The following is a 71,392-nucleotide window of genomic DNA, read 5'->3' as shown; positions in this document are numbered from 1 at the left end:
TAAAAGTCAGCACCTATGCTTCCCAGTGCCTTCCCTCTGCATCCTAGGTCTCTGACACCTTTCCTCAATATCCTGGATCTCCCTGGCACCATACCTCAGTCTTCCCAGCACGGTCCCATGGTGTCCTCAGTCTCCCCAGCACGATTCTACAGCATCATCCATCTTATTGGCACAATCCCATGACCCTTGGTTTCCCGGCACCTTTTTTGGGCATCCTCAGTGTCCCCAGCACCTTCCCTGGGTGTCCTCAATCTTACCGGCATGATTCTTCAGCATCCTCAGCCTCTCCAGTGCCTTTCCTCATTCACCCAGGCATGATCGCTCACCATCTGGTGCCAAGGGAACCAAGGAAAAGGGGGGTTGAGTGGGGGGGGTTGAGCATCTCCGGGGCCAGGAGGAAGCCAGTGCCTGTGCCTATATTAGCTGCTATAACTAGAAAAATTATCATTACTGGGGATAAATATTCTCTGGCCTATGTAACAGTGTCATAGACTCCTAAATGTTAAAGCCAGAAGGGACCCTCATGATCATGTAGTCTGACCCTAGCACATCGCAGGCCACAGAACATCCCCTACCCACTCCAGTCCTTTGTTTCAATGTACAAGCCCCAAGACTGCAGCATGTATGAGGGCTGAGTGCCCAAGAGTCTCAGGAGCTGATGGGTCAGTGTCTCACTTTGCTTCTTTTTTAGTCCTTCAAGAGACCACAACCAAGATAGGAAGAGTCACCTGAAGCCAAAGACATCTTGTTATTTATTACTGGCCTTATAGACCAGTTGTAGTGTGTATCACACTTGTCAATATTATATTTTGTCAAGTATCAGAGGGTAGCCATGTTAGTCTGGATCTGTAAAAGCAGCAAAGAATCCTGTGGCACCTTATAGACTAACAGACGTTTTGGAGCATGAGCTTTCGTGGGTGAATACCCACTTGACATGCATCTGAGGAAGTGGGTATTCACTCACGAAAGCTCATGCTCCAAAACGGCTGTTAGTCTATAAGGTGCCACAGGATTCTTTGCTGCTATTATATTTTGTGTTATTCCATTAGTTAAGAGTTATTTACTACTCCTTACTGTGGGTATTACCATTAGGATAAGACCCATGAAGTATTATGATAATTAGTCTTATAGACCAGTTGTAGTGTGTATCACACTTGTTTTATCTATAAATTGTATTATTAATAGCTTTAAATGTCAATTATATTATTATTATTAAACAAGTATTTATTACTGTTATTCATCATTGTATTATATTTATAATTATCTTTGTATTATACTTATTCTCATTTATTATTGCTTAGTATTAGTGACTGTGTATTATAATTTCTATTCTTATCATTAGGGTTGGAACTAGGGCAACGACTTCTATTATTTCTAATTCTCTTTTGGTCTTTCCCAAGCATTGGAGAATGTGGATCCTGCTCAGCCCAAAGGGGAAAAGGAAGAGCCTCCATGGATGGGCCCTCACCAAAGATGTTTATTTGTGTGTCTGAGCTGAGAGGACAGTCTCTGGCTATGTCTACACTACAGCATAAAATTGAAATTACTAAAACTGGTTTTATAAAACCGATATTATAAAATCGGGCGTCCACACTAGGGCACATTATTTTGGTGGTGTGCGTCCATGGTCCTAGGCTACCATCGATTTCCGGAGCGGTGTACTCTGGGTAGCTACATTAAAGGAATGAGACCAATAACTTTGATTTCCGTCCACACTAACCCTAAATCGATATAGTAATATCGATTTTAGTGTTACTCCTCTCGTTGGGGAGGAGTACAGAAATCGATTTTAAGAGCCCTTAAAATCGATTTAAAGTGCCTTGTAGTGTGGACGGGTACAGAGTTAAATCTATTTAACGCTGTTTAAATTGATTTAACTGTGTAGTGTGGACCAAGCCTTAGTGTCTGTCTGCATCTGGTTTGAGAGGAGAAAGTGTGCAGGGCTGGGAGGAGAGTGAATGTCCAGCAATGAAACAGTGAACCTTTGGCATGGCATTGCTGCTCACATCTCACACCATACCTACCACTCTCACACCCTGCCTACCAATTATACAAGGGGCAGGGAAAGTCCCTCACAACACAAAACTGGTCTTGACCGATCAGAAGTGATAGTAAAGAAAACATGCAGTTTTCTATCTGGATAATTTCTCACATAATCCACAGCAATATTTTTTCCCAGCCTGTTCATTGTTTTATTTTCATCAGTAACATGGTTGATTAAAATGTATCTTAATAAATTCCTTTTCACTGGGCTATTGGTGGGAAGAGAGGCATATCACTATGATGGTACACATATAATTTTGGAGCATTTATCTTTAGATTTGTTTTCCCTGTCATTTTAATACCAAATGTTAGCCAGCAGGTGTCTCTAATACACCACCAAATGCAACTGAAAATACCTTCAGTCAAATTGGAAAAGCTTGCTCATGAGTAGCCATAAAAATACTTTAAAAAAACCTGAAAGGGAAATAGTAGCTGTTAAGGCCATAAGAGGATCCTGGAGGGTAGGGGATCCTAGATATGAACAGGAAAATCTCCACCCAGCTAAGGGAACTATTTCTGTCCTCCTAATTGGATTAAAACTTTAGACCAGGGATCAGCAACCTTTCAGAAGTGGTGTGCCGAGTCTTCATTTATTCACTCTAATTTAAGGTTTTGTGTGCCAGCAATACATTTCACCATTTTTAGACAGTCTCTTTCTTTAAGTCTATAACATATAACTAAATTATTGTTGTGTGTAAAGTAAATAAGGTTTTTTAAATGTTTAAGAAGCTTCATTTAAAATTAAATTAAAATCCAGAGCCCCCCAGACCCATGGCCAGGACCTGGCCAGTGTGAGTGCCACTGAAAGTCAGCTCACATGCCGCCTTCGGCACATGTGCCATAGGTTGACTACCCCTGCTTTAGACTGTCCAGGGCATTCCTGGTTATAAGAATGTAGTTAAGATGGAGATGCTGGTCATGGCTCAATAGTTAAGGCTGAGTTGAATTTTATATAGTAGGATCCCGTGTGTTTGCTATGTATGAAAAGTATGTTGCAGTCACCCCAACACTACAGCACATGGTCTTCACATGCCGAATGAATTTTCAGAGAATATTCATCCTTTAAGAAATGCAGCATCTGTGTTAGACTTCCTCCCCCCTCCACCCCAGTCTGGAAAGATTTTAGCAAAAGAATAACACTAATGCCTTATTTAAACTTCCCACATAGTCAAGCCCTCTCCCCCAGTTATCTTGTGCATATGAAGGAATGTGTTCCCCGGACACACCCTAAAAGTGTTAACATAGGCCAGAGGGGCCAATTAACCTATTAGGCTGCAAACCAGGGAACGTCTGGGATGAGGGGAAAGCCCGAAGCAAGAGAAGCTCACCTCTTCAGGGAGCTGGTAGCAAAAAGGGGGCTGCAAGAGGGAGGACTGCACTCATTTTTCCTGGGACAAGGGAGAGAAGGAATTTGGGCCCAAGAGGAAGGGTTTGTCTTGCAGACCCAGACAATAGACATTTAGCTAGAAGGGTGGAGAATGCGTGCCTGAGATAGACAGTAGTCCGGGGTATAGTGGCAGATAGTACAGACCTTAGCTGCCAAAACTAGGACTCCTGGGCTGGGACCTAGCGTAGGGGCTGAGCCTAGGTTTCCCTACCAACCACTGAATGAGTGGCACAATATGGGCAATGAACTTGAAGACTGTCCAGGACCTTTCATTCCAGTCACTGAAGGAGTGGCTCAGCCAGAACAGGGGACTTAAGGACTGCCTGGAATGGCACACATTCCTGGGGGAAATAGGCACCACTGCACAATGCAGAATTTGCACAGAATTCCAAGTTTCCTCTGCAGAATTGGGGCTGCAAAGCTGCTGGCCACCACTAGGGGCTGCTGGACTCTGCAGAGCCCAGCTCACAGTGAGCAGAGCACCCAGCACGGCGGGGACAGACGCTGCATGCTCTGACTGCCTGGCTTGATAAGGGGGGAAGGATAGCTCAGTAGTTTGAGCATTGACCTGCTAAACCCTGAGTTCAGTCCTTGAGGGAGCCATTTAGGGATCTGAGGCAAAAAAAATAGTTGGGGATTGGTCCTGCTTTGAGCAGAGGGTTGGACTAGATGACCTTCTGAGGTCCCTTCCAGCTCTGATAGTCTATGATTCTATAATCCTCATTCTCTGTGGGACAGGACAGGGCTACACCACACCATGTCGCTGGGAGAAAGTGAAGGTGTCTGGGCTCTGGGGGTGCCCTGCAGCTGGGCTACGAGGGGAGGGGAGTGCAGGTGTCTGGGCTGGGGGGTGCCCTGCAGCTGGGCTCTGGGGAGAGGGGATTGTGAGTTTTTGGGCTCTGGGAGCCCCACTCAGCCTTGTTTAGCACCTCCCAACTGGAACTGGGTTGTCACAGGGTTTTCTTTAACTCTCTACTCCTGGAAGAATCTATTTTGCTGTTGTCTGTATAGTTGATATACTTCTTGACAGGTATTTTGAAATAAATTACCAAAATAATTGAAACTGGAGTGATTATATTGTGTTATTTTGACAAATAAAATATGTACAATTTTGCAGAATTTTAAAATGTGCTCAGAATTTTTAATTATTGGAGCAGATTTGCCCAAGGAGTAGGCATGGAAGACTTAGATAATACCCTGGAAGGGCAGGATTACTGTGACATGGCTAGAGGGCAAAGCCACAAAGATGAGGAGCAAGAGGGGGAATGCAGGGTGAAACAACAGGTCAAGGAAATGTGAGAAGAGGGTTTCAGGTTAGCAGAGCTAATCCCCAGATGTGGCGAGATTGAAGGAGGCACCCCAGTGCTAAGTAGAAGTACCTATTTATAAGGACATTCAGGGCTAGAACCTGGGGAGTCCTGGACTGCTGTCACCCCCACATCACCACAGGGAAGACCCTATGAGGCTAGACCCAGCAGGCTGTACTACACAGCAGGACCCAAGTGGCAGCTTATCTCCGCTCACTGATTGCCTCGCACCAGTACTTAAGCTAGGAAGCCATGACAGAGAGTTATCTGAGCAACAGTACAGACTGCCTGCCTGTCTTGCTTCAGACCCTGCTTGTGAGAGGTCCCTGACACCTGACTCTTGGTTTACCCTCCAGCCTACCTTGGACTCTGACCTCCTGGTAACCAGACCCTGCCTGCCTTCTGGTTTGCCTTCTGACCTGTCTCGGACTTGAATCTTCTGGTAACTTGAACCTGCCTGACTCTTGACATTCAGCCCCCAACAAGTACCACAACTACCTGGATGTGATCAAGAAGAATAATAATGCAGATTTGTTATCCCCACATAGAAACTATGACTGCCTGATAGACCTACAACCCAGGGCAAAGGTTCCCTATGGATGGATATATTCCATGTCTGAACCAGAACTGGGGGCACTATGTGGGTATATCCAGGAAAATCTCACCAAGGGCTTATTTTGGTGACCTACCTCTCCAGCAGAGGCATCAGGCCTCTTTGTGAAGAAGAAACACGGATCACTATGCCTCTCCATAGACTATTGTGCATTAAACCAAGTGATCATATGTAACTGGTATCCCTTGCTCCTCATTCCAGAATTGCTGGAACGCCTGAGGATGCACAGGATCTTCACAAAACTAGATCTTTGGGGGCATACAATTTAGTGTGCATAAGGCCTAGGGACAAACGGAAGACTGTTTTTCGTACCCGATATGTACACTAATATTTGGTGATGCTGTTTGGGTTTCACTAATGCCCCTGCAACATTTCATAAATTCCTTGTTATGGGATATCCTGGATCAATACATGATTATCTACCTTGACAATATATTGATATTTCAGGAGCAGCACTACTACCATGTCCAGTCCATCCTGGGGACATTATGGAAGCATAGGTTGTATGCCAAACTAGAAAAGTGCACTTTCGAACAGGCTGCCATGGAATTTTTGAGATACATCATCTGGAGGGAATCCAGATGGATCCACAGAAGGTGGAAGCCATTCATAACTAGACAGCATCCCAGACCCTCTGGGAACTTAACTGGTTCCCAAGTTTCTCCAATTTTTATAGAAGATTCATCACTGACTTCTCTCAATTAATAATCTCCCACCCCTGACTTCCCTTCTGCACAAAGCCATGTGATTCACTTGGTCACCTGAAGCCCAGCTCACTTTTGACCAGCTAAAGGCTATCTTACCTACAGCCCCAGTCTTGGTGACCAGCTAAAGGCTATCTTACCTACAGCCCCAGTCTTGGTGTACCCTGACCCAACTTGTCCATTTACAGTGGAAGCAGATGTGTCCAATGTGGCCCTAGGAGTGGTAGTCTCACAGCAACTCAGACCCCAGTTGTGCATTCTATTCTGAGAAGTTTAGCCCCGCTGAGATAAACTGAGATACGGCACAAGGAGCTATTCACCATACAAACTGCATTTGAAGAATGGTGTCACCACTGAGAGGGCTCAGCACCCAAAACAGGTCTTCACCAATCATAAGAACCTCAAGTACCTCCACAAGGCCCAAGCATTGAACCAGAGGCAGCTAAGGTGGGCCTTGTTCTTTGCTTGATTTGAGTTCACCATTACCTACCACCCAGGAAGGCAAAATGGAAAAGCTGGTGCTCTGTCACAAAAGGGGGAATACTACCAGGAAAACAAAAAACTGGCTTTTGAGCCCCCTACCTCCTCAAGACTGGTAACTTTGCCAATGCCACAATCCAGTGAGACTCTCCCTTATCTGATCCATCTTGAAGGTTGTCATAACCTATTCCCAGATTTGGACCTTAGCGTCCAAAATATGAGGGTTAGCATGAAAACCTCCAAGCTTAGTTACCAGCTTGGACCTGGTAAAGCTGCCACCACCCAAAAAATTAGAGTGTTTTGGGGCACTCTGGTCCCCCCAAAACCCTTCCCTGGGGACCCCAAATCCCTTGAGTCTCACAACAAAGGGAAATAAACCATTTCCGTTCCCCCCTCCAGGTGTTTCCTCCCTGGGTTCCTGGAGAGATACACAGCAGCAAGCTCCGTGAATCTAAACAGAGGGATTCCACCCTCTCTGTTTCCAGTCCTGGAAACAGAAGTACTTCCCTCTTCACCCAGAGGGTATGCAAAGTCAGGCTAGTAAATCTAACACACACAGATTTCCCCCTGACTTCTTCCTCCCACCAATTCCCTGGTGAGCACAGACTCAATTCCCTGGAATTCCCCACTAAAGAAAAACTCCAACAGGTCTTAAAAAGAAAGCTTTATGTAAAAAGGACAAAAATATATAAAAATGGTCTCTCTGTATTAAGGTGACAAATACAGGGTCAATTGCTTAAAAGAAATATGAATAAACAGCCTTATTCAAAAAGAATACAATTTGAAACATTCCAGCAACTACACCATGTAAATACAAAAGAAAAAAAACAATAACCCCTATTGTTTTATGATCTCTGTACTCACAACTTGGAAACAGAAGATTAGAAAGCAGGAAATAGAAAAATCCTTCCCATAGCCGAGAGGGACAGATACAAGACAAAGAACTCAGACACAAACTTCCCTCCACCCAGATTTGAAAAAGTCTTGTTTCCTGATTGGTCCTCTGGTCAGGTGTTTCAGGTTACTTCTTTCCAGGTGTAAGAGACATTAACCCTTAGCTATCTGTTTATGACAAAGGTAAACTTGTTTGCCCAAGGGATTCAGTCCCTTGCCATTGGGATGTGTGGATGGGGTAACGTACTTCAGTGAGCACATGTATGTGCCCTCAGGGGTCCCCAATTACTGCTGAGATTACTGCCCAACTCCTACTGCACAATGTGGGCCAGCTCCATAATTTCCAACTGAGGCCCACAATTCTCCTCTCACTTCTTATGGGAAGTGTTCAAGCTACTGGATATCCAGATATCCAGCTGCATTGCATACCACCCCCAAACAGATGAACAAATAGAATGGGTGCGTGACCCATGATGCGTAGGGCAGCCCACATTGAAAATATCAAGGCCAGGGCAGGCTGCAAAAGGAAAGCAGATGCTTCCAAAACTGGAGGTTAACACTGAAGTTAAATTCACCAATCAGTCATAAACTGTGCTCCTCATCTCCCACACTGGTTATCAAGAACCTGAAAAAAGAAATCCCACAGCCCACTTTATTTCATTCCAGTTCTCTGGCTCCCAACTAGCACATAGGTCCAGTAAAGTGAGAAATTATTTAAAAACTCTGCTCACTATACAAAATGTTCTTCTGACCCCAAAGGGATAGTCACATTACCAGATCAGTATTAGTTTGGATCTTACCCAAAATACCATGCTGCCAGGCAATCCTTTAGTGTCTAAAACTAAACGTTTATAAGAAAAGAAAAGAAAAGAAAAGAAAAGAAAAGAAAAGAAAAGAAAAGAAAAGAAAAAGAGGAGAGTGGTTAAATGGTCAAAGCAATCTGATACACACATAAGATGTCAGAATCCATATATCAGGTTCTTAGGTGCATTTGTGAGTTTGCTGGCTTGTAGAGTCTCCCTGTAACACGTCAAAAGCTTGGATGAGTCTGTGAGTCCTTTGCTGAATGTTTCATAGATTCATAGATTCATAGACTCTAGGACTGGAAGAGACCTCGAGAGGTCATCGAATCCAGTCCCCTGCCCTCATGGCAGGACCAAATACTGTCTAGATCATCCCTGATATATATTTATCTAACCTACTCTTAAATATCTCCAGAGTTGGAGATTCCACAACCTCCCTAGGCAATTTATTCCAGTGTTTAACCACCCTGACAGTTAGGAACTTTTTCCTAATGTCCAACTTAAACCTCCCTTGCTGCAGTTTAAGCCCATTACTGCTTGTTCTATCCTTAGAGGAGAAGGTGAACAAGTTTTCTCCCTCCCTTCTGCTGATGACACCCTTTTAGATACCTGAAAACTGCTATCATGTCCCCTTTCAGTCTTCTCTTTTCTAAACTAAACAAACCCAATTCTTTCAGCCTTCCTTCGTAGATCATGTTCTCAAGACCTTTAATCATTCTTGTTGCTCTTCTCTGGACCCCTTCCAATTTCTCCACATCTTTCTTGAAATGTGGTGCCCAGAACTGGACACAATACTCCCGATGAGGCCTAACCAGCACAGAGTAGAGCGGAAGAATGACTTCTCGTGTCTTGCTCACAACACACCTGTTAATGCATCCCAGAATCATGTTTGCTTTTTTTGCAACAGCATCACACTGTTGACTCACATTTAGCTTGTGGTCCACTATAACCATACTCCTTCCTAGACAGTCGTCTCTTCCCATTCTGTATGTGTGAAACTGATTGTTCCTTCCTAAGTGGAGCACTTTGCATTTGTCTTTATTAAACTTCATCCTGTTTACCTCAGATCATTTCTCCAATTGGTCCAGATCATTTTGAATTATGACCCTGTCCTCCAAAGCAGTTGCAATCCCTTCCAGTTTGGTATCATCTGCAAACTTAATAAGCGCTCTTTCTATGCCAACATCTGTCATTGATGAAGATATTGAACAGAGCCGGTCCCAAAACAGACCCTGCAGAACCCCACTTGTTATACCTTTCCAGCAGGATTGAGAAACATTAATAACTACTCTCTGAGTACGGTTATCCAGCTAGTTATGCACCCACCTTATAGTAGCCCTATCTAAATTGTATTTGCCTAGTTTATCGATAAGAATATCATACGAGACTGTATCAAATGCCTTACTAAAGTCTAGGTATACCACATCCACCACTTCTCCCTTATCCACAAGACTCGTTATCCTATCAAAGAAAGCTATCAGATTGGTTTGACACGATTTGTTCTTTATAAATTCATGCTGGCTATTCCCTATCATCTTACCACCTTCCAAGTGTTTGCAGATGATTTCTTTAATTACTTGCTCCATTATCTTCCCTGGCACAGAAATTAAACTAAGTGGTCTGCAGTTTCCTGGGTTGTTTTTATTTCCCTTTTTATAGATGGGCACTATATTTGCCCCTTTCCAGTCTTCTGGAATCTCTCCCGTCTCCCATGATTTTCCAAAGATAATAGTTAGAGGCTCAGATTCCTCTTCTATTAGCTCCTTGAGTATTCTAGGATGCATTTCATCAGGCCCTGGTGACTTGCAGGCATCTAACTTTTCTAAGTGATTTTTAACCTGTTCTTTTTTTATTTTATCTTCTAAATCTACCCCCTTCCCATTAGAATTCACTATGTTAGGCATTCCTTCAGACTTCTCAATGAAGACCAAAACAAAGAAGTCATTAAGCATCTCTGCCATTTCCAAGTTTCCTGTTACTGTTTCTCCCTCCTCACTGAGCAGTGAGCTTACCTTGTCCTTGGTCTTCCTCTTGCTTCTAATGTATTGATAAAAAGTCTTCTTGTTTCCCCTTATTCCCATAGCTAGTTTGAGCTCATTTTGTGCTTTGCCTTTCTAATCTTGCCCCTGCATTCCTGTGTTGCTTGCCTATATTCAGCCTTTGTAATCTGTCCTAGTTTCCATTTTTTATATGACTCCTTTTTATTTTTTAGATCATGCAAGATCTCATGGTTAAGCCAAGGTGGTCTTTTGCCACATTTTCTATCTTTCCTACCCAGCGGAATAGCTTGTTTTTGGGTCCTTAATAGTGTCCCTTTGAAAAACTGCCAACTCTCCTCAGTTGTTTTTCCCCTCAGTTTCAACTCCCATGGGACCTTACCTGTCAGCTCTCTCAGCTTACCAAAATCTGCCTTCCTGAAATCCATTGTTTCTATTTGCTGTACTCCCTTCTACCCTTCCTTAGAATTGCAAACTCTATGATTTCATGATCACTTTCACCCAAGCTGCCTTCTACTTTCAAATTCTCAGTGAGTTCCTCCCTATTTGTTAAAATCAGGTCTAGAACATCTTCCCCCCTAGTACCTTTTTCAACCTTCTGAAATAAAAAGTTGTCTGCAATGTAGTCCAAGAACTTATTGGCAGTGTTATTTTCCCAACATATATCTGGATAGTTGAAGTCCCCCTTCACCACCAAATCTTGGGCTTTGGATGATTTTGTTAGTTGTTTAAAAAAAGCCTCATTCACCTCATCCACCTGGTTAGGTGGCCTGTAGTAGATTCCTAGTATGACATTACCCTTGTTTTTTACCCCTTTTAGCCTAACCCAGACTCTCAATACTTCCGTCTCCTATGTCCATCTCCACCCCAGTCCAAGTGTGTACATTTTTAATATATAAGGCAACACCTCCTCCCTTTTTGCCGTGTCTGTCCTTCCTGAGCAAGCTGTACCCATCCACACCAACATTCCAATCGTGTATTATCCCACCAAGTTTCAGTGAAGCCAACAATGTCATAGTTGTATTTATTTATTAGCACTTCCAGTTCTTCCTGCTTATTACCCATACTTCTCGCATTTGTATATAGGCATCTAAGATACTGGTTTGATCTTGCCTCCCAGTTTTGCCCTGACCCTCCTTTCTCTCTGCTATTATAGCCCATGCTCCCTCTTGTTTCTGACCCATCTCCCAGTTCTCCATGTTCCCCACTTACCTGTGGGCTTTGCTCACCTGTCCCCGTCAAACCTAGTTTAAAGCCCTCCTCGCTAGGTTAGCCAGTCTGTGTGCAAATAGGGTCTTTCCCCTCCTCGAAAGGTGAACGCTATCTCTGCCTAGCAGTCCTTCCTAGAGCAGCATCCCGTGGTCGAGGAAGCCAAAGCCCTCCTGGCGACACCATCTTCAGTTTGTAGAGAAGTTGCTTCAGAGGTAAGAAGCAGGATTGAAGACAAAATGGAGAAAATGCAACTGCCTTTTTATATTCTCTGCCATGTGGCTTGTACATCCTCTGTCCAAAACACAAGCTCACAGCACATGAGAGTCCCCTGTCCACCACCATGTCCTGCTGACTCATAGGGGAAGCCCCTGGCTTCTTTCAGTGGGTTAATTGTATAGCTGATTGCCCTTGATGGGTCATCAAACTGGCTAGACCAGGGGTTCTCAAACTTCATTGCTCCACAACCCCCTTCTGACAATAAAAATTGCTACATGACGCCAGGAGCGGGGACCAACGCCTAAGCCTGCCTGAGCCCTGCCCCTACATGTGGGGGGGGGGGGAAGAGGGGCAAAGCCAAAGCCCAACCCCACAGCTCAGCAAGGGAGGCCAAAGTCAAAGCTCAAGGGCTTCGGCCTCAGACAGAGGGCCTGTAACATGAGCCCCACGACTCAGGGCTGAAGCTCTTGGGCTTTGGCTTCAGCTCTGGGCACTGAGGCTCAGGTTTTGGCTATGGATCTGGGCCCCAGAAAGTCTAAGCTAGCCCTGGCAACCTCATTAAAATGGGGTAGCAAGCTACTTTGGGGTCCTGACCCACATGACCCACAGCTTGAGAACTGCTGGGCTAGATAATGCTGATGCCAATCTATCTGGGGATGTGTCATAACTATAAAGGGAAGGGTAACAACCCTCCTGTATACAATACTATAAAATCTCTCCTGGCCAGAGGCACCAAAATCCTCTTACCTGGGTTAAGAAGCTCAGGTAACCTGGCTGACACCTGACCCAAAGGACCAATAAGGGGACAAGATACTTTCAAATCTTGGGGGAAGGGAAGAAAGGCTTTTGTTTGTGCTCTTTGATTTTGGTGGTGTTCACTCTTGGGCCTAAGAAGGACTGGACATCAATCCATGTTCTCCAAATCTTTCTGAACAAGTTTCTCATATTTCAAACTTGTAAGTAACAGCCAGGCAAGGCATATTAGTTTATCTTTGTTTTCTCAACTTGTGAATTTTCCCTTTGCTAGAGGGAGGTTTATCCCTGTTTTGTTGTAACTTTGAAACTAAGGCTAGAGAGGGTTCCTCTGTGCTCTTTGAATCTGATTACCCTGTAAAGTTATTTTCCATCCTGATTTTACAGATATGATTTTTACATTTTCTTTTAATAAAATCCTTCTTTTAAGAACATGACTGAGGTTTCCATTGTCCAAAGACCCAGGGGTTTGGGTCTTTGATCACTTTGTAATCAATTGGTTAGGATACTATTCTCAAGCCTCCCCAGGAAATGGGGTGTAAAGGCTTGGGGGAATATTTTGGTGGAAGAGGAACTCCAAGTGGTACTTTTCCTGTTTCTTGTTAAATCACTTGGTCATAGCAGCATACCAGGTTTTAACCTAAGCTGGTAGAAGTAAGCTTAGGGGGCTTTCATGCGGGTCCCCACATCTGTACCCTAGAGTTCAGAGTGGGGAAGGAACCCTGACAGCGTGTCACACAGAAACTCAGCACAGATACAGATATATCACACATGTTTTTAACATATGATACAAAGATGATACAAACATATACACAGGATCATCATACTTGGCAAATCTTAACTTTTCCATTGATACCTGACATGACATATCTTGTAGGGTTCATTTCAATTTTGTAATATTAGTGTCAATAATCTTATAAATGGTCACGTCTATGTCGTACAGCATCACAGGGTGAACCAAGTACGGGAACAGTACTTGAGGTACTTTGTAAACTGTCATCAAAACAACTGGTCCATGCTCCTGCCATGTGCAGAGTTTTCCTACAATAATATTGACCATATAGGTAGGAGCCCCTTTTTCACTAATTACGGGTTCTATCCCCATTTCCACCTGGTGTTACCAGTGGTTTTCCCGAATCCTGCCACCACCGACTAGATCCAACAGATGTATCTGATTCAAGAACTCACAAATCATTTAGAATAGCATAAGAAGACTTACAAGAGGTATGTGAACTGTCAGCAAAAAGCTCCAATATTTATGTAAAAGCAGCAAAGAATCCTGTGGCACCTTATAGACTAACAGACGTATTGGAGCATGAGCTTTCGTGGGTGAATACCCACTTCGTTGGATGCATGCATCCGACGAAGTGGGTATTCACCCACGAAAGCTCATGATCCAATACGTCTGTTAGCCTATAAGGTGCCACAGGACTCTTTGCTGCTTTTACACATCCAGACTAACACAGCTACCCCTCTGATACTTGACACCAATATTTATGGTAGGCCAGAAGGTATGGCTCACTGCCAAACACCTTCAGACCCAAACAACCCTCCCGCAAATTGGACCACCAATGCCTGGGACCCTTCCTGCTAGGCCAGCAGACTAACCTGGTTACATTCACACACATTCCCTGTTTCACACTCAGTTTTCCATGTGTCCATTCTGAAGCCTTACACTGAGAACCTCTTCCATGACTGAATCACATCCCTGCTTCCACCAGCTGAAATCCAGGGTCACAAGGTATATGAAGCACATGCCATTCTTGATTCCTGATAGACATGTGGCTTTCTGTACTAGCTGGTGGACTGGGAAGGTTATAATCCTAATTGGGAAGCGGCCTCCCCTGTTCATGCCCCTAACCTGTTGGAAGAATTTCACAAGGCTCAACCAGACAAGTCTAGACCAACACCACCCCAAAGAGGGGCCTGAAAGAAGGGATGACGTAAGAACCTGCAGGGCTAAAACTTGGACTATGGGGGTTCTGGGCTGCTGATGTCTCCAAATCACCCCAGAAGCTTAGGCTGGGCTCACCCAGGAGGATCCTGTGAGGCTGGACCCAGCAGGAAGTACCACCCAGCAGGACACGAGTGGCAGGTCCTTGCAGCCCACTAATTGGCTGATACTTAAACCAGGAAGCCATGACAGGGAGATGTCTGAGCAACACAACAGATTACCTGTCTGTCTTGCTTCAGACCCTGTGCATGAGAGATCCTAGACTTCAGCTTCTGACCCTGCCTGCCTCCTGATTCTTGGTTTACCCTCCAGCCTATCTTGGATTTTGACCTCCCAGTAACTGTACCCTGCCTGCCTCCTGATGTCTGACTCTTGGTTTGTCCTCCAGCCTGTCTCAGACTCTGACTGGCTGGTATCCGACTTGGCCTGACTCCCGACTCCCACTAGATCTGACTATCCCTGACCTAGTTATGACACCATGATGGGTATATATGAGAGGGAAACAAAACGATTTGGAGTAATTTTGTCCATTATTATTCAAATTAAGTTTCTCCTTCACCAGTGGATGAAGAATAGTGTGCTTAGGAGAAATCAATGAAGAATTGCACACTTTCAAAATGGCTACTATCTCCTTTTGTTCTCAACAAGACTGAAGTCACAGGCTGCTTAGTAAAGGTCCTTTTCTCAAAATGGCAGTATTACAGCTGAGGAGTCACAGAGGAAGAGAAATCCTAGAGACCTATGTGCTCCAAACCCCTTTCCCTACTAAGGAAAGTAGCTGGCTGCAGACTCAGTCTCTCCCAGACTCTAAGGCTTATGCTGCTGCAGACTGGCATACAGCAGCCAGAGTATACTGGGGAATCTGGCTCTATTTTTTCTTTTAAAGATTCAAGGTTGATAACTCAAAAGATAATGAAGCAAATAATTAAGCAATCAATTTGTAAACACCTAGAAGATACTAAGAACATAAGAACGGCCATACAGGGTCAGACCAAAGGTCCATCTAGCCCAGTATCTGTCTACCGACAGTGGCCAATGCCAGGTACCTCAGAGGGAGTGAACCTAACAGGCAATGATCCAGTGATCTCTCTCCTATCATCCATCTCCATCCTCTGACAAACAGAGGCTAGGGACACCATTCTTTACCCATCCTTGCTAATAGCCATTTATGGACTTAGCCACCATGATTTATCCAGTTCTCTTTTAAACACTGTTATAGTCCTAGCCTTCACAACCTCCTTAGGTAAGGAGTTCCACAAGTTGACTGTGCGCTGCGTGAAGAACTTCCTTTTATTTGTTTTAAACCTGCTGCCTATTAATTTCATTTGGTGACCCCTAGTTCTTCTATTATGGGAATAAGTAAATAACTTTTCCTTATCCACTTTCTCAACATCACTCATGATTTTATATACCTCTTTCATATCCTCCCTTAGTCTCCTCTTTACCAAGCTGAAGAGACCTAGCCTCTTTAATCTTTCCTCATATGGGACCCTCTCCAAACCTCTAATCATTTTAGTTGCCCTTTTCTGAACCTTTTCTAGTGCTAGAATATCTTTTTTGAGGTGAGGAGACCACATCTGTACACAATATTTGAGATGTGGATGTACCATGGATTTATATAAGGACAATAATATACTCTCAGTCTTATTCTCTATCCCCTTTTTAACGATTCCTAACATCCTGTTTGCTTTTTTGACTGCCTCTGCACACTGCGTGGACATCTTCAGAGAACTATCCACGATGACTCCAAGATCTTTTCCTGACTCACTGTAGCTAAATTAGCCCCCATCATATTGTATGTTTAGTTGGGGTTATTTTTCCAATGTGCATTACTTTACATTTATCCACATTAAATTTCATTTGCCATTTTGTTGCCCAATCACTTAGTTTTGTGAGATCTTTTTGAAGTTCTTCACAATCTGCTTTGGTCTTAACTATCTTGAGCAGTTTAGTATCATCTGCAAACTTTGCCACCTCACTGTTTACCCCTTTCTCTAAATCATTTATGAATAAATTGAATAGCATTGTTCCTTGGACTGACCCTTGGGGAACACCACTAGTTACCCCTCTCCATTCTGAGAATTTACCATTAATTCCTACCTTTTGTTCCCTGTCTTTTAACCAGTTCTCAATCCATGAAAGGACCTTCCCTTTTATCCCATGACAGCTTAATTTACGTAACAGCCTTTGGTGAGGGACTTTGTCAAAGGCTTTCTGGAAATCTAAGTACACTATGTCCGCTGGATCCCCCTTGTCCACATGTTTGTTGATCCCTTCAAAGAACTCTAATAGATTAATAAGACATGATTTCCCTTTACAGAAACCATGTTGACTATTGCTCAACAGTTTATGTTTTTCTATGTGTCTGACAATTTTATTCTTAACTATTGTTTCGACTAATCTGCCCGGTACCAACGTTAGACTTACCGGTCTGTAATTGCTGGGATCACCTCTAGAGCCCTTTTTAAATATTGGTGTTACATTAGCTAACTTCCAGTCATTGGGTATCGAAGCCAATTTAAAGGACAGGTTACAAACCTTAGTTAATAGCTCTGCAACTTCACATTTGAGTTCTTTCAGAACTCTTGGGTGAATGCCATCAGGTCCCGGTAACTTGTTAATGTTGAGTTTATCAATTAATTCCAAAACCTCCTCTAGTGACACTTCAATCTGTGACAGTTCCTCAGATTTGTCACCTACAAAAGCCAGTTCAGGTTTGGGAATCTCCCTAATATCCTCAACCGTGAAGACTGAAGCAAAGAATCCATTTAGTTTCTCCACAATCACTTTATCGTCTTTAAGCACTCCTTTTGTATTTCAATCCTCAAGGGGCCCCACTGGTTGTTTCGCAAGCTTCCTGCTTCTGATGTACTTAAAAAACATTTTGTTATTGCCTCTGGAGTTTTTGGCTAGCCGTTCTTCAAATTCCTCTTTGGCTTTTCTTATTACACTCTTGCACTTAATTTGGCAGTGTTTATGCTCCTTTCTATTTGCCTCATTAGGATTTGACTTCCACTTTTTAAAGGAAGTCTTTTTATCTCTCACTGCTTCTTTTACATGTTTGTTAAGCCACGGTAGCTCTTTTTTAGTTCTTTTACTGTGTTTCTTGATTTGGGGTATACATTGAAGTTGAGCCTCTATTACGGTGTCTTTAAAAAGTGCCCATGCAGCTTGCAGGGATTTCACTTTAGTCACTGTACCTTTTAACTTTTGTTTAACTAACCCCCTCATTTTTGTATAGTTCCCCCTTTTGAAGTTAAATGCCACAGTGTTGGGCTGTTGAGATGTTCTTCCCACCACAGGGATGTTAAATGTTATTATGTTATGGTCACTATTTGCAAGCGGTCCGGCTATAGTTACCTCTTGGACCAACTCCTAAGGTGATAAATAACAGTCAGCATGGCTTTGTCAAGAACAAAATCTGTCAAAACAACCTAATAGCTTTCTTTGACAGGGTAACATGCCTTCTGGAAGTGGTCAGTGTGGTATATCATGACTTTAGTAAGGCTTTTGATACTGTCTCACATGACTGTGACAGACCCAAACCAGTGGGGTACAGGATTCTGGTAGAGGGCAAATATACTGGTCACTGGATGAGTAGTTTTCTGTTCCCTGAGTGATCAGAGTAGGGGCTTCACTAGAGTAATCAGGGTCCTGCTAGAACCAATTAAGGCAGACAGGCTGATTAGATCACCTGCAGCCAATCAAGGTAGGCTAATCAGGGCACCTGGGTTTAAAAAGGAGCTCACTCCAGTCAGGTGAGGGGGAACCAGAGGAGAGGAAGTGTGTGTGAGGAGCTGGGAGCAGGAGGTGCAAGGAGCCGAGAGTGAGAGGGTGTTCTGCTGGAGGACTAAGGATTACAAGCAGTATCAGACACCAAGAGGAAGGTCCTGTGGTGAGGATAAAGAAGGTTTTTGGAGGAGGCCATGGGGAAGTAGCCCAGGGAGTTGTAGCTGTCATGCAGCTGTTACAGGAGGCACTATAGACAGCTGCAATCCACAGGGCTCTGGGCTAGAACCCGGAGTAGAGAGCGGGCCCAAGTTCCCCCCAAACCTCCCAACTCCTGATCAGACACAGGAGAAGTTGACCAGACTGTGGGGAAGATCACTGAGGTGAGCAAATCTGCCAATGAGCGTAGGACCCATCAAGGTAGAGGAGGAACTTTGTCACATGTGTCATAAACAGATAGCTAAGGGTTAATGTCTCTTTCACCTGAAACACCTGACCAGAGAACCAATCAGGAAACCGGATTTTTTCAACTTTGGGTGGAGGGAATTGTGTGTCTGAGTCTTTTGTCTGTCTGCCTGCTGTCTCTGAGCTTTGGAGAAGTAGTTCTGTTTTCTAATCTTCTGTTTCTAAGTGTAAGGACAAAGAGATCAGATAGTAAGTTATATGGTTTCTTTTCTTTGGTATTCGCATGAATATAAGTGCTGGAGTGCTTTGATTTGTCTTCTTTTTGAATAAGGCTGTTTATTCAATATTCTTTTAAGCAATTGACCCTGTGTTGTATCATCTTAATACAGAGAGCACATTTGTATGTATTTTTCTTTCTTTTTTATATAAAGCTTTCTTTTAAGACCTGTTGGAGTTTTCTTTACTTCAGGGAAATTAAGTCTGTACTCACCAGGGAATTGGTGGGAGGAAGAAATCAAGGGGAGATCTGTGTGTTGGATTGCTAGCCTGATTTTGCATTTCCTCTGGGTGAAGAGGAAAGTACTTTTGTTTCCAGGATTGGGAACAGAGAGGGGGGAGTCTCTGTGTAGTTTCACAGAGCTTGTGTCTGTGTATCTCTCCAGGAGTACCTGGAGGGGGGAAGGGAAAAAGGATTATTTCCCTTTGTTGTGAGACTCAAGGGATTTGGGTCTTGGGGTCCCCAGGGAAGGTTTTTTCAGGGAGACCAGAGTGCCCCAAAACACTCTAATTTTTTGGGTGGAGAAATCTAAGTAAATACATCTCTAGATTAAGAGATTACAGTGTTTAAGTACACTGGACCTGATTCACCATTGTCTTGATGGAGTTTTATGCCAGAATAACTCCACTGATTTCAGTAAAGTTACACCAGCATAAAAGTTGAGAAATATAGAACAAATATCCCTTACTTTTCCCAATTGTTCAATTTTCTTTCTTGATTTTCACCATTTCATTCTATTTTCTTTCTGGGTAGATCAGATCTAAATTCGGATCCTGCACTCACTGAAGTCAAATTGCAAACCTCACACTGACTTTAGGAGTACAAGATAAATTTCTAATAAGCAAAAAATTATTATTAAAAAAACAACATTTGGCCCTTTTTGTTCATTAAAAAAGAAACACAAAAAAGTCCATCTCAAATTTTTATTTCCTTTAATGGTTACTTTTAATTCGTGCCCACTTTGCAGTTTTAATTTCTGAAAACTCCTTCCACCCCATCTCAGAACATGAATGTGCTTCTGTAATGGATGCTAATGGAAAACAACCTATATGTCACTGAACATAATGTTTGTGATTTGACTTCATTGTTAGTGACAAACAATTCTGTCACATGTTATGTTGGATTCTAGCATATTCTGATATTCCAGGGTGTATAGGGAGTGGGGGTGGAAGGGAGAGAGAAGGAAGGGGGAAGAGTGATGAAATTACAGGAATCATTGGAGTAAGGGAAGAGACGCTGTATCAGAAGGATGGAAACTTTACCATTTCTTGTTGGCTTTCAATCACAGCAAGAGAAGCCCCATGTGCAGAGCAGAAGCTTTGACTGGAATCCCAGTCTGCTTGATCTTCTGAGAGGTAATAACATTTCTTTCTGTAGTATAGCCAGTCATCACGGCATGGCTCCAGGTGAGGCAATATGGGAAGACCTTTATTTGAAATGAAGTGAATATTACTATCCTAGTACATAGCAAATACATAAAACTGTGTGTTTTATTCACTATTCTCTAAGAACACCACAGCAAGCTGGTTCTACATTCTGTGGCAAGGAACTTTGGTGTCTGTGCTACTGCTACAACAACCTGGAAATTCTGCTGCAACTTCTAATATATTAAAAAATGGAAGCTTGTATTGAATTAAAGATTAAACTGAACAATGCAATACAATATCTTCTGTTAATTATTTAAAATATTAAATTTAATTTATTTTATTTTCTCCCTAAATTATCAACTGGCAATGGGCTGTAAATTTCTGTATTGAAAATACACAGCTAAAAGTTGGCAGAACATGGGAGGGCAGACAGCTGACTGCAGAATATTTGGGGCTTTGGGGCATTGGAAGGGATTTGAGATTGTGAGATAAACACATTGAGTAAAATGTTCAAATTGATTTTGGCACTTACAGTGATCTTTTCAAAATCACCTAAACAGGTTGGGGGCCTAACTCCCATTAAAATCACTTTTAAAAGAACCTACTATTAAAAGGCTACGTCCCACTGACTTTCAGTGAGGTTTAAACTAGTGTAAATGGTGGATTCTCTGTAACTTGAAGTCTTTAAACCATAATTTGATGATAACAGCAACTACGGGTCTATTACAGGAGTGGATGGGTGAGGTTCTGTGGCCTGCTACGTGCAGGAGGTCAGTCTAGATTATCATGATGATCCCTTCTGACCTTAAGTCTATGTTAAAAGACCATTATTTAGGTTGCAAAAGGAAAGCACTCATAACCTAGAAAATGCCAGAACTTAGGTGGCCCATGTAACCTTAATTTGGCCTTCTTGTGCATATGCATTATGATACAATGTTTAATTACACGATCACATACTCTTTTTTTTTACAGGTCCCTGTCTCCGTCAGTGCAACTGATGGATAATGATCAGAAAATGAATCAGGGTTGTGTAGTAAATTAGGCTGCATGTGGGATCCCTACCTCACTTGCTCTAGAAGTTAGCAAATGTGTGGAGAGGATGGTATTATAGGTAAAGCAGGTGAATGCCAAATAGGCAAACTCATTTCTATCTTTAGCTCTGCCATGGGACTCTTATGTGATGTTGAACAAGGCACTTAAACCAAAAATTTTGCAGGTGACTATTAATGACATGTTTCTCATTTTCTGGATGCCCAACCAAGACACCTGAGGTCTGATTTGCAGAAGTGCTGAGCACCCGTAACTGCAATTAAAGTCAGTGGATGCTTGACAGTAAGGCAGCATGGTCTGAAGGAATGAAAACAAGGCTGGGAGTGAAGCGGTCCTAAATTTTAAGTCTGGTTCTGCCACTGATACACTGTGTGGTCTCAGGCAAGTCTGTCTCAATCACCCCATCTGTAAAATGGAGATCATAATGCCCTTCTACCTCACTGTAGAGAGAAATTTCTCAATGTTTGCGAGGTCCTCAGATAGTACAGTGACAAGTGCTCAACTACAGACTACCAGGAAACGAATAATGTTTTATTCACTGCAGGCTTTGGATAGTGTACACTAATAATTAAATAATGAGAATAAAAATATTGAACAGCTGCCTCACTACCTGCCCACCTACCATACTGGATACTGAATGAGGCTGGGGTCCCAGGGAAAAAATAGTATGTGATCACATCATTAAAGACTGTATCATAATATATATGCAGAAGGTGGCAGAATTAAGTTGCACAGACAATCATAATACTGGCATTTACTGACTTTTGAGTGCTTGACTGCAACTCAATAACATCTCTTAATGCAGTTAAGTATGTAGGATTAAGCTGAAATAAACATTAATTCTAAAAAGTTATGAATGTTGCAAACCTTTGAATGACCTACATGATGAAGCAGCAATTTATTTATTTAGAATATGGCACCACAAGCAGGTTAGGAGGACCTGAGAAGGAGAACAATTTTTGGGCTGTTTTGTTAAATATCAGGACTGGTATTATTTTTTTAATGGCCTTATTAAAGACAGAGCTTGGAAAGCACTCTATTTAAATTAAAGACAGTTCTAATTTAAAAATTGACGAGAAGCATTGATTCTGTTTAGCTAAAATTTTAATATCAGATTAGAAATAGTATCAAATTTTGCACAGCAATACAGGCACGTTTGCCCAGTTTCACAAAGGTATTTAGGCCCCTAACTTCTACTGAAATTAATGGAAGTTGGAAGTCTAAATCTGGGCCTTTGAGGATCTGGGCCTTTATTACTAGTTAGACACAGTGATGGGGAAAAGTGGAAAATCAGATGCAGTCTAGTAAATTGAAGACAAGATTGGGAGCCAAGAGCTCAAGTTCCAATCTGCCTGAGCCACTGATTTACTGTGTGACCTTGAGCAAGTCACTTGACACCTCTGCCTCAGTTTCTCCATCTATAAACTAGGAATTATAATATTTACCAAGAGTAAATAGTAGCTAAGCAGTTTGAAGATGAAATGCTTTGAGAGAGCTTGAAAAGTCCATTTGTCTAGTCACCAAGAATGCATAGGAAACTTTCCCAGGAAAATACCATCAACTTCTGCTGAACCTAAGTTTTCATTAAAGGCCTGATTCACTGGCATCCTTGGTGATTTGCACTGATACAGCAACTCAGAGCAGACATAAACCTAGCTTGACACAAAATGGTGAATCTGACTCTCTGCTCTTAGCTTCTCTGGCTGAAGCCAGGAAACCTTCCAAACTGAAACCAAGTGTAACCAATACGGTGCTGTCTTCCTAAGTCTGTTGACAAACAGTTCCAGTGCCTCTGCTGCTCCTCACACCTTTGCCAAGCTGAAGTACAGTAACAAACTGACCAGCCTGATCAGTTTACACTGTTTTTATTCAAAGACATGAGGGCAGCAGTGGAACTGACATGAATCAGGTCAATTTCGCTCTGCAGATGCTTGTGAAAGCTCTAAGCAGCAGACTGAAGCACTATATCTCAAAATAGCACCCTGGTACCCCCACATTTGCCACGGTTATATGAATATGTTTTGTGATAACTATGTTTTGGGACTGGCTCTGTTCAATATCTTCATCAACGACTTAGATGTTGGCATAGAAAGTACGCTTATTAAGTTTGCAGACGATACCAAACTGGGAGGGATTGCAACTGCTTTGGAGGACAGGTCAAAATTCAAAATGATCTGGACAAATTGGAGAAATGGTCTGAGGTAAACAGGATGAAGTTCAATAATGACAAATGCAAAGTGCTCCACTTAGGAAGGAACAGTTTCACACATACAGAATGGGAAGAGACTGTCTAGGAAGAAGTATGGCAGAAAGAGATCTAGGGGTCATAGTGGACCACAAGCTAAATATGAGTCAACAGTGTGATACTGTTTCAAAAAAAGCAAACGTGATTCTGGGATGCATTAACAGGTGTGTTGTAAACAAGACACAGGAAGTCATTCTTCCGCTCTACTCTGTGCTGGTTAGTCCTCAACTGGAGTATTGTGTCCAGTTCTGGGCACTGCATTTCAAGAAAGATGTGGAGAAATTGGAGAGGGTCCAGAGAAGAGCAACAAGAATGATTAAAGGTCTTGAGAACATGATCTACGAAGGAAGGCTGAAAGAATTGGGTTTATTTAGTTTGGAAATGAGAAGACCAAGAGGGGACATGATAGCAGTTTTCAGGTATCTAAAAGGGTGTCATCAGGAGGAGGGAGAAAACTTGTTCACCTTAGCCTCTAATGATAGAACAAGAAGCAATGGGCTTAAACTGCAGCAAGGGAGATTTAGGTTGGACATTAGGAAAAAGTTCCTAACTGTCAGGGTAGTTAAACACTGGAATAAATTGCCTAGGGAGGTTGTGGAATCTCCATCTCTGGAGATATTTAAGAGTAGGTTAGATAAATGTCTATCAGGGATGGTCTAGACAGTATTTGGTCCTGCCATGAGGGCAGGGGACTGGACTCGATGACCTCTCGAGGTCCCTTCCAGTCCTAGAGTCTATGAATCTATGAGTCTATAAGTATGCCTTGTGAAGTATTATTTGAAAAGTCATGATCTATTTACTATCCTGTTGAATTGTATGTATTAACATTGTATGTAAACTTATGAAGTTTTGCTACATGTTTGTTAGTGAAGTATGTTGAGTTTGAGAAACACCCACAGCTAGCCTTTCAGTGGTAACAAAGGCCAACTAACACCTAGATGACAGATTTTCAACAGTGCTAGCCAGCAATGTGTTGATGGCCCATTAATGAGAATCTACTCTCCCGGTGGGCCCCTCCTGAAGACTTCCTCAAAGAGTACATAGGCAATGAATAACTGCTGACTTAGTAAGGCACACCAGGACATGTGATCCAAGACTCCATGTTAGAGCCAGTACTTTTCCAGGCACCTGGAGGACAGTATAAACTCAGGGACAGTGACATCACCAGACCACTTCTCTCTTCTCCCATCTCAACACCTGGAAACAAGATCGTTTGGAAGCAAAAAGGAAGCCTCCTTGAACCAGGGAGAAGGGATGGTCCTAACTAGGCTTTCTAGTTAATATGAACTGTGAACTGTATTCTGCCTATAACATCCAGTAAGGTGAGAAAAACTCTTTGATTCAAATCTTGCTTAGTCTGATAAAGTTTAGGATTTTACCTTTTATTTCTTATGTAACTAACTCTGACAGCTACACTTAACATTTTTAAACATTTAAAATCTAGCTTTCTGTAGTTAATAAACTTGTTTAATGTTTTATCTCAGCCAGTATATTTTTGATTGAAATGCTTACGGAATCTCAGCTCAGGTTAACAAGGGCTGGTGCATATGAATTTTCTTTCATAAAATGACAGACTTATGAGCTTGCACTGTCCAAGGAAGCCTTGAGCAGTGTACGATGGCATCTTACTGGGGTGCAAAGCTGCAGGGATTTATTAGTGTCTCCCTGTGTACAGTTCATGGGAGGCTGTGAGAGCCTGCATGTAACTTTGGGTGTGCCTTCACATGCTAATAGTTGTGTGAGAGCAAAGCCTGAAGGGGCTGCTTGTCACAAGCAGAGCAGTTTGAGGTATCCTGAGCCAGAGAGTTAAAGGGGGCACAGCAGTCCCACAGTCCATGTTGTACTCGGGGGTGGGGAATGACACAGTGAGCAGGGTGAAATGGACAGCTTGTTGCTCTGGGCAAGATTTGCACTTCATATGCTGGTGTAGAGATTTTAAGTGTGTTGACTGAATACAGTCAAGAAAGGGTTACACGTTTTGGGCTACTGTCTGAGAGGGACCCAGAAACAGAAGCCTGGGGGAAAGGTAAGGATACCTTTCTCCTCCATCAGAGTAGCCATTAGGTTGTGGGGAAGAGGGGGATAAATAGTAGATCTCTCTCATCCTCATAGCAGTCAGAAGGCTCTGAGGTGGGAAGGAGGAAAAAGATATTGTTTTGCCTTTCCAACATCAGTTTGTCTTAAATGCACTTACTCCAGCTAAACCAGATCAAGAGTAAAATCACAGGAACAGCAATCAAAATTCCAGCAACTCGTCTCCAGAACCAGAGGTGTAAGCAGAGGCCTGAAAAGAAGAGAGTTGAGAAGCTTCAGTGAATTAAACATGTATAGAACTGACGGGTTTAGAGACTTGGTCATTAAAAAAAAAAAATCAAACATGGATTCAAACTACATCCATATTTAGGCACCCAAATAAGTGACCTGATTTTCAGAGGTCCTGAGCAGCTACAACTTTCACAGAAGTCAATGGGAACTGCTGATGCTTGGTACCTCTGAAAATAAGGCCTAAATATGGATGTAGGTGTCTAACTTTAGGCACTCAAAATTTGAAGTGTTTGCCTCTGTGAATGTGTGGTTTCCTACAGAACCGTTAGCTAGAGAATGACTCATTAATAGAGTACCTCTCCTCTTAGAAGGATGGGCAACTGAGATGCTAGAGACCAGGTCTCCCCTACCTCAGTCCACTCCCTACAACATACATCCCTCTCTATCCCAAAGAGTGGAATCCATGTTATACTGAAGGATAATAGTAGGGTTGTCAAGTGATTTAAAAAATTAATTGCGATTGATCATGCGATTAAAAAAAATTAATCGTGATTTATCGTGCAATTAATTGTACTGTTAAATAATGATAGAATACCATTTATTTAAATATTTTGGATGTTTTCTACATTTTCATATCTATTGATTTCAATTACAACACAGAATACAAAGTATACAGTGCTCACTTTATATTTATGTTTGATTTCAAGTATTTGCACTGAAAAAAAACAAAAGAAATAGTATTTTTCAATTCATCTAATACAAGTACTGTGCAATCTCTTTATCATGAAAGCTGAACTTATAAATGTAGAAGTATGTACAAAAAAACCTGCATTCAAAAAAAAAAACATTTTACAATTTTAGAGCCTGAAAGTCCACTCAGTCCTACTTCTTCTTCAGCCAACTGCTCAGACAAACAAGGTTGTTTACATGTGCAGGAGATAATGCTGCCCACTTCTTGTTTACAATGTCACCTGAAAGTGAGAACAGACATTCTCATGGCACTGTTGTAGCTGGCGTTGCAAGATATTCACGTGCCAGATGCGCTAAAGATTCATATATCCGTTCATGCTTCAACCACCATTCCAGGGTACATGTCCATGCTGATGACAGGTTCTGATCAATAACAATCCAAAGCAGTGAGGACCAATGCATGTTCATTTTCATTCTCTGAGTCAGATGCCACCAGCAGAAGTAAGGTGACCAGACAGCAAATGTGAAAAATCGGGACAGAGAGTGGGGGGTAATAGGAGCCTATATAAGAAAAAGACCCCAAAATCAGAACTGTTCCTATAAAATCAGGACATCTGGTCACCTTAAGCAGAAGGTTGATTTTCTTTTTGGGGGGTGTGGGTTCTGTAGTTTCCACATTGTAGAGTTGCTGTTTTAAGACTTCTGAAAGCATGCGCCACACCTCTTCCTCAGATTTTGGAAGGCATTTCAGATTCTTAAATCTTGGGTTGAGTGCTCTAGCTATCTTTAGAATCTCACATTGGTACCTTCTTTCCATTTTGTGAAATCTGCAGTGAAAGTGTTCTTAAAATGAACAATGCGTGCTGGGTCATCATCTGAGACTGCTAAAACATGAAATATATGGCAGAATGCAGATTTTTCAGTTTGATTCCCCAAACCTAAAACCCAATTATTCCCAGCTCAAGCAGTGACATCTAAAGCACGTGTATCCAGGAATCCCCTCCCTCACAGATGGCCTGTGAGGTGACCCTGTTCTCACAGCGCCTGCCTCTTTCTCTCCCCACACAAACTTCCCCTGCCGCTCACTCCTCTCCTATCTCTTTCAGCTGCACTGTGCTGAAGTGCAAGCTATCTTGCACATTATTAATGACGTATTGCTTGTTACAAGAAAAGAACAAGGAGAGCAGGCTAGGGCAGAGGAGGAAAGAGCAAGAGGTGAAGGGGAGAGGGACAGAAGGAGGGCCGAAGAAGGCACTGAGTGGAGGGGAAAGGAGAGACCAGGGGTGTGGAGGAGAGCGAAAAGCTGTAGGGGAAGCTTGAAGACAGATTGGGTGGAGTCGCAGAGAGGGTGAAAGGGCAAACTGGGGAGAAGACGATGAGGGGCTCTAGGAGGAGGCAGCATGTCACACAAACACTAGTCATAGACTTTTCCCCTCCCTCTCTTACCCCACATGGCCTCTATCCAGCTGGCCTTTAGGGTCCCGGCTCCCGGACCTGACCCCAGGAACTGCTCCGCTTCCCTTCCCGCGCCTCGTCCCGGCTGCGGACCGCGGTCCCTGGTATCCATCTGCACCAGGCAGTGCCGTGCTGAGCCCCCTTTCCTGGAGGGATCCGCAGGCCAAGCACCGCGCAGGGCTAGCTGGGCCCCAGCCGGGAGGGGGGCTACATCCCTCAGGTCTGACTCTGACTTGGCTCGACGGTGGCGGCTGCGCCTCCTCCTCAGCTGCGACTTCTCCCCGCGGGGCGGAGGCCGGAGGGACCATTCGCTCCCGATCTGCCCTGCGAGAGACTGCATTCCCCCCACCCCCACGGCGAAGCGCCCCCGCCACCGAGCAGCTCCCCTGGACCCAGCACACGCTCCTCGTACCTACTTTCACTTTCACTTCCTCTGCGAGCTCCCAGCCCCCGCCCCGCGCCCAGGGCGGGGAGAGGACTCAGCAGCAGCCCGGCCGAGGTACCTTCCGAGGGCGCACCCAACAGACAGAGACAGGCATCCTCCTCCTGCCGAGTTACCAACATGCCCAGACTCTGGGAGATCAGAGGGGTTCAGAAACCTAAACCTTATAGTGAGCTGAGACCAAACACCAGATGCAGACGCTCTTCCTTGGTGTAGAAAAGGCTGAGGACGCAGGACAGCCAGGTGGCGGGAGCAAGCAAAAGCATCCAATTTTAGTGCCAATCCATGTCATCCACATCAAGACATGGAATTAATGCATTCTTCCTGCTCCATCTGCACCCCTTCTTTGCAACAAAGCACAGGACTGAGGTTTTACAGACAAACAGAGACAGGAGGCATGGGACTATAAAATTTTGGCACCTGAGGCAGGGAGCTCAAATGACACCCCATACCCCCTCATTTGGACGAAAACTTTGAAAGGTCTCTAGTCTGCCTTCTTCCTGTTCTACTCCTCTCATGGTATTGCTCTGCTACCTACCCCAATAAAGGAGAATTAACAACTTAAAATGCCTTGTTCAAAAATTTGAAATAACGCTTAACTTTCAAACGCCTGAACAGCAAATGTAACTTTTCTTGTCTGCATAGTAAACACTGACATATTTATCTATTTGAATAATCGAAGTGGTGCTTTGCATGCCTTCTTGGTTGCAAAGATTTGAACTGCTACCTGAAAGTCCACAGTCTGGGCTAGCTCATGCTCTATTGAGGTGGCTGCAAGGCCCATCAGCCTTTCTTGTGTCATTGTGGAGTGTAGATGTGTTTTTATTAACTTCAGGTGGGGAAGCTGCGTTCTCCACTGGCAACTGTTACAGGAAGTGTTAGAAGTATGCACAGAGCAACAAAAGCATTTGGAAAGAGGGTGGTCATCTTATTTGTGCACATATATTCAAGAACAGCCTTTGGAGTTGATCCTGCTGAAATGTATCTTGAAAGAGCTTTCAGTTCATCACCTAAATCACTCGCATCAATATCGCGCATGTCATCATGTGTCAACACTGTCTCTAGTGCCCTGCATTGCTGGTGTAGGTCTTCAGTTATAGTTAGGAGTTTTGAAATATCATACAACATCCCAAATATACTGCTGTGTTTCTTGCACTGCATGAAACTTCTTCAACTGACTGTATTGCACAATCTAGCACCTGGTTAAAGAATTCAACTTTGAATTGTTGTTTGGGGTCACTTGTGGTATTATCCTGTGCCTCATAATCAAAATGTCTTCTTCTTCAGTGACTCTTGTATTCTTGAATGGGTGGGAAAATAGCTTCAGTGTGAAATTCCTCTGCCAACTTCTGCGCACTCTTCAGAACATTTTGAAATCCTTCATCTGACCGATCAGACTTTGCTTTGTCCAGTTGTTCCATTGCTCCAGATATATCAAGGTCAACACCTTGGAGTCTCTTGCTTACAATATTTATTTCAAACAGTATGTCATGCCACAACACTAAGCCACACAGAAATTTGAAGTTATGTATGTTTCTGGTGATTCCATTTCCCTCTGTCACTGTTCTCCCACAAACAGTTCCTCCATAATGGCAACTATGGCACCATCTATCTTCCCAATTTGATGTTTGATAGGCTTTATCGCCTCCACTCGATTTTCCCATTGTGTGGCACTCAGTGGTTTCAGTGTCAGAGAGGATGTTCCCAGATGTTGCTTCAAAATTTGCCATCGATGAGTTGATGCAGAGAAAAATACATAGATGCTTTGAATTACATTAAAAAATTCAGCAGCCTCACTAGAAGCTGATGCTGCATCACTGACCATCAAGTTCAATGAATGAGAACTGCATGAGACAAAAAAAGCTCGATGGTTTAACTCTCAGATCCGTGTCTGCACTCCTCTGTTCTTTCCTCTCATGTTGGCACCATTATCGTAGCCCTGACCTCTCATCTCAGCTATCACAATTCCCGTATCTTCCAGCTTTTTAAGAAGCACATTTGTCATACCAGCTCCTGTAGTTTCATCAATGTCAATAAATTCTAGAAAATGTTTTCTGACAGTCACAGGCGACAACTTTTGTTGGTGCCGGTGGGTGCTCGCGGCCCCGCCCTGACTCCACCCTCTCCCTGCCCCTATTGGGCGCTGGTGTGTGCTCACATCCCCACCTCTGGCCCTGGCCTGACTCCACCCCTCCCCACCCCTATTGGCCCCCTCCTCAAATCCTCACCCTGGCCCCACCTCCTCCCCCAAGCGCACTGCGTTCCCCTCCTCCCCCCCTCCCAGGTTTGCTGTACAAATCAACCGCTTCACGGTAGAAGCACTAGGAAGGAGGAGAGATAAGCAAGACCCGGCGACGCACTCAGGGGAGGAGGTGGAGGCAGAGTGGAGGCGGAGGTGAGCTGGGGAGAGGAGTTACCAGTGGGTTCTATGCATCCACCAATTTTTCCCTGTGGGTGCTCCAGCCCCAGGGCACTCATGGAGTCAGCGCCTATTCTGACAGTCACCATTGCAGGGACATTTTCACTAGGTTCTGTTGTTGCTACAAAACGCACCATTAAAGTCATTTGTTCCGTCTGGCTGAGGTCAAGTGTGCAGGCCAGAATAACAGAGTAATATCTTGCTGACTCTGCCACAATCTTCTGTTTGACTTCTGTTGCCAGTAACTGTATGATCTCATTTTGAATTGTTTTTCCAAGGTAGCGGTGTGTGTACATTTCTTGGATGGTGACTCTTCTTAGATGCTCCTGGAGTACAGCATCAAACTCAACAATCAGCGCCACAATTTTAAGGAAGTTTCCATTGTTTGGCCCATACAGCTGATCTGAAGTGCCACACAGTGCTAGGTTTTGGGTAGCAAGCATTCTCACAATGGTGATGAGCCTTTTCAGAGCATTTTGCCAGTAAAGAGACTCTGATGCAGTCTTTTCTTGATGCTGATCATCTATCATTTAGTCTCATCTCAAGCTCTTTCCACCTATGGAATGCTCTCTGCTGATTTGCTGCCTTCTCATGGCATGACAGATTTCTAGCCAGATTTTTCCAGTCCTTTGTTCCCGTAGAACCCAATGTGGCTGGAATATTAGACTGGAAGAGTTTGCAACAAAAACAGTATGCAGCATTCCGGGTTTTTGAGTACATAAGCCATGGTCTCTCCACTTAGTCACCATTGGGGATTTCATGCCAGTAATGTGTCAGAAGGAAACTTCTATTTTCATTGTCTTTGGAGAACATGAAGTTTTTCCCTTGCTGTGGCCCATGCAGTACAAGGAAGTCCCTCAGGCTACTGCTCAAGTGGGTCCACAGTCCTGGATCATGTAGACTTAAGGAACTAAACTCAGCAGCAGCTGTTTCTTGTGCCTCCACCACACTCTTCTCTGATCTACACTTTTCTTCAGGAATGTGCCTTGTTACATCCATTTGAGACGGAGATATGGGTGCTGCAGTAGCTGCCAGGTCACCTGCACTCTGGCTAACCTACCATTCACATCCTCACTGGGAACAGAAGGCTCACCATGAACATTTGTGTCTATGTGTCTCAGGAGAGCTCCTTCCTGCTTAGCTTCCTTTGCTTTCTTCCTTTTTCTGTATGCTGCCCCAGAGGGGCGTTTTCTTCTTTCACTCATGACTGCTGTTCTGTGCCAGTTATAGTGGCTCTCAACACTCAATTGAAGGAGACAAACAAGCAGGCTGGTAGCAGGGCCTGAGTGAGGGAAGATATCAGCGTCTTAAGGGCCTAACTCTCTCCTACTACTTCAGTTGACTGCCTGTTCTCCTCAAGTGGGTTCAAAGAAGCAGCAGGAAACAGGAAGCTCCCTGAGAAGCTGGTATTAATCAGTCCAGGGTCCTGGGGGTGCTAGAGACGTACATAAGAGGCTCCTCCTCCTCTCTCTCCCTGCAGCTCCTGCTGTTTTCTGTTGTTCCTTCTCACCTTTTCTCCTGCCTGCCTGTTATGTTATGTTGTGCGCTCCTTCCTCCAGCACAGCACTCCACCATCTCTGTGCATCTAGAGCAGAGAGAATACATATGCAGCAGCACCAGACACAATTTTCTACACTCTGGGTCCTAGTGGCGCCCGCTCCCAGTCTGGTACCTGAGGCGGCCGCCTCAGTTTGCCTCATAGTAAGGCCAGCCCTGATGAATGGTGCACACACACCAATTAGATGTAAATAAGACGTAAATTTTTAATAGTGAGAGTAATTAACTATTGGAACAATTTACCAAAGGTCATGGTGGATTGTCCATCACTGACAATTTTTAAATCAAGACTGCATGTTTTTCTAAAACATCTGCTCTAGGAATTATTTTGGGGGAGTTCTGTGGCCTGAGTTATACAGGTGAGTCTAGATAATAACAATGGTCTCTTCTGGCCTTCGCAAGTATGTTAACTTGTCCAGACAAGCCCTCAGTTGAAAATGGAAACACTTCTTGTGACTGTATCCAAGAACCGTTGCCATCTTTCAACTTAATGTTGTTTCTTGCAACTGCAAGAAAAATACTATTTTGGGCTAAATATGGTCTCCAACCCTACCTGTTCAGCCATTCTTTCCCTCATGCCCCTTATCTGGAAACACCCTCCACCCCGCTTGCTTCTGTGCCATCCCCACCTTCTTCCCTCATCCCCACACTCCCTTTGTGCCATAGCCTCCCTGTGCAATCCTCTCCACTTCTCCCTATGCTCATGGGCATAGTTTGGAGGGATGCAGGGAGGGCATTGCCCCCACAAACAGAGGTGAGTTGTGGGGCGAAGGCACGCAGGGTCATGTGACACCTCACCTCACCACTTGGCCTGCAGGGAGTAGGGGGTGGGGAAGAGGGGAAACTGTCCTTCTCACACTGCGCCCTGCCCCCCCTGCCCCCGCCCTCCCAGCAGACCAAGCAGAGTAAGCCCTGCAGCTGAGCAGGCAGACCTAGGTGGGGAGCAGGAGGACAGAGCAGCTGTCCTGGGAGGCCACCTGGGTCCTAGTGCCCTAGTACCTGCCTGTTTCCTGGACAATGGTGAGTGCCCATGGTGGGAGTCGGGAGGAGGGCAGGGCAAGAAGGGCAGAATGGAGCTGGGGAAAGGGGAGTGGGGGAAGAGACAGTGGGGAAGGGAGGATGGGGGGAAGAGAAGTGGATGGGGGGTGGGGTGGAGGCAGGGCTAGTGGGGAGGGGAAGGGGAATGGTATAGGGAAGAGTAGGGGATATGGGCAGTGCTTTCCTCAGGAATTGAAATTGGAGGGGTGTAGCAGAGTGGTCACCCTGCTCTGGCCCTGGAGGGGTTAAAGCAATCCTGGAGAGGGCTGCAGCTGGGGGAAAGGAGTTAAAACAACCAAGCTAGGCTGATTGGAGTAGCAGCCACAGCTGTGGCCAGCTCAATCAGGGCCAAGCTGGCCCTTATAAGAGGGCTGGGAGCCAGGAAAAGAGGAGTCTCACTCTAGCCCTGAATGGGAAGTGCTAGCTGCCTGGGGGCAAGGTACCTGAAGTGGAACAATGCTGGGGAAGGGCAAAGGGAGCTGGAGAACTCCAGCCTGGTAAACCACCAGGCTGCAGGCCTTGTTTACAGCCAAAAGATACTGGGGCTGCAGAGGTGCAGCCCGGGGACAGGCAGAGGCAGCTGGTCCTACCCCCTTGCCAGTGATGAGTGGCCATTACAGACTGCAGTCTGCCACAGGGAAAGGGGGCTGGATGACAACTGGCAGTAGCCACTGAGGCAAGGCGGGTTTAGAGGGTTGGCAGTTCCCTGGGAGGGGAGACCCAGAGCGTGGGGGTTACTGCTGGGGCAGAACCCTGAAGGAAAGGGGCACAGGGGTCTGGGAGGGACACGGGGCCAGTGACAGGCAAGACACCAGTCTGCAGAGGGCGCTCCATATGCTGGAGAGCTAATTCCCAGGCCGACCAGCAGGAGGTGCTGCATTGGTGAGTTGTTGCATCACTACAGGGGGGTATTTGAATAAACAGAGGGGTGAGGGCCGACGAGAACTGAGACTGTGAGGGCAAAAGTGGGCAGTATGGCACCATAGTAAAAACTGAAAAATGTTTCACGACCATTTTATTAGATTTAACTCTTGTTTTAAAATCATCACAAATTAAAGTTGGCTACTCAAGCCTACTATGAAGCACTATATCTACATCCTTCTTGGTTTCCTGTTGTAATTTTGCACAACCGCTTGATGTCCTCTTGTGTATCCGTTACTTCCAGTCCTTCATGATATGCTCATGATCAGGCAGAAAGTGACTTCTTTCAGAACACAATAGACTACTGTAGGTGTTTTATAAGACAAGCATCTGCAAAAGCTACATAGAGGTTGAGTAGAATCCAGAAATCACTATTGTAGATTCGTAAGAATCAAGTCTGTGTACTTTTTCAGCTGGTTTAACAAACACTTCTTGTCCTCTTCATTTAAGTGCCTTCATTAGTTTACTTCTGGACTGAAGTCTTTGCTTCTTCCAATATGTTTTCAATGGATATCTCTCTGATTGATCCACGAGTAGCTTCTATTGCTGGACAAAGATCTACTACTGTTGTAGCAGATGCTTGGATGGCATTGTTTAATGACCCAAGTGGTTTCAACAATAGACTTACAAGAGAGAGAATGGAGATAGTCTTCTCTGAAATTAGTAACAAAAGTAGTCCACCAGTCTCACTACTTAGATCTGTCATATCTTGGTAGATGCTTTCCAAAGCCAGTAATAACAGTTGCAGTATTTTTAAGACAACAGCCAAGGTTCACTCATGAGAAAGCCAGCAGGTTTTCCCAGGTTGGACTAATTTGAACTTTAGTCCCAATGTATCTTTTATTTATTTCCAAGACGTTCAGTCCTTTTTGACTCTTTCTGAAAAAAGAGTATAACAAAGCCATTAAATGTATGGCTTTTTAATGTCTTTTAAATATTCTTCAGCTTGTACTAGCGCTAGCTGGAGTAGATAGCCTCTGCAGTGTGTATAAGAGAGATTAGGGTTACACGTTTCTCTGAGCAAAGCTTGTACTCCACCATGTCTTCCAGAAAAGTTTGTAACTCCATCAAATGCAAAAGCAACCATCTGTTTGAGGCTCGATTTACAAGCATTAACTCTTCTAAGATGTCACAGATGCAGCTGATGTGTCTTCTAATAACCTGAACATCTAGAATGCATCTACTGGCCTACCACAGACACTGAGATAACATACACAATGACTTAATACTTGATGCCTATTTGCATTGATGCATTTATCAGCAATGTGTGCACATTCTTTGAATCTGGTGAGAGAGTTCTTCACTTTTTCAACTGCTGAGTCTTTCACTGTTGCACCACATGCTTCTAGACAGTCAGCTGAGTTTTTTACAGAAAGATAGCGAGCATTTGCAAGTTTTGTTCGGAACCAGTGTTCAACTTCAGGATTAACAAGTGACAATAAACTTAATATTGGCCTCCAGTTTGTAGTGTGTGGTATCTCTTGCTTAAATAGAAAGTCTGAAGCAACAGCCATGTTGGCTCAGATAAACTGAGTTGTGTCTCCAGCATTCTTACAGCCTTATTAAGTACTTCTGAAATTGACCGTGACTGGCTTATAAGGCTTTCTGCATGTTCATGCAGTCCAGAGGCCAGGGGCAGCAGATTTGTAGAAATTTTGGTGGTGCCCAGAACACCCAGAACACACAGCCCCGCAAACTTCTCCCCCTCACTACCACTGGCCTAAGGCTCTGGGAGGGAGTTTGGGTGGGGGAGGGGGTCTGGGGTGCAGGTTCTGGAAGTGGATGGGGGGTTTGGTGCACCCCCTCTGGCAGAGGCTCCTAGGTGGGGCAGGCCAGGGGGTCTCCACGCGCTGCTGTCCCCAGGCACCGCCCCCGCAGCTTCCCATTGGCCACAGGAGCATTCGGGGAAGGGGCAACACGCAATAGCACAGCCCCTTACTCCCCCCATGGGCTGCAAGAACGTGCCGGCAGCCACACGGAACGAGCGTGCAGGAAGTCACTCAGCCCCACTGTGCTGCTGGACAGCGGTGGGAGCTCCTGGGCTGTTTTAAATTGCCTGGGGGTGGCAGGCAGGGCCAGGGAACACACGGGAGAACTAAAGGCAGCCGCCTAGAGCACCAAGATTTGGGGGCTCCAAAAAGTGGTGTCCGGTGCCACGAGAGTTAGCTGAGAGGGGCAGGGTGGCGAGGGGGTGATTTGTAACCAACATGAGCTAAAACTGATCACTTAGGGAGCGCCTTTCCACCCACCAGTGTCTCATCAGCTGTCAGGGGAGGGCTCATTCAGACCTTGCTTATAAATAACAATTTGAAATTATTAGGTAGGCCAATATAGCCAAAACAAATGTGCCAATATTGTCATAAATAACAGCTGTGTGAGGAAGCTAGTCCTTGTTCATACTTTTCAAACCCATTATGCTTTCTCAGGTACAAGTCTTTTCTCATATACTGTATATGCTTTTAAAGTGTATTAAAGTTTCAATGTCAATTCAGATTTCCTTGACAACATTGCTTGTAACTGGTGAGGAGGAGGTGCTGGGCAATTCAGGGGGAGGTGTAGGGAAATCCCTGGATACGGGAATGGGGGATGGGAGCAGGAGCCCAGCATGTGGTGTCCCCCCACCAGCCATCCAAGCAGGGAGTAGGCTGCAGCAGCACAGGCGGGCACCAGAGCAGGCACATCGAGGCAGCAGCTGCTGCTAGAGTGGCCGCAGCTCCCTTGCTCAGGTTGCCACAGCAGACAGCAGTAGCTGGGGATGCCCCATTAAGCCATCCCAACTCATTCCCCCAACCCCGGCACCAGCAGCGCAGGGACCACTGCAGGCAGGGGGAGAGAGCCAGTGAGCCAAGGGAACTAGCTTCACTGTGCGCATGTGTGTGTGTGTGCCTGGGCTTTGTGCTCCCCTCCCAATATAGCAGTCAAACTATTCCTATGCTCCTTTCAGTGCCATCTCTTCACCTTCTCTCTTGTGTCCTAGGCCACCCCTTCTTCTCTGTACCACCTCCTGCTATTTGTCCATGGCATCTGCTCCTTTCTCTGTGCTACACACTCTGTAACCTCTTCTCTACTCCCAGATCATTCCCATCTCCCTTCCCCATGTTATCCCTTCCCCTTTACCCCTCCACCTGCTATTCAGTCTGCTGTTCTCTGTGCCTTCCATGTATCATCCCCTTCCCTCTGTGCCACTCTGCCCTCTTCGCCCTCTGGAGGCATTGTTCTCCCTATTCCCTACCCCTTCCCATCCCTGCTTTTCTCTCCAGGGCAGAGCAGGGAGGTGCTATCTGGGGGAAGCAGCCCGTGCTATCCGCAGCCTTTCCTGTGAGAGCCCTGGCACGCAAGTGAAAGTGAAAGGGGGAACTGGATCAGTGAGGAAGAGCGACCACTCCTAGGCCGCTTCGCAGCTGGGATGGAGCCTGCATGGGCCCAGAGGGAAGGAGCAGGGGGGATTTCTCCTCGGTCTATGTCAGGAGCCGCTGGGGACCTGCTCGGGGAACAAGGGGAGAGAGCGCCGCTAACAAGCACAACACCCCCGGGAACCCCGGAAGATCGCAGCTCGCCCTGCACTCAGTGGGCACCCGGCACCGACAGTGAGCCCCAGGTTCGCAGCGCGTCGGGAGATCGGAGTCCCGTGTGTGATCCTGTAACTGGGAGGCCTTCGTTACCATCTAATGCAACTTTCTGGATACGGACGCTGTCGGGATGTCGGGAGCTCTTCAGTCGAGTGAAGGAAGCTGTGTCCGGTAAGAGATTTTACTCCACGAGACTGTGGAGTTGGTGTGATCTGAATTGTCCCCACTTCTCTCCGCTGCAGTACAGGGCTAGAAACATTTGGGGGGGAAGGGTGCCCACCTTTGGTGGTGGGGAGATTTTGGATGGGGGAAGGGTAAGAAAAGAGAAAAGGAGGATTGTTTTCGGGGACGATGAGCAAAGGGGGATTGTGTGGGAGTGAGAAAAGGGAGAGGTCTGGAGGTGGGACGATATTACAGGAGGAGGAGGTTGTAATGTTTAATTAAATTAAAACCGCGCATCCAGCTTGAATGGACCACGCTGAACTCCTCCATCGCGGGGGAAGTTCGGCGCCACATCCGGGTTGGGAACCCTCCGTTCTGAGACTGCTAGAGTCCCAGATTTGAGTTCTGTGTAGTGCTAGAGAGATGCCCAGATCGGGTGCAGGTGGAGCAGAGTTTGCTGCAAGCGCTAGTTGCAGGTGAAGGACACAATACAATGTTTTTTGCCCCGAGTTACAGGGCTACACACACACACACATATATTTTGACTTCAGAATGGACACAGTCTCTCTCAAAATCCAGTGGAGGTGCTCCTCATCCCAACTATTGATTCGCTTTCAAGATGTGCAGCAGGCCCCCCATCTCAAATTCTGCCATTTGAACTGTGCAATATTATGAGTCTGTTTTTCAGGAACAAAGTATAAATCTTGTCAGCCAAGTGCATCTTAATACATTTGTAATTTGTAAATTCTGTGATTAAGAGAATGTGTTTTTATTTAAGTGGAAAAATAAAACAATAGATTCCTCACTCTTTCACACCCTTTTAAGCGCACCTCTTTACAGGGATTATCACAGGTTTAAATATCAGGTGCACTAGGAAAACTTAAAGCCACTGCTTATTTACAGGGACACTGCCAATTTAAAAATCATGCTTCTAGTTGAAAATATTTCCTACTAACTACAGGTAACATTAAAGATTATTGTAACTAAAAGAGATTACAGAAAGAATATTCATTTACTTTCTGTTTTCCAGCACATTGGCCCAGATCATGAAAGGCATTTGGGTGCCTAACTCCCACTGAAATACATTTGAGGATCTGGGATCTTGTGCTGAGTCAGATTCTCTACTTTCCCTGTACAGGAAGGCCAAAAAGTCAGAAGAGGTTAGTGGCTTTGAATGCCTCAGTCTCCGGGTGCCCTCTATGAAAGTTGTGCTTCTCAAACTGCTCCCAAAATCTCTGGGAAACATGATTGCTGTTTATTTGTTTACCCGTTGTTTATGTGGGCCTTTCATACAACAAGAGTGAAAAAATAAACATTTCTGAAACTAGAAAAATATGATTATAACACCACAGTTATTGGTAGGGGTATTCAGGAGCAGGTATAGAGTCTGAGGCTCCTTTTAACATATATATTTTAAATAGATTAGAATTCAAGTAGGCATGCCCTTTTAAATCCAAGTCACTACTGTCTTTGGTTTGGCCTGGTATCCGCTGTATCCCTTTGCCCCTCTCATATGAGATTCTAACTCTTCTCTGTCTCCCACCCCATGCCCCTCAACTCAGTGCTGCCCGGGGGGCAAGTGGGGCAATTTGCCCCAGGCCCCAAGCCTCACGGGGCCCCCTTGAGAATATAGTATTCTATAGTATTACAACTTTTTTTATGGAAGGGGCCCCCAAAATTGCTTTGCCCCAGGCCCCCTGAATCTTCTGGGTGGCCCTGCCTCAATCCCACTCAAGTACCTCATCTTGTCTTACTGCATTCACTAATATAACATGGTTACAGGTATGCACATGTGGTTGACTGGGTTGGGTGGATTTGCTAGGTACACACAACTGGGCAGATTTTGATCTCACACAGGAGTTGTGTATGCTTGAAAATTAACACTGGTTAAGATAATGTGTAAATTTAAAGCACAGTAGCTGTTCCTGAATTACTCCATATGTGGCCACTATTATTCCACAAGAAAAGTGCTTTCTTCACGTTTAGCATACATAACCCATTTGCAAACAATGTGTCCACACATGAAGTTAATCAGAAACAAAATCAGGAATACTGTAATTCTGTGTGTAGAAAAGCTCTGTTACACTGATATAAAACCAGAGCAACCACTTCTTTGACTTCAGTGGAGTTGCTCAGGACTACATTGGTGTAACTGAGGGCTTGTCTACATCAGAAAGTTGCAGCGCTGGTGAGGGAGTTACAGCGCTGCAACTTTGAAGGTGTACACATCTGCAGGGCACCACCAGCGCTGCAACTCCCTGTTTGCAGCGCTGGCCGTACTCCCGTTTTGTCTCGGGTGTAGAGGATCCAGCGCTGGTGATCCAGCGCTGGTAATCCAATGTAGACAGTTACCAGCGCTTTTCTTGACCTCCGTGGAAGGAGGAAGCCTCTGGTAATCAAGCTGGTTTCCTTTCCCGGTTTGCTCTCTCGGTCCCGGAGCCAGCCAGCAAACCGCAGGGAAGGAGACCTGCTTGCTCGGGGTTCCGGGACCGAGAGAGCAAACCGGGAACGCCGCGGTTTGCTCTCTCGGTCCCGGAGCCAGCCAGCAAACCGCAGGGAAGGAGACCTGCTTGCTCGGGGTTCCGGGACCGAGAGAGCAAACCGGGAACGCCGCGGTTTGCTCTCTCGGTCCCGGAGCCAGCCAGCAAACCGCAGGGAAGGAGACCTGCTTGCTCGGGGTTCCGGGACCGAGAGAGCAAACCGGGAACGCCGCGGTTTGCTCTCTCGGTCCCGGAGCCAGCCAGCAAACCGCAGGGAAGGAGACCTGCTTGCTCGGGGTTCCGGGACCGAGAGAGCAAACCGGGAAAGGAAACCAGCTTCGCCGCGGTTTGCTCTCTCGGTCCCGGAGCCAGCCAGCAAACCGCAGGGAAGGAGACCTGCTTGCTCGGGGTTCCGGGACCGAGAGAGCAAACCGGGAACGCCGCGGTTTGCTCTCTCGGTCCCGGAGCCAGCCAGCAAACCGCAGGGAAGGAGACCTGCTTGCTCGGGGTTCCGGGACCGAGAGAGCAAACCGGGAACGCCGCGGTTTGCTCTCTCGGTCCCGGAGCCAGCCAGCAAACCGCAGGGAAGGAGACCTGCTTGCTCGGGGTTCCGGGACCGAGAGAGCAAACCGGGAAAGGAAACCAGCTTCGCCGCGGTTTGCTCTCTCGGTCCCGGAACCCCGAGCAAGCAGGTCTCCTTCCCTGCGGTTTGCTGGCTGGCTCCGGGACCGAGAGAGCAAACCGCGGCGTTCCCGGTTTGCTCTCTCGGTCCCGGAACCCCGAGCAAGCAGGTCTCCTTCCCTGCGGTTTGCTGGCTGGCTCCGGGACCGAGAGAGCAAACCGCGGCGTTCCCGGTTTGCTCTCTCGGTCCCGGAACCCCGAGCAAGCAGGTCTCCTTCCCTGCGGTTTGCTGGCTGGCTCCGGGACCGAGAGAGCAAACCGCGGCGTTCCCGGTTTGCTCTCTCGGTCCCGGAACCCCGAGCAAGCAGGTCTCCTTCCCTGCGGTTTGCTGGCTGGCTCCGGGACCGAGAGAGCAAACCGCGGCGTTCCCGGTTTGCCGCGGTTTGCTCTCTCGGTCCCGGAACCCCGAGCAAGCAGGTCTCCTTCCCTGCGGTTTGCTGGCTGGCTCCGGGACCGAGAGAGCAAACCGTGGCGAAGCTGGTTTCCTTTCCCGGTTTGCTCTCTCGTCCCGGAACCCCCCTTGAAGCCGCCCAACAGCGCTGCAGTGTGGCCACATCTAACACCACTTGCAGCGCTGGTTGCTGTAAGTGTGGCCACTCTGCAGCGCTGGCCCTATACAGCTGTACTAATACAGCTGTAACAACCAGCGCTGCAAAATTTTAGATGTAGACATGGCCTGAGATTAGAAATTGTACCAGCATTGTCTGAGGACTCCTTTATCTGGCTCTGTGGTGCACAGCCTCACTCCAGTTAGTAGTCCTAAACCTGAAATTGCTACACACATGTTAAAGCCTTTAATGATTTTTAGGCCTTTTCTCATGCCAGAATCACGTCGCTGGAACTGTTTCTGTTGCTGTTGTGATTTTGCTATTGGTCCTGGTAATTTTCCTGAGTAAGTATTTGTATTGTTTTTTATCATTTGAAGTACATTTCATCTCGCTATCGTTCTCTAGGACAGGTGTCAGCAACCTTTCAGAAGTAGTGTGCCAAGTCTTCATTTATTCACTCTAATTTAAGGTTTTGTGTGCCAGTAGTACATTTTATTGTTTTTAGAAGGTCTCTCTCTATAATATATAACTAAACTATTGTTGTATGTAAAGTAAATACGGTTTTTAAAATGTTTAAAAAGCTTCATTTAAAATTAAATTAAAATGCAGATCTTAACAGTTTAGTGTGATCCTTGCCCTTGCTTTTCCTTGCTGAGTTTTCCATTGTCTGGCACGAATTTGGGTACTTTAAGCTGCACACAGGCTTCTGAGCGATCAGTTGTTAACTAGCTCTGAGAGGGACAGAAGACAGATTTCATGTGTGAAAATACTTGTTCACACAGGTATGTGGATCTAAATGCTGAAAGCATTGCAAATGCAATTTTCTTCAAACAGATAAATTTCACTGGCCAGTAGATCAGAATAGAGCCCCCATGATCTCTCTCAGTAGCTTTAAGTGCACTCCTCAGATCTCCAAACTTTGACGCCCACAATTCTGAGCTTTTTAACTGAATGGGCTGCATTTCGAAATCCTCAACATCCATCCACGGAAATACAGACAAATCCAAGTTGCTTTAGTTGAACTTTTCAGGTTTAATTAGAAAAGAAGGCATTGGGCCAAATCGCTGGAAATCTTGAAATCTGTCAGAAATTTCTGATTCCAGTTCTTGCATGTACATTCCAATCTCATTGACACTGACAGTGCAATGTGTCAATAGCTCTTTTATGTGTTGGAAGTAGTGGAAAGTCGAAGTTCAAATATCCTGAGAAAAAACTGTTAGTTTTACAACAAATGCCTTCCAGGTTTCATAAAGATCCAGAACTGTTTGCCCTGTAGCTGGAGATGGAGGTTGAATTTGTTTAGGTGAGCGGTGATTTAAGTTAGATACATGAGCTTACACAGCCATTTGTCATCATCCAGTTTGGGGAAGTTTTGTCCTTTTTACTACAAAAAGGCCTTGATTGCATCAAACCAGTTTACAAAGTGCACCAAAACCTTGCCACAACTTAGCCATCAAATGTTGCTGTGAAATGGAATGTCATTATAAGCGTTGTCCATCTCTTCTAGCAGTGCTTGAAACTGTCTGTGAGTCAAAGCAGATCGAGCAACAGGACATTCACAATTTGCACCATTGTATTCATCACGTTATTAAGCTCTGAATTAGAAATTTTAGCACACAGGTTTTCTTGTTGGATGATACAGTGAAATTTGACTGTTGGGTGGCCAATTTGATCTTCAAGTAACTTTACAAATCCCTTCTGTTTTCCAACCATGCAGGAGCACCATCTGTTGTCAGACAAAATATTTTTCTGATGTCAACTGCTCATTCTTCAAAATTGTTTACAAAATTTTCCGCTATATTTTCCCCTTTCTTGTGCCATGCAGGGGTTTTAGGCAACAAAGTTCCTCTTGAATTTCATTGGAAGCACAATATCTTGCAACAACTGGTAAACGTGGAACTTTGTTTATATCCACACTCGCATCGACTGCAATGCTAAACACTTCTGTGTCTTTGCATTTGTCTGATTTTCGTTAATGTTTTCTGCCATTTCGCTTGTGCATCTCTCAACTGTTCTGGCAGAGACAGATATTCTATTCTATTCTATTCTAGATATGCATCTTTATTGGGCAAATCATTGAACAAAACCTCCAAACTGCTGAGAAAAAACTTCTTTTATGTATTCCCCATCTGTAAACGGCTTTCTGGTTTTTGCAATGCACTGTGAAATCTTGTAACTTCCTTCTTTGGCTTGATTTTTACTTACACTTAAGCATTTAAAAACACTGCTTTGCTTCCCATATCCTTCTACTGCCTTTTTGATCAATTCAGTCTTGTCTGCTTAGTCAAGAAAGGGTTTTTTTGTGCTTTGTTTGAAAATGTCGTTGGACACTTAATGTGTGACAAACACTTTCACAACAGAAAGCACGTGGTCCTTCTTTTGAATAAATCCAAATGTGTCTGTCCAAGAAGCTGAGCTGAACAGACATCTAACTTTGCTTTCTTAGGAACTGACATTTTATCAAATGTACCCCTCAACTTACAGTGGAAAAAAAAATCATGACAGACAGCACACACAACGTCAAATGCAGTGCACTGTTCCACATGACATGATAGTGATGTAAGTAGCAAATCAGGACTTAAAAATATCCCAGTACAGTGTTTCTGGAACAATTTTTAAGGTGAGGGTGCTGAGCTGTGCCCCCTCTTGCCCCTGTCTGCACCCCTCACTGCCCCAGGCTGAGGCCAGTGGGCCACAGCTGGGGGCGGCTGCAGAGCCCCGGTCTGAGGCCAGGAGCAGAGTCCCGGCCGGTGGCTGGGACACCAGAATGGCAACAGAGCCCACGGGACTGGTGGCCAGGACTTGGGGCCGGCGGTGGTCTGAGCAGGACTGGCGGATGGGATCCCAGGTGGTAGGGGGCTGGCGGTAGGACTTCAGGATGGCAGCAAAGCCCCTGGGACCGGTTGCTGGGACCCAGGCAGTGTGACTGCCACTCAAAATCATCTTGCATGCAGCCTTTGTCACGTGTGCCATAGGTTGCTGATCCCAGCTCTAGGACTTCAGTTGTCAAATGCAATAATACTTGTATTTGACAATACTGGAAATGCTGGGGCCTAAAGCCAGAATTCCATTGATGGAGGCAACATTTCACCTTATTACATCAGGCATCTTTATAGCAATGTGATGCTGCTATTGAGGCGGAATAACTTTGATATAGAATCTTAAAAAAGAATGAAGTCTGCTATTCCAAAACTGTTTAATTCCCCCCACACACACATATTAATAAAATCCAGAGGATTTAGCAGTAAAATTGCCTTTTTATTCTTAACCTTTTGTGCCCCTTTTCCACAAACATTCTGTAAGGTCACTTGCTATTTTTCTGTGTTTTATTTTTCAGTATTGCTCATTAAACATTTGTTAAGGGTGAAATGGAGCCCTGCGTACCCTTAACAGGGCTGTCAGAAATTTTCTGATGAAAATAAATTTAGCTTCAGGGCATAACTTTTTTCAAAATTGCAAGAATTTTTCCAGAAAAGGATTCCCCTCTGTCAGCCATCTCTGGCCTTTAGCTCATTGGAGACCAGAAAGAATCTCATTTTCCTACCCCATACCAATCTGCCAATAATTTTTGCAGGAGGGCCACTCCACGAATTTTGGTAAGTTGTAACAGGCTGCACATTTCTATTATATTAAAGGAGGGGGTGCGGGTCTGGGAGGGAGTTTGGGTGCAGGAGGGAGCTCCAGGCTGGTGCAGAGTGTTGGGGTGCAGGAGAGGGTGAGGGGTGTAGGCTCTGGGAGGGAGGTGCTTTCCACAGGCGGCTCCCAACCATTGCAGCAGCAGGGCTCAGGCAGGATGCCTGCATGCCGTGGCCCCACGCTGCTCTTGGAAGCAGGTGCTGCCAGCAGCTGCTGGCACGTCTGTGTGCACCCCTTGAGGAGAGGGGGGCAGCAGGTCTCTGTGCACTGCCCACGCCTGCAAGCACTGCCCCCGGGATCTGTGAGGACAGTGCTGGGGACGGGGACAGCACATGGAGCCACTTCTTCCCCTCGCCCCTGGAGGGGTGTGCAGAGACATGCCAGCAGCAGCTGGATAGAAATGTTAGATGGGCCGGATCCAGCCTGTGGGCCAGATTTTGCCCACCCCTGCATTGGATTCATATAAGTTCAAAACTAACATGTCTGGCTGACTCCCTGTTGCCCTTTGTATGGTGGCCTGCCTTGTTACATGGGGACTTCCAGCATCTCTGCTTTGACCATACCTTCCCTCTCCCACAGCAGCAATGAGGAGCTGGCATGTGATGGAATGGTTGGGTCCTCTGCAACTGTATAAATCTCACCCTAAAACCATGTTAACAAGGTGTTTATCTTAATATATGTGACAATGAAGCGAATGGAGAGGGCAAGTGTATGATCAAGGTTTTCTTTCTCCTTTATCAAGTTTTGTTACTAAAAAACATTCACAATATACAACGGGGGGAGAGAGAACTCATACTGAGAGAGTGGGCTGCTAGGAGTGCAATGGTCACAGGATGACCTGTCAAGGAGTTGCCATGTAGAATGAGGACAGAGGATGGTTGGATGTTTAGAGAGGGTAGTGGATGGAGAGGCTGAATGGTGAGTGAGGATGGGGTTAGGAATTTGAATATAGTGGCACTCTACCCTGGAAGAGGATTTCAGTGGGTTAAAAGAGTATTATACATATTGTCAAACACATTGTGTAACAAGATGTGCATAACTCTAGGTAAACTGTCTGTAAACACAGTTCTATGAGTATGAAAGTACTTACAGCAGTGTAGTTTATGCCTATTCCCCTTCCAGCATAAGCTATACTGGCATAAGCACTGTCATACTGATATAACTGCATCTACACTAAGGCTTTTACTGGCATAGCTATGTTGGTAAAAAGCATACCGATGTATCTATGCTAGTAAAATTTTAAGTGTACATGACCTTATTGTCTGTAACGCTCTGTCACAGAGTCACCGGGGAAATGCTCTGGAACTACTCCATATGAAGCCAGTCAGGACTCTGGGGGAGCCTCCTCTCTCTGAACATACTGTCTCCAGGGCAAGATGCTTACACAGCTTCAACCTTCCTGGATCTGACCTCGAAGCATTCAGCATCCCCTTCCACTCCGTACACTTCCAGTAGTGAGTCCACCCAGGCGGGGCTCCTGGGGAAGCCAGAGGGCCCTGCACTCCAACTCCGCAGTCAGCAGTGATTCTCAGCCAGTATGTAGAACAGAAGGGTTTATTAGTTGACAGGGACACAGCATAGAACAGAGCTTGCTAGCACAGAAATCAGTGACTTCCAGCCAAGTCCATCTTGGGGACTCCTGCTCTTCCAATCCTCCCAAGCAGACTGCCCAGCTTCCAGCAACCCAACATCAGACACCCCTAAAGTTCCTCCTCCTGGTCTTTGTCTTGCTTCCCAGGCAAAGTGTCACCTGGTCGTCACCTGGTTGCATCCCCGTCCCGAGTCTCGGGTTACGAAGGGCACCAGCCATCGCCTACATGCAGGCAGCTGGCACAGCCTAACCTGCCTCCCACCCCCTCGAGGGTCTCAGCCAAAGTCACACACCCTTATTCCCATCACCTAGGCATTGGTGCAGCACACAGGGAAACTGAGGCACACGCAATATTTATGTAAAACAGTAAAACTCACATAGGTTCAACAATAAGACTCACATACAACATGACAAGGGAAAATCCCCGCTTCGTCACACCCTCTTCTGGTCATCCTCCAATTTTCCCATCTATTGTTGTAGCTCTTTTTTCATGACTGCCATTAATTTATAAGCTTTTGGGATCAGTAATACATCTGTCTACATGTCAGTACAGTGCTGTGAGATATTTTGGGAGTTACTCTGATATAAATAATAATTCACCATGAGGTGAAATTCACCCTGGAGAGGATCCTTTCCGCAAAGCCCCTGACAGCATTTATGCCCCCGATGAGGTTGTGCAGATGGAAACAGATCTATATTCTCTGTGCATTGCAGAAAGGGATTTCACATTAGTCCTACATAGACCAATGCAGAAGGTGGTGTTTGGGGCAGGCTGGGAGAATGGCTACATGACTGATGATTATGCTAATCCAATGATCTAACACCCCACAAAAATGGTGAGGAGAAGCTGGAGCAGCAGGAGTTCTGGCCACAGGGTCTGGGATATAGATTCACTCCCCACAAACTCCTCCTCTCCACAGCACTTCACATGTATAAAGCCCAATTATTTTGACTTGAGGTGAGTGAAGTGGCCCAAAAAGAAGATAAGAGCTTGTTACTACTATCATCTAAAGTATAGCTCAAGTGGTAGAGAACTTTTGGTGCCTTGGGTGATGAAGGTGCTTATGACCTAGGATGCACATTGGTACACATGGAGGGTGAGACCATCACTGAGATCCTGGGCATGTCACTGAGGGCGCACTCCTGCCTGGTTTTGAGCTCCCTCAACTCCCATTGGCCTCAGCAGAAGCTAGTGGGAGTTCTGGATGCAGAAGGGCTTGCAGGACGAGGTGCATTATTATTCTTTATTTAGTTTGTTTTTTCCTCTGACATTCACTGTGAATCTTGTCTTCAGAAGAGTTAAACTTGACTGGATTAGGCTGCCCCAGAGAATCTGAACTGGGAGATTTTATCCGAAAGAAATATGACACATTCTTTTTTCCTTTTTAGTTGTATGGTATTTCTCCTATAAAGAACCTCCTATCACCCTGCCCTTTGAGCCATGCCCTGAGGACTGGCTGTACTTCAAAAGGAAATGTTATTACCTCTCAGAGAAGGAGGAGGACTGGGACTCCAGTCAGAGCTTCTGTTCCCTTTATGAAGCTTCACTTGCTGTGATTGAAAACCACCAAGAAATGGTAAGGGAATAAAAACAAAGTTCATTTAGTCTCCTCCTTTAGCTCCTGTAATGTCCCCACTTTCTCATTCAACATTTGTCCTTTTAAATCTTTGTAAAAGAAAAAAGTATGTGAGTCAGATAGCGAAAGGTGTCAGATTGTCAGTCCAGGAAATCAAGGGCCTTTATTTAGTCCCAGCAGAGGCAACAGCAATGCATACATTGCCCTGATGGCTGGATTTGAACTGGCAAATTAGAGGTGAAATTATTAATCCCCTGACCCTTCCTGTCCCTTCCTCCCTCCAGTGCATGTCCAAACTCATTGTACACAGAGATGAATGGATCTGTGGTAAAGAAATCAGATCCTGTAAAACACAGTCCAGTGAAATGGAGATCACCTTCCAGTATCATCTACTTGCAAAACTGATGTCGTCCTTTAAATATGGGGTGAAAAGAAAGCTTGGGTCTATACAAACAACATCATGAGTCGTATTAATTTTATTACTTGGGAATGATGAATTATAGACTAAACAATGGTTTCCCACCTAGAAGATAGTCACAGAGTCCATGTAGGTGAAAAACTCCTTGGCTTTGAGGCTGCAGAATTCCCTCCAAATTTAAATACAGTTGAGGGAAGGCAGACTGCCTCTCCATGTAATAAGTGGGAGACATGGCTTTCCAACATCATAGAGGTTCCAAGATTAATGAGGAAACTCTGGAGATCTAAGACCATTCTGAGAAGGCCAGGCACCAGGATGGAGGTCACTGCATCCACACAACTTCCTGGCCCCACAACCTTGAGCCTCAGGGGTTTAGCTGTCATGGTTTCTCTAGTTAAGTCTAGGTCAATCAACTTACTGAAGAAGTTTGATACCATGGAGTGTGAGTCCATCTTATTGATATAACCAGTAGGGAAGTCAAAATGAGTTTGAAGGGGGATAGTGTGTATGAAGAACAGTTTTTCAATACCCTTTCCACACTTAGTCATCTCCCTGAAACCATGTAACTCCATAGGAATGGTATTTCCATGGAGGGGCTTTCTTGGTGTCATTCAAATGAGTGGTGATGCCTCATTAGTTTAACCCACCTCCTTCTAACAGCATTTTGGCAAGAAGAGTGGTGCTTTTGCTCCTCTGTCAATATATTTATATCATGGCCTTCCCTGTGGTATCTGACCGCCTTAAAAGAATGTAAGACAGCAATCAGAATCTTAAAACAATAGGCCCAATTCATTCCTTGGGTTGCAGGCACTAGTGGGAAAAAATTTCCCCAGATTAAAGGAGGTGCTTTGTCAGAGCTGTGGGTATGGACTACAATATCAGGAGAGTAGTCTAGTACTCAGTAGTCTGATATTGTAAGCAAGTAGTTTTTAAGTCAGGTTAAACTTGGGATACACAAGACAAAACAGACTCCTGAAAGGGGTATAGTTGTCTGGAAAGGTTGAGAACCACTGCTCTATACCTATAAATTGTGATCACAGCTAGTCTATAAAAAAAACCATAGGAACATCTCACCCATTATGCTAGCTGCATCAGAAGAAATGTAAGAAACCCTGTAGAAGGCAGTTATAGACACATGCTCACAGTGAAAGTTTCTTCTTTATACCATCAGTTGGAGACTGGCTTTTGGTTGGAAGCATCAGAGTTTATATCTGTCACAGTTCAGGGTAGCTGCATCAGTATTTCCCTCAGCAATTCAGCAAGGGCACCCACTCTTGGCTTCCAGCTGCCAAGCTGTTGTCTTCCTTAGTGGAGATCCGTATCTCACTCCCTTCTGACAGAGCTATTCCCAGCTCCCTGCCTTCACTGTGTATTTCCCAGGAAAGACTGTCTAACCAGACCTGCTTGCTTTCTCTTCAGAGACTGATAACAGAGTGATTACTATAGATACAAGTTACCACACAGCTTTTTTTAAGCCAGCCAACTTTACTCTTAAGGTAAAAAGCATTACAGAGAGAACACTAAAAACAGTGAAAGAACCTACATGCATGCTAATAAGCTTATCAGACATCACCCCCACTCTAGATGTTTCTTTGTGGTTATAAGCTCATCAAACAAAGCTTCAGGTCAGAACAAGCACATAATCTTATGAGGTCTCAGTAGGCCAAGTCTTTCCAGTCATCCCCTAAGGATTGGGGCCCTCCATGGACCAGTGCTCCTATCCATTTGCTGGATCAGAAATGAGGCCCCAAATCAGTTTAAACCCAGGCTTTTATCCAAAAGTCTTTTCTTGTCTGTTGCTCCCTGGAAAATCCAGTTGAAACTAATATATGTGTACCTCCTCATTGGGCCTCAAAGGTTGATGAGGGAAGAAGTTCATTAGCATCCCCCTCCTATTAGAGATGATACATACAATGCCCCAATGACACATACACAGTTGCATTTTTAATATATGGTACACCAGAAGTATTAGGCCTAGTTCAATAAGGTCTAACTTAATTCAATAAACTTTATCTTAATTCCATAAAGTTTGTTCAGGATATTACAGGATATTGTCAGTCTGTCACAATATCCCTTCCAAAACTTTTAAATAAACCTCCTTACAGTTATAACCCTGAATATTCCTGCTATCCATATAAATAGCTAATGATTTACTGAATCCTGCTCAACACTTGACCTCAGTGATAACTTGTGGTAATGAGTTCCACAGGCTAACATGCTCAGATTTCTGCTACCTTGTCCTCCCTTTTCTGCTACCTTCCGTTGCTCTTTGTTTGTTTGACTCAGGTTAGGTTAGATTACACTGTGACTTAAACTAAAATTTATAAGCTCTTCAGGGTGATAATTCTTTTACTATATGTCCGAACAGCATACAGTGGGGTGCTGATCTTGTTGGGGCCGCTAAGTGTTTCTGCAGTGTAAATAATAAACAGCAATAATTTGCTCTGGAGCGAACCATGAATAACTTCACTGAAGTCATTGGAGGTACATGAATGTAAGACAGATTTAAGTGCAGAATCAGGCCCATCACTTTCTGTGCAATAACAATGAGAACTCCTTGACAGAATGACTTTTCATCCCTCCTGAGTGGGTACAGAAAAGTTCCCAGTTGGGCAATTCAAGTTAATATAAACGTTGTCTTGTTTAGCATTTCCTCACTAAGCGTATGCATATGCAAGACTCCTGGATTGGACTGCGCAAGCGAGAAGAAGGCTTCTACTGGGTCAATGGCATTCCACTTACAACAGACATGTAAGTTCTCTCTGAGTTTCTAATATATTGGTGCTGATCAAGAATAAGGGAAGTAATTAAACAAATGCAGAGTTAGGGCTTGTCTATACATGACTTTTATACAAAAAAAGTAAATATCAGTTCTTATGGTGTAGAGAAAAGCTTGAAAATATGAGCCTTAAATATTCCAGCTCCACATGACAAATAAAAAGAACACAAAACACATTATTTTTAAAAATCTCATGATTTTTGAATGCATGGAGTTGGCAATAGATACTCCTGACAGTGGTACAGTTCCAAACTGCTCTGCTTTCTTCCTAGTACAAAAAACACTCTTGCAGAAAATGAATCAGGGAAATACATAAAGATAAACAGGGTCTATTAAGGCTGCGGAGAACAAAGAAATGCAGCAAAAATGCAGAATGTGTTAATACTAGACACAGGACAATAGGAAGGGCTTTCATAAATATTCCTTGATTAAAAAATATATTAAACGTATCAGTAAGTTAGAAGTAAAACATCACAGGGGTATTGTAATTATTCCAAAGTCAAGCATTACAAACTCAGGAAACTGAGTTCAACATTAAACAAATCTAAATATTTTATGTATGAAAATGCACAGTTAAGGCACCCACACAATTTTAACTCTGCCTGTAGCTATGCCATGCAATAAACAAACATGATTAGTGCATCATAATGTCTGTGATTAGATTAAGGTGATTTGTAAAGATATATTAGGTTTTTCATGTTCCCCATGTTATCACTACAAGGCAGAGTTAGATTGCTTGGCTGGCTTACCTGGGTATTCCCCATATCTTAACATGTCTGGATGTTTTGGAATTTTTGTTTAGGAATTTCCTTTTTTTAAAAAACAAACAATCATATAATCAAACACTAAATAGTAAGCCCAAAAATAATATTACCATCTGATATTTGTATCTTAATAATTTTATTTTTAACTAGGGCTGTCAAATGATTTAAAAAAATAATCACAATTAATTGCAAGATTAAAAAAATAGTCATGATTAGTCACAGTTTTAATTGCACAGCTAAACAATAATAGAATACAATTTATTTAAATATTTTTGGATGTTTTCTACATTTTCAAATATATTGATTCTTCTTTGAGTCCTTGCTCATATTCATTCCAATGTAGGTGTACATGCTCTGCATGCACCGTTGCTGCAAGATTTTTCCTTTAAGTGGTATCCAGTGGGTCAGTTCCGGCGCCACTGGAGTTGTGCCCTCATGGCGCTGTGTATAGGAGACTGCAGACCTGCCATCCCCTCAGTTCCTGCTTTCTGCTTGTGATGGTCGCTGGAACTGCTCCTTTTTGCTCTGCAGGTACTCTCCTCAGTGGACTTTCTTGTACATTTTCCTGTAAATAGTTATATAAAAGTTTGCAGTTAGTGTTTACAGTAGTTAGTAGTTAGCATAGAGTAGGATCCTATTTCACAAGTTCTTTCCTGCCCCAGCACTGGGGCATGCCTCAGTCTCTGGGCTTTAAGCCATGCAAGGCTTGCCACAAGCCTATGCCTATCAGTGATCCCCTCTCCCCCAAAGGAGAGCCATAGAAGTGCAGGGCTGGCACAGCTGTCCATGGCTGAGGAGTTCCGGGCAACACAGGATCTGATATCCCTCCCAGTATTGCCATCGCCAATTAGACTCGAGCCGACACTGGAAGCAAGGACAGTTTCAGTACCAAGCCCCCAGGTGTTGTCAAAAGGAAAGCCGGCAACAATGCAACAGTCCATCCCAACACCGCTTGCTGGTATCATCCAGCCCCCCTGCACTCTTATGGTCTCTTGGCAGTGAATCCTCAGCATTGGACTTGAAGCCAGAGTCCTATGCCTCACAAAGGAGCCATCACCAGTCAGGCCAACTGTAGTGGATAAAGGACATGACTCAGGGATTCCCACCAGTGGGTTGGTCAGCACAATGGCAGATGCTGGTGCACTGGCCATTTTGGACTCCTTGGGCTTTTCACCAGGCCCAAGGACCTCAGTCAAGGAGGTCATATTCAGCGGCTACAGAAAGTAGAGCCCCATCGCCACCTCCTCTTCTAGCGGAACAGGGACATGACCAAGACACCAATCCCAGTACTGTGCCTCAGGGACTGGTACCACAGGTCCTGTCAGGAGCTCACAGGCAAGACCAAGTGCCAATATTGATTCTGGGATCCTCTTCCTCCTCACCAGAGGAGCGGTTGCAGGAACCTCAGTGGTGCCCACACAAGATGACCACAAGTCGCACCAAGAGCTCTAAAGAGTGTCACCCAACACCTGGGGATTGAGGTGGAAGAAGTTTCAGCAAGCTCCCATGCTCTGGTGGATATCTTGGCACCAATGGATCCATCAAGGGTAGCTCTGCCCCTCAATAGTGCCATTTTAGAACCAGTTAAGGCACTGTGGCAGACTCCAGCTTCATTGCAACCTCTGGCAAACAGGGTGGAGAGAAACTACTTCATTCTACCAAAAGGGTTTAAATATCTTTACACCATCCCCCTCCTGGGTCCCTAGTAGTTTCAGCAGCAAACAAGCAAGAAAGACAAGGGTAACAGGGTTGTAACCTGGAGGCTAAGGATGCCAAAAAGCTGGACCTTTTTGGCAGAAAGATTTATGTCACAGGGGGGCTCCAGCTTCATGTTGCAAATCAGCAGGTGCTCCGTAGCCAATGTTATTTTATTACCTGGGGAGCAATGATAAAATGTAATGAGTTATTGCTCCAGGAGTCCAGAGCAGAGTTCTTGGTTTTGGTCAAGGAGGGCAGGGCAGTGGCAAAGGCATCCCTGCAGGCGGGTCTTGATGTAGCCAACTCAGTTGTGCAGACCATGGTTTCAGCGGTGGTTATGAGAAGGTCTTCTTAGTTGCAGACCTCAGGCCTCCCTCACAAGGGGCAGCAGACAATCCAAGACCTGACTTTGAAGGCACCGCACTGTTTTCTGAGCAAATGGATGACAAGCTACACAGCTTGAAGGACTACAGGGCCATGCTGATGTCTTTGGGACTGCACACCCTGCCCCCATTGAGAAAACATTTCAAGCCACAACCATTATCTCAGTTCTACCAGTCACAACTGAGACAGAACTAAAACTTAGTTTCTGCAATTCATAACTTGGGGGAGGGCAAAAAGCTGTGCATATCTTCCTCCACAGTGAGGGAGGGGTCGATTTTCATGAGCTTACACTGTATAGATTTCTGTACAGTGCAAAACAATACAATTTTGGGTTTATGCTCCAAAGGGGGTGTGCATTTGTATGCTGGGAAATCCCCAAGCTGAGTCTTCCCACACCAAACTGATTGCAGACTCTGTGTGATTCTACAGCTGGATGTGTCCAGTGATGAGCTCCCAAAATCTTAACAACTGGTTCCCTACCGGGTCTTCAGCGGCACTTCAGCGGTGGGTCCTTCACTCACTCCGGGTCTTCAGCAGCACTTCAGCGGGTCTTTCAGTGCCACCGAAGAACCAGAGCAAGTGAAGAACCTGCTGCTGAAGTGCCACTGAAGACTCGCATCGCCGCCCGGTGAGTACAAGCCCCATATGTATTTTTACATGGTTTTTTTTTTTAGTCATCCCTGCTGGGGCCCTGTCGAAACTGTTCGAATCAGGCCCCACACTCCCTAAAGCCGGCCTGCACATTGAGGTTGCAAATAATATCAGGGGCCAGATAGGTAAGGCTGTGCCTCCCAAAACAGCCTGTCTCCCCATCTGACCCCCAGCCATATCCTGCCCCCGACTTCCCCCCTCAGAACCCATGACCCGTCAACCCCCCCGCTGCTTGTCTCCTGACCACCCCCTCCCGAGACCCCCCACCCTAACTGCCCCCCAGGACTGCATCCCCTACCAAAATTGCCTCACTCCGTGTCCCCTGACTACACCGACCCCATCCACCACCATCCCAAGATATCCCCGGAACTCCCATGCCTACCCAACCCCTCTGCCCTCCGAGAACCTCCGCCCTCTCCAACCACTCCCTGCCCCTTATCCAACCCCTCCTCCCAGCCCCGGCCTGGCCCCCTTACCATGCTGCTCAGGGCAGTGTGTATGGATGCCTTGCAGCCCACTGGAGCTTGCAGCCCCACCCCCTTACCATGCTGCTCAAAGCAGCAGGAGCTGCAGAGCTGCCCAGGAGCGGTCCAGAGTGCTGATGCTGGCAGCGCGGCATGCTGAAGCTCTATGAGAGGGAGGAAGGCGGAGGAGGAGCCGGGGGAACCTCCCCAGCCGGGAGCTCAGGCGGGCCTGACAGGATGGTCCCATGGGCCAGATGTAGCCCGCAGGCCAGAGCTTGCCCACTCCTTTAACAACCGATTCTAAACTGGCTTCTACATTTAACAACAGGTTTGCGTGAACCTGTGCAAACTGGCTCCAACTCACCACTCGGTGTCCCTACCTATGTATGTGCTAGAGAAAGCTTGTGCAGCAGAACAGTTTGAGGGAGCCCTGGCTGGTGCAATGGGCGGGCTCAGTGGAACCCCAATATCTCAGGTGGCACTCCAAATCCAGGGGGTGTAAACCATCACACCCTTCTCATGAGCAGCTCCTAATTCAAGAGGTGCAGACACTCCTACAAGTGGGAGCAGTGGAGGAGGTCTCTCCAGAGTTACAGGACAGAGGGTTTTACTCCTGATATTTCCTAATCCTCAAGGCCAATGGTGGCCTCAATCCCATTCTGTATCTGCGAAACCTCAACTTTTGCATTGTCTCCTTGGCCTCCATTATTCCCTTTCTCAATCCAGGAGACTGGTATGCCACTCTCAACCTGAAGGATGCATATTTTCACATATCCATACTCCTGGACTACAGACAATTCCTGCGTCTTGTTGTGGGGCAGGTGCTCTATCAATTCGCAGTATTCCCATTTGGCCTGTCAGTGATCATGCAGGTCTTCACAAAGTGCATGGTGGTGGTTGCGACCTTCCTGAGAAAACAAACAGTACAGGAATATTCTTGTATACAGGCCAGTCCAGAGCTCAGGTGGAAGAGTAGATTCAGTAAGTACTGTCAACCTTCCAGAGTCTAGGCCTGTTGTTGAACACACAAAAGTTGACCCTTGCCCTCATCCAAAAGATAGAGTTTATAGAGACAGTCCTTGACTCAGTCTTTAGAATATCAAGGTTGGAAGGGGCCTCAAGAGGTCATCTAGTCCAATCCCCTGCTCAAAGCAGGACCAATCCCCAGAGACATTTTTACTCCAGTTTCCTAAATGGCCCCCTCAAGGATTAAACTCACAACCCTATGTTTAGCAGGCCAATGCTCAAACCACTGAGTTATCCCTCCCCCCTGCCAAAAACCTTCTTACCAGGCCAAAGCCTTCTTACCAGAAGCCAGGGTACAGAGCTCAATCATAGAGAGCCTCAGACAATATCTCACCACCATTGCGAGGACCTGCCTGAAGCTGCTGGGGCACATTGTATTGTGCATGTATGTGGTAAAGCCGTGAGGCTGCAACTCAGACCGCTTCAGGTCTGGCTAATGACAGTGTATCAATCAGGCTGGAACTGCGTGGACATAGTGGTCACACTTCCCCTTTTGGTGATTGACTCCCTCTTATGGTGGTTGGACCCAGGGGTGTTGTGCGCAGGTGTTCCATTCAGGAGACCACAGTCAGCAATATCTCTAGTCACTGATGCTTCTGAGCTGGGATGGGGAGCTCACCTGAGGCCCTCAGGACTCAAGGCCTCTGGTCCCACGAGGAGCTCTTGTTACACATCAATGTGAGAAAACTCAGAGTGGTGTGCTTGCCAAATGTTCCAGCCCCACCTAGAAGGCAAGTATGTGTCGGTGCTTACAGACAACACAACAACCATGTTCTATATAAACAGACAGAATAGAGCACACTCTTCTCACCTATGCCAGGAAGCCGAGGCTTCCTACCTTCCAGGGCTCCAGAACGGGTTAGCAGATCATCTCAATAGGTCCTTCTCCAATAAAGAATGGTCCATTCACCCAGATGTTATGAGGGACATTTTCCAGAGGTGAGGAGCTCCCCAGATAAACCTGCTTGTGACAAAGTAAACAGGACATGTCTACAGTTCTGCTCTATTCATAATCATGGTCTGGACTTGCTTGCAAACATATTCCTTCTCCCATGACAGGACCATCTTTTCTATGCATTCCCACTCATTCTGCTCATACACAAGGTCCTACTGAAGGTCAAAGGGGATGGAGAATGCCTGATCCTGGTAGCACTGGCTTGGCCATGTCAACATTGATTCACCACCCTCCTGGAACTCGCAGTCAGAAAATCAGTCACCCTTACTGCTGTTTCCAGACCTGATCTCCCAGGATCATGGACATCATCTGATCCTCAAGTCCCTCCATCTGACAGCCTGGAAGCTCCATGGCTGAACCTTTGGAGTTAGCATGCTCGGGCCTGGTTCAGGAGGTTCTGTTAGGGAGCAGAACGCCATTCACCAGCACCACTTACCTGGCAAAATGGAAAAGGTTCTCGATCTGTGCAGGGCAGAAGAGGATCTTGCCTACTTGAATGAAAATATCATGTATCCTGGACCATTTGTTACATCTAAAACAGCAGCGACTGTCAGTGTCTTCGATTAGGGTGCACCTGGCAGCCATTTCGGCCTTCGACCCGGGCAAGAGAGGCAGGTATATCTTCGCTAACCCGCTCTGTAGCCATTTTCTTAAAGGACTGGACAAGCTGTACCTGTAGGTGAGACAGCCAATCCCACTTTGGGACCTCAGCTTGGTTCTCTCAAGACTCATGGGGGTACCATTTGAGCCCTTAGCAACATGCTTTTTGCTTTATTTTTCGTGGAAGTTGGTCTTCCTCGTGGTCATCACCTTGGCCAGGAGGGTCTCAGAAATCAGGGCCCTTACTTCAGAACCATCCTACACGGTCTTCTTCAAGGACAAGGTCCCAGCTGTGCCCCCACCCAACCTTCTTCCCAAAGGTGGTGTTGCAGTTTCACATGCCAATAGCCAGGAGCAGAGGTTGACCTTGCTAGATGTCAGGCGGTTGATGGCCTTCTACACAGATAGGACCAGATTCTTTAGGATGACTACTCAGCTCTTCATGGCAGTGGCAGATAGAATGAAGGGCCTCCCAATCTCAGCCCAAATAATTTCTTCATGGATTACTTCTTGTATTCGCATGTGCTATGACCTGGTGAAAATCCTTGCTCCGGCACTGACAGTATATTCCACGAGGGCTCAGGTGTCTTCAGTGGCATTCATGGCACAGGTTCCCATCCAGGATATCTGTAGAGCAGCAGCATTGTCTTCAGTCCACACCATCGCAACCCACTACATCATCACACAGCAGGCTCAAGACAATGCTGGATTTGGCAGAGCAGTGCTACAATCCGCTTGTCGTTGAACTCCGAACCCACCTCCTGCATCTACTTGGGAATCACCTACATGGGAATGGACATGAGAAAGCACTCAAAGAAGAAAACAGTTACTAACCTTTCCATAACTGTTGTTCTTTGAGATGTGTTGCTCATGTCCATTCTCAAACCTGCCCTCCTACCCCTCTGTCGGAGTTGCCAGCAAGAAGGAACTGAGGGAGCAACTGTGTGGCAGGCTTCTATTTACAGCACCATGAGGGCATGACTCTGGGGGCAGGCACTGGAGCCGACCCTACAGATACTGCTGAGGGGAAAAACCTTCTGGCAATGGTGCACACAGTGCGCATACATCTACATGGGGATGGACATAAGCAGTGCATCTGGAAGAACAATAGTTACGGAAAGGTTAGTAACCATTTTTTTTTCAATTACAACACAGAATACAAAGTATACAGTGTTCACTTTATATTATTTTTATTACAAATATTTGTACTCTAAACAAAAGAAATAGTATGTTTCAATTCACCTCATACAAGTACTGTACTTCAATCTCTTTATTGTGAAAGTGCAATTTACAAATGTACATTTTTTCAAATAACTGCACTCAAAAATAAAATAATGTCAAACTTTATAGCCTACAAGTCCACTCAGTCCTCAGAGTGTGTTTGTGTGTGTTGAGGGAGTTCTGTCTCTTTAAGCAGAGCAATCAGGAGCCTGAATGCTTTTTCAGTCAGTACAGCTCCTCTTGGCAGCACTCACTCCTGAGCCAGCAGCAGCAGTAGACAGGCTCTCTCTGTTCCCTAACTCCAGCTCAGTGGTGACTGGGTACAAAGGCAGAGGGAGGGGACACTCTGACATCAGCCTTCCCCCGGCCCTGCCACCGCTTTGTGCAGCAGAGGGAAGGCAGGCTCCTGGTCTGGAGCAGCTTGGCCAGGGTCAGCTCCGTGGTGATGGGGGAAGTGGGAGCAGGAGCGGAGCAGGGTGGTGGGAGGAGGGGCAGCCCTGCCCTGAAGCACTCAGTGGTGCTCCGCTGAACATGACACCCTGGGCAGTGGCACCCCTCGCCCACCCCTAAGGCCGGCCTGTCTAGCGGGGCGGGGATGGTGCAGGTGGCAGGGGGCCTGGCTCCTCTCTTCCCCTGAAAGGTGTTTAACCTGCTCTCCAGAATCATCTGCAGACTATGGGACTGAGGCCTGGTCTACACTATGCGTTTAAACCGATTTTAGCAGTGTTAAACCGATTTAACGGCGCACCCGTCCACACTACAAGGCCCTTTATATCAATATAAAGGGCTCTTTAAATCAGTTTCTGTAATCCTCCCCAACGAGAGGAGTAGCGCTAAAATTGGTATTGCCATATCGGATTAGGGTTAGTGTGGCCGCAAATCGACGGTATTGGCCTCCGGGCGGTATCCCACAGTGCACCACTGTGACCGCTCTGGACAGCAATCTCAACTCGGATGCACTGGCCAGGTAAAGAGGAAAAGCCCCACGAACTTTTGAATTACATTTCCTGTTTGCCCAGCGGGGAGCTCTGATCAGCACGGGTGGCGATGCAATCCCAAATCCAAAAAGGGCTCCAACATGGACCGTACGGGAGATACTGGATCTGATCGCTGTATGGGGAGACAAATCTGTTTTATCAGAGCTCCCTTACAGAAGACGAAATGCCAAAGCATTTGAAAAAAATCTCCAGGCTACACAGTGATGCGTGACAAGCGTAACGGAAAGCCAAAGAATCAAATGGACGCTTAGGGAGGGAGGGAGGGGGTACTGAGGACTCCAGCTCTCCCACAGTCCACAGCAGTCTCCGAAAAGTATTTGCATTCTTGGCTGAGCTCCCAGTGCCTGTAGGTTCAAACACATTGTCTGGTGTGGTTCAGGGTATAGCTTGTCAATTTACTCCCTCCCCCCACCACATGAAAGAAAAGGGAAAGAAATCGTTTCTTGACTTTTTTCATTGTCACCCTATGTCTACTGAATGCTGGTGGTAGACGCGATGCTTCAGCACTCAAGAGCAGTATCCACTTGTCTCCCCTCCCTGGTGGCAGACAGTACAATATGATTGCTATCTGTTGTCACCATCAGCCCTTAAGAGCTCCTGAGTGGTCTCAGGTGAGGCCGGCTGGGGGGGTGCCTGGGTAAAACTAGGAATGATTCCTGGTCATTTCCAGTAGATGGTACAAAATGGTTGTAACTGTTCTCATAGCAACTGGGAGCTGAGCTCCATCAGCCCTCTCCCTTTCATGTGTAAAGAAAACATTCTGTACTGCCTGGACTAGCATAGCAGTGGGATGATGGGCTCCTCTTCTCTGCACCACTTAATGTCCTGCCTGGACTGTCATAGCAGCAGGAGGCTGCCTCCCCCTCATTTAGTCTCACTAACAAGTCACTGTTTCTTATTCTTGCATTCTTTATAACTTCATGACACAAATGCGGGGGGACACTGCCACAGTAGCCCAGGAAGGTTGGGGGAGGAGGGAAGCAATAGATGTGGTTGTTGCAGGGGCACCTCCCGTGAATGGCATGCAGCTCATTATTTCTGCAGGATCTGACAGGGAGCAGCTGTGCTCTCTGATACACTGGCTCTTTAGTACACTTGCCCCATATTCTAGGCAGGAATAACTCTATTTTTAGAAACCATAAAGGAGGGATTGACTCAGAGTCATTCCCATTTTTGCCTTTGCACCCCCAGCCAACCTCAGCCAGGGGCACCCATGATAGCAGCAGACAGTTCAGAACAACAAATAACCATCATCTTATTGCCAATTTACAATAGCAGCAGACAGTACAGAATGACTGATAACCATCTCTGCTATCATGCAAAAGCAAATGAATGCTGCTGTGTAGCACTGCAGTAATGCCTCTGTCAGCGGCATCCAGTACACATATGGTGACAGTAAAAAAAAGCTGAACAGGCTCCATGGTTGCCGTGCTATGGCATCTGCCAGGGCAATCCAGGGAAAAAGGGCGCAAAATGATTGTCTACCGTTGTTTTCCCGGACGAAGGAATGAGTGACGACATTTACCCAGAACCACCCGCGATAACGATTTTTGCCCCATCAGGCACTGAGATCTCAACCCAGAATTCCAAGGGGAGGGGGAGACTGCAGGAACTATGGGATAGCTACCCACAGTGCAATGCTCCGGAAATCGACGCTAGCCTCGGACCATGGACGCACACCGCCGAATTAATGTGCTTAGTGTGGCCGCGTGCACTCGACTTTATATAATCTGTTTTACAAAACCGGTTTATGTAAAATCAGACTAATCCCGTAGTGTACACGTACCCTGTGTCACGATTGACTAGTGCAACAGGGAAAGACCACTGGAGTCACCCGGTGGGTGAAGTCCTGCGGCGGCAGCTCTGAAGCACGCTTTCCCTGCTTTGCATTCTCGCGGCTGCTAACAATTGCCCTTACCCCTCCCCTCATGTAAAATAAATCAGTGGATTATCATGGGGAGAAGGGGCGCGAGACTGGCTCCCAGGAGTTGGGACACATTTCTGTAATCTGCACATCTGGCATGGATATTGGGAAGTATGTTCCCCCGGCCACCTCCTGCTTGCTGCCACAGCCAGTGCTTCCCTACCCGCCCAGCCGTTGCCAAGTCCCATCTCTAGAGGTGTGCGATTAACGCTCGTTAAAAAAATAACCACAGAAATTCAAGCAGGTACCTGATAAAATAAAAAGAGAGAGCCAATCTGGTAAGAGTATTTAAAATGGAAAGTACAGTGATCCCGGCAGTTACTGTCTGTTAAATCTACCTTCACTCCATAATGGAGCAAACCTTAAGAGAAAATATGTTTTCACTTAGAGGCTAATGGAACTAGTCGATGAGCAATAACATGTCAGGTTTATAAAGAATAAATCATGTTAAATACAGTTGATTGATTTTTGTGAAGAAATGCAGCAGTTATGTATATACTGTATCTGGAATTTAGTAAAACGTTTGATGCCATTGAAAAAGCTTAACTGGAAAGTTTAATTCAATCTGAAGTAGATGCAAGTAGTTACATGAATTGAAACTAGCTTCAGTAGTTTTGCCTCATAGAAGACTGCAGGACTTGAATGTCATGCTGGAAATTATTTAGCAATGACTGTTTTGTCACGTATTTTTCAGGTTTCACATTCAGGATCATGAAGAATGTGCCTACACAGATTCATCTAGTATCTCTACATCAGCATGTTCTTTACCCAGGCACTGGATCTGCAGCCGCCATCCCTTCAAGTGAACAGTGCAAGGGGATCTTTAACAACCAAAAGTGGGCCAGAGTTGTATCATCACTTCAAAAAAGTGGCACTTCTAGCCCCACAGCACCAGGGGTGAAAGTAACATAAAACTCTTACCAGTACGGGGGCCCGGCTCCAGGCGCCTGGAAGGGGTAGGGCTTCAGGTGCAAGGGGCAGGGCTAGGGGAGTCAGCCTTCCCCAGCCAGCCCTTCCATGCTGCACACCACCCAGGACTCCGGCAACAGTTTAAAGGGCCTGTGGCTCTGGCCACTGCTGCAGTAGCAGCAGCAGCTGGGAGCCCCGGGGCCTTTGAAATCACCGGGTCCTGGGGCAGCTGCCCCTTTTGCCCCCCAGTCAGCAGCCCTAGGGGGGGCAAAACGGGCAACGATGTTAAAGCGCTGCTGCAGCAGCGCTTTAACGTCAGCTGTGTACAGACAGTACCGGCCCACTTTCAGCTCTGCACAGCACACTCCAACATCTACTGACTCGCAAACACTACTCCCTGCAACACCCCATCCCTTCATGTTATACTGGGGCTTTGGTGTTAGCACTGACTCACAAGAAAAGTGCCCACCACTGAGTTGCTTATACCATTCCTTGAAGCACAACACCACCTAGATCCATAATATGATCAGGAATGATTCAGAGAGAAGAGTAGCCCTTACTGAGTTACAAACAATTTCCTGCTGCACCTGGGTTTTTCTTGTAGCTCTTCCATCAACATACTAACCAGACCAGTTCCTTCCAAGCTTCTGCAAGCTCCGATAAGTTCATTGACTGAGACAGCATTGTAAGCAGGAACTAAGAAACAAGAAAATGCTATAGTTTCTCACACTTTGAAGGTGATATGGGCTAATGCTACTAGGAATGCTACCAGGAATCACTCAGACGATGTAATCTAAACAGACAACTCACAATGTGTCTTTGGTTTTTGACCTGGTGAGAGTGGAGCTTTGTATCATTTATTGATATTTAACTTTTTAAAAACAAATCTTTGTTTTTAAAGAAATCTTTGTTACTAAGCTTTCAAGATACAGTAGCAAGAAAGATTGGTTCTGCTTTGAGTAGAAGGTTGGACTAGATGACCTCCTGAGGTCCCTTCCAACCCTGATATTCTATGATTCTATGAAAGGTGCTGTTGTGCTGGAAGATGTTAATGGCTGAAATCAATAACTGACCTAGTTAAGGACCCTTCTTTCAGGCTAAATGGAAGGAACAACTAAAGCCACATATGAGAAATGGAAACAATAGGAGGCAGGAGGCAGGAGGCAGGAGGAACAAGGATATATAAGTGTGCACGCATTCATGTTCAGGGTAATGTCAGAGGTACAGAGAGTAGGGGGAAACTGGGATGTGAGTGCACAACTGAAAGTAGGAGGTTCAAGTGTGACAGAATATATCCTGTATTCACACCCTATACACTATGGCAATAATAGGTGTGTTTAAACAGAGAATACAAAAACAAAGTGAAATCACAGAAGAGTTTGTTTCTTCAGCCTTAGATCAATCAATCATGAATTTAAGGAGGCTGAGTCCCTGCTAAGAGTTGCCTTTTGCAGGGGAATACTTGTGACTGGACAGCAGGGGAATAAGAAGTTTAAATACTGGTGGAGGGACGGCCTTGTAAAGTATCATTTGAAAACTCATAATGTGCTGGTCAGTATTGTCCTGATAAAATATGTGTGGCAACATTATATGTGAAGTTATAAGATTCCCCTGTAGGTTGTTATTAACACATGTTCCCAACCCCATAGCTCTGCCCAAGCAGAAGTTTGCAAATACGTCTGTCCTAAACAAAGACATATATGTTTTTTTTAATTTGCATTTAAGCAGTAAATGAAGTCATCATGCTGGAAGGGAAAACAAAGGAAGCTCAGACAGGTGGAAAAGAAACCAGCAGGTAACATCCTTCCACACAGACTCTTTGTCTCCAGCTGGAAATGTTTTTCAAGAGGCAGACTGGAACTATAAAAAAGGAAGGGCAAGCACCCCCAAGACACCCCTCCCTCTCTCTATCTGTCTCTGACTTCTCACCTAAGAAGACAAAGGAAAACAGCTGTTTGACTATTGGGGTGGGGGAGGGGGCTAACCTGAAGAGTTTAGTCAGTAATCTTGCTGAAAGCATGTGCTGAGAAATTTTGCTTGACTCTAATTGTTAAATTATTGTAACCATTTCTGACTTTTATGCCTCATTACTTGTACTCACTTAAAATCTCTCTCTTTGTAGTTAGAACATAAGAACGGCCATACTGGGTCAGACTAAAGGTCCATCTAGCCAAGTATCCTGTCTTCCGACAGTGGCCAATGCCAGGTGCCCTTGAGCGAATGAACAGAACAGTTAATCATCAAGTGATCCATCCCCTATTGCCAAGCTTCTGGCAAATGGAGGCTAGGGACACCATCCCTGCCCATTCTGGCTAATAGCCATTGAGAGGCCTTATCCTCCATGAACTTATCTAGTTCTTTTTTGATCCCCGTTATAGTCTTGGCCTTCACAACATCCTCTGGCAAGGAGTTCCACAGGTTGACTCTGCATTGTGTGAAAAAATACTTCATTTTGTTTGTTTTAAATCTGCTGCCTATTAATTTCATTTGATGACCCGTAGTTCTTGTGTTATGACAAAGAGTAAATAACACTTCCTTAATTACTTTCTCCACATCCAGTCATGATTTTATAGACCTCTATCATATCTCCCCTTAGCTGTCTCGTTTCCAATCTGAAAAGTCCCAGTCTTATTAATCTCTCCTCAAACGGAAGCCGTTTCATACCCCTAATATTTGTTGTTGCCTTTTTCTAAAGCTGTTCCAATTCCAATATATCTTTTTTGAGATTGGGTGAACATATCTCCAACCAATATTTGAAGTGTGGGCGTACCATGGATTTATATAGAGGCAATATGATATTTTCGGTCTTATTATCTATCCCTTTCTTAATGATTCCCAACATTCTGTTTTGCTTTTTTTGACTGCCACTGCACATTGAGTGGATGTTTTCAGAGGACTATCCACAATGACTCCAAGATCTTTCTTGAGTGGTAACAGCTAATTAAGAACCCATCATTTTGTATGTATAGTTAAGATTATGTTTTCCACTGTGTATTACCTTGCACTTATCAACACTGAATTTCATCTGCCCAGTCACCCAGTTTTGTGAGATCCCTTTGTAACTCTTTGCAGTCAGCTTGGGACTTAACTATCTTGAGAAGTTTTGTATCATCTACAAATTTTGCCACCTCAAACTTGTTTTTATGGCTGTCAAGCAATTAAAAAAAATAATTGTGATTAATTGCATGATTAATCCCATTGTTAAATAATATTTAAAATACCATTTATATAAATATTTTTGGGGTTTTCTGTATTTTCAAGTAGAGGCTCAGGGCTGAGAGCTCTAAGCTTCAGCCCTGCTTGGGGCTCCAGTCCTTCTTGGGGTATGAGGCTCCAGCCTGACAAGGGGCCTCCAGTCCACCTTGCGGGGCTTGGGGCTCCAACCCTTCTGAGGGTACAGGACATGAGGCTTCAGCTGCCTGGGAAGCTGAGGGATAGGGCTATTAGGGAAGCTGTGGGCTGAGACTGTTCCACTCTCCCCGCCATCTGGGAAGCTGCTGCAGTTCCCCCTGCTACCTCCGGAGCTGCAAGTTGGGGCTGCTCTTCTCCCCACCACCACCTGCGAAGCTGTGGCCTGGGGCTTCAGCCCCCACTCCTCCGTTGCCTCCAGCCCTGCCCACAAGGCGTGCGATTAACACATTAAAAAAATTAATGTATTAATTTCGATTTCAGTTAATCACAGGTGCTAACTGCGATTAATTGACAGCCCTACTTTTTTATTGTTTTATCTCCTCCAGTGTGTTTAAGCTGACATGGCTGGACAAATATTTTAGCCCCCATTAGTCTGAATTGTACCTAGTATGTCACAAGGTGCATGCACACGTGTGTGCAGGGTAATGTAGGAGGTACATGAGGGAGCGGGAAACTGGGATGTGTGTGCACAGGTAAAAGTAGGAGGTTCAAGAGGCAGATGGAATTTGAGAGATGTGTGTATGCAAGGAAATTTGGAGACTAGAAGAGAGAGGAAAACGGATTTAAATCTTGGCTGCTTGGCGCTGCTCCTGAGTGGTGTAAAGCAGCCAGGGTATGCTGGTTAGTCTTGGCCAGAAAAGTTAAAATTAAAAGCAATAATTTAAAGTTGTTTCTTCATATCTTCAAATCATTGGAAATATCACATGGTAATGTTCCTTGTGACTTTCTTGTTGAGTGTTAAATGTTTTTAATTAGGAAATCCCCAGACAAAAGTAACATGAAAATGGAGTCAACACTGACATATCAATAATTTAGGATACAATACATTACAAAAATATTGTAATTAACCCAAATCAAGCACTATAAACCCGGGAAATTCAGAGTTAAGGTTAAATTTAAACAAAATTTTAAAATGTAAATGTAGGGAAATGTGCCATTAAGGCACCTAGATAACCTTAACTTGGGGATGGGAGGGGAATCTCACGTGTTTTTAAAAATCAGTTTAATCCAATCTGTTTAACCCAAACACTAAAATGCATTAATTATACACATACAGGTTTGGGACTATGGGAGAGAGTTAAGGATTTTGGTGTCCTAGCTATGCAAATCCAGACTAAACATTTGTATCTTTAAAAGTTTAATCTTAACTGTTAATTGCCTGGGTCTATAACACTTGATTTATCAGTGGTTCATTTAGTTCAACATCCTGTCTGTGACAATGACCAGTACTAATGGCTAGTGATTGGTGCCTCTTCACAGTGGCTGGTACCAGGTTCTTCAGAGGAATGTGCAAAAAACCACGAACCAGGCAATTATGGGATAACCTGCCCATAAAGTGAGTTTCTTTCTAGCCCCCATAAGTTAGTCATTAGTCCCAAATTTGCCTTCATTGTATGCAGTCTCCTCTGCTCCAACTTCCCCAGGTCACACTTTTGTTTGTTTGCTACCCTTTTAATTTTATTGTTCTGTGAATTTGATCTTGGTTGAATTTGCACCATAGAAATATCAGCCAAAGAAAGACATGAAGTAGTTTCTCAGTATTCAAGGGTATATTTTTTATCATATTTCCTCAAAAACAAAACAAAAAAGCCTTTGGATGTCCTTTTTTTGGGAAATAAAGGAATTTTGTTTAGTGCTGAGCTATTGTGGCTGTAGTCCACTCCTGTTTTATTTAAAATAAAACAAATCACACACAGTGATGAAATAAAAATAGCAAAGATAGAAACTGCAGCTTCTGTCTTTGTGTCTTGCTCATTTGCAAGCTAGTTGCTTGGAAATTACAAACACAGCACAGTGTTAAAACTCTCTAGAAATATGGAAAATAACCAGAGAAGTTTTAGAATCATAGAATCATAGAATATCAGGGTTGGAAGGGACCTCAGCAGGTCATCTAGTCCAACCCCCTGCTCAAAGCAGGACCAATTCCCAACTAAATCATCCCAGCCAGGGCTTTGTCAAGCCTGACCTTAAAAACCTCTAAGGAAGGAGATTCCACCACCTCCATAGGTAACCCATTCCAGTTCTTCATCACTCTCTGAGTGAAAAAGTTTTTCCTAGTATCCAACCTAAACCTTCTCCACTGCAACTTGAGACCATTACTCCTGTCATCACATCCTGTTCTGTCATCATTACATCCTGTTCTGTCATCAGGTACCACTGAAAACAGTCTAGATCCATCCTCTTTGGAACCGCCTTTCAGGTAGTTGAAATCAGCTATCAAATCCCCCCTCATTCTTCTCTTCTCCAGACTAAACAAGCTAACACCAAAGCCCCAGTTCCCATAGCCTATCCTCATAAGTCATGTGCTCCAGACCCCTAATCATTTTTGCTGTACTCTTTCCAGTTTTTCCACATCCTTCTTGTAGTGTGGGGCCTAAAACTGGACACAGTACTCCAGATGAGGCCTCACCCGTGTCAAATAGAGGGGAATGATCACATCCCTCAATCTGCTGGAAATGCCCCTACTTATACAGCCCAAAATGTCGTTAGCCTTCTTGGCAACAAGGGCACACTGTTGACTCATATCCCAGCTTCTCACCCACTGTAACTCCTAGGTCCTTTTCTGCAGAACTGCTTCCTAGACATTCAATCCCTAGTCTGTAAAAGTGAATGGGATTCTTCCATCCAAAGTGCAGGACTCTGCACTTGTCCTTGTTGAACCTCATCAGGTTTCATTTGGCCCAGTCCTCTAATTTGTCTAGGTCCCTCTGTATCTTATCCCTACCCTCCAGCATATCTACCACTCCTCCCAATTTAGTGTCATCTGCAAACTTGTTGAGGTTGCAGTCCATGCCATACTCCAGATCATTAATGAAGATATTGAACAAAACTGGCCCCAGGACCGACCCTTGGGCACTCTGCTTGAAACTAGGTGCCAACTAGACATGGAGCCGTTGATCACTACCTGTTGAGCCCGATGATCTAGCCAGCTTTCTATCCACCTTATAGTCCATTCATCCACCCCATACTCTTTAACTTGCTGGCAAAGATACTATGGGAGACCATATCAAAAGCTTTGCTAAAGTCAAGGAATAACACATCCACTGCTTTCCCCTCATCCACAGACCCAGTTATCTCCTCATAGAAGGCAATTAGGTTAGTCAGGCATGACTTGCCCTTGGTGAATCCAGGCTGACTGTTCCTGATCACTTTCCTCTCTTCTAAGTGCTTCAAAATTGATTCCTTGAGGGCCTGCTCCATGATTTTTCCAGGGACTGAGGTGAGGCTGACTGGCCTGTAGTTCCTCAGATCTTCCTTCTTCTCTTTTTTAAAGATGGGCACTACATTAGCCTTTTTCCAGTCATCTGGGACCTCTCCCGTTCACCAGGAGTTTTCAAAGATAATGGCCAATGGCTCTGCAATCACATCCGCCAACTCCTTTAGCACCCTCGGATGCAGCGCATCTGGCCCCATGGACTTGTGCTCATCCAGTTTTTCTAAATAGTCCCGAACCAGTTCTTTCTCCACAGACAACTGGTCACCTTCTCCCCATACTGTGCTGCCCAGTGCAGCAGTTTGGGAGCTGACCTTGTTTGTGAAGACAGAGGCAAAAAAAATCATTGAGTACATTAGCTTTTTCCACATCCTCTGTCACTAGGTTCCCTCCCTCATTCAGTAAGGGGCCCACACTTTCCTTGACTTTCTTTTTGTTGCTAACATACCTGAAGAAACCATTCTTGTTACTCTTAACATCTCTTGCTAGCTGCAACTCCAAGTGTGATTTGGCCTTCCTGATTTCACTCCTGCATGCCTGAGCAATATTTTTATACTCCTCCCTGGTCATTTGTCCAATCTTCCACTTCTTGTAAACTTCTTTTTTGCATTTAAGAACAGCAAGGATTTCACTGTTAAGCCAACCTGATCACCTGCCATATTTACTATTCTTTCTACACATCAGGATTTTTTTTCCTGCAGCCTCAATAAGAATTCTTTAAAATACAGCCAGCTCTCCTGGACTTCTTTCCTCCTCATGTTATTTTCCCAGGGGATCCTGCCCATCAGTCCCTGAGGGAGTCAAAGTCTGCTTTTCTGAAGTCTAGGGTCTGTATTCTGCTGCTCTCCTTTCTTCCTTGTGTCAGGATCCTGAATTCGATCATCTCATGGTCACTGCCTCCCAGGTTTCCATCCACTTTTGCTTCCCCTACTAACTCTTCTCTGTTTGTGAGCAGCAGGTCAAGAAGAGCTCTGCCCTTAGTTGGTTCCTCCAGCATTTGGACCAGGAAGTTGTCCCTTACACTTTCCAAAAACTTCCTGGATTGTCTGTGCACCGCTGTATTGCTCTCCCAGCAGATATCAGGGTGATTAAAGTGCTTCATTCTATATCTGCAAGCAATGGGTGCCAGCAAAAAGGAAGACAGTTATTTCTCACAATAGCTAGTTCTGAGGCTTTTGATACAGTCTCCCACAGTTTTCTTGCCAGCAAGTTAAAGGAGTATGGGTTGAATGAATGAACTATAAGGTGGATAGAAAGCTGGCTATATTGTCAGGCTCAACAGTTAGTGATCAATGGCTTAATGTCTAATTGGTAGACAGTATCAAGCGGAGTGCCCCAGGGGTTGATCCTGGTTTTGTTCAACTTCTTCATTAATGATCTGGATGATGGGATGGATTGCACCTTCAGCAAGTTTGTGGATGACACTAAGCTGGTGGGAGAAGTAGATACACCGGAGGGTAGGGAGAGGGTCCAGAGCGACCTAGACAAATTGGAGGATTGGGCCAAAAG

At 45.2% G+C, this 71,392-nt stretch overlaps 2 protein-coding genes across 4 annotated transcripts; one reads left to right on the top strand and one right to left on the bottom strand.

Moving 5' to 3' along the window:
- Positions 1-19,715: 19,715 nt before the first annotated feature.
- On the bottom strand, positions 19,716-28,247 carry LOC115636860 (C-type lectin domain family 2 member L-like). The gene is made up of 3 exons (XM_030537509.1): positions 27,838-28,247; positions 25,631-25,720; positions 19,716-20,200 (listed from the first exon to the last, which is right to left on the bottom strand). Exons 1-3 carry the CDS (start codon positions 28,184-28,186, stop codon positions 20,016-20,018), a joined length of 624 nt encoding a protein of 207 aa, XP_030393369.1. The 5' UTR covers positions 28,187-28,247; the 3' UTR covers positions 19,716-20,015.
- A 9,237-nt stretch (positions 28,248-37,484) lies between these two features.
- On the top strand, positions 37,485-65,325 carry LOC115636846 (C-type lectin domain family 2 member L-like). Of its 3 annotated transcripts, XM_030537479.1 has the most exons (7): positions 37,491-37,963; positions 41,924-42,007; positions 48,280-48,467; positions 51,533-51,636; positions 52,772-52,811; positions 52,863-52,959; positions 63,044-65,325. In XM_030537479.1, the coding sequence occupies exons 1-7, from the start codon at positions 37,630-37,632 to the stop codon at positions 63,259-63,261; spliced, it is 1,065 nt and encodes a 354-aa protein (XP_030393339.1). In that variant the 5' UTR covers positions 37,491-37,629; the 3' UTR covers positions 63,262-65,325. The 3 variants fall into 3 exon arrangements, with proteins under 3 accessions (XP_030393348.1, XP_030393339.1, XP_030393356.1); XM_030537488.1 differs by lacking the exon at positions 41,924-42,007 and having other exon boundaries at positions 37,485-37,963; XM_030537496.1 differs by lacking the exons at positions 52,772-52,811; positions 52,863-52,959 and having other exon boundaries at positions 37,503-37,963; positions 63,044-63,248.
- Positions 65,326-71,392: the final 6,067 nt, after the last annotated feature.

The sequence above is a fragment of the Gopherus evgoodei genome, chromosome 1 (genome assembly GCF_007399415.2).
Source record: "Gopherus evgoodei ecotype Sinaloan lineage chromosome 1, rGopEvg1_v1.p, whole genome shotgun sequence".
NCBI classification, from domain to species: Eukaryota; Metazoa; Chordata; order Testudines; family Testudinidae; genus Gopherus; species Gopherus evgoodei.
Note: the sequence above shows the minus strand (reverse complement) of the source record. Positions and strands in the feature narration are given on the sequence as shown.

Excerpts from the sequence above, each read along its gene's own strand:
- LOC115636860 (XM_030537509.1), bottom strand. The coding sequence starts at position 28,186 with ATGCAGTCTCTCGCAGGGCAGATCGGGAGCGAATGGTCCCTCCGGCCT. Across the intron at positions 25,721-27,837 it reads CTGGATAGAGGCCATGTGGG|GCCTCTGCTTACACCTCTGG; the intron begins GTAAGAGAGGGA and ends TCTTCTTTTCAG. Across the intron at positions 20,201-25,630 it reads CTTGATCTGGTTTAGCTGGA|GTCTTCCCATATTGCCTCAC; the intron begins GTAAGTGCATTT and ends TTTCAAATAAAG.
- LOC115636846 (XM_030537479.1), top strand. The coding sequence starts at position 37,630 with ATGGAGCCTGCATGGGCCCAGAGGGAAGGAGCAGGGGGGATTTCTCCT. Across the intron at positions 48,468-51,532 it reads TTGAAAACCACCAAGAAATG|CATTTCCTCACTAAGCGTAT; the intron begins GTAAGGGAATAA and ends TGTCTTGTTTAG. Across the intron at positions 52,960-63,043 it reads TGCTCCTTTTTGCTCTGCAG|GTTTCACATTCAGGATCATG; the intron begins GTACTCTCCTCA and ends CGTATTTTTCAG.